General features: G+C 45.8%; 3 protein-coding genes across 4 annotated transcripts; 1 reads left to right on the forward strand and 2 right to left on the reverse strand.

Moving 5' to 3' along the window:
* Window positions 1-30,623: 30,623 nt before the first annotated feature.
* LOC123105426 (lysine--tRNA ligase) lies at window positions 30,624-36,415 on the reverse strand. The gene is made up of 17 exons (XM_044527486.1): window positions 36,228-36,415; window positions 36,031-36,106; window positions 35,820-35,897; window positions 35,555-35,720; window positions 35,382-35,475; window positions 35,178-35,263; window positions 34,680-34,762; window positions 34,438-34,518; window positions 33,495-33,620; window positions 33,139-33,421; window positions 32,956-33,052; window positions 32,576-32,732; window positions 32,133-32,276; window positions 31,981-32,049; window positions 31,526-31,669; window positions 31,375-31,435; window positions 30,624-30,999 (listed from the first exon to the last, which is right to left on the reverse strand). Exons 1-16 carry the CDS (start codon window positions 36,329-36,331, stop codon window positions 31,397-31,399), a joined length of 1,827 nt encoding a protein of 608 aa, XP_044383421.1. The 5' UTR covers window positions 36,332-36,415; the 3' UTR covers window positions 30,624-30,999; window positions 31,375-31,396.
* A 168-nt stretch (window positions 36,416-36,583) lies between these two features.
* On the forward strand, window positions 36,584-43,338 carry LOC123105424 (DNA-binding protein SMUBP-2). 2 transcript variants are annotated; one of them, XM_044527483.1, is made up of 15 exons: window positions 36,584-36,759; window positions 36,852-36,944; window positions 37,052-37,120; window positions 37,479-37,568; window positions 37,659-37,742; window positions 37,894-38,058; window positions 38,950-39,137; window positions 39,307-39,379; window positions 39,832-39,885; window positions 40,121-40,378; window positions 40,841-41,047; window positions 41,146-41,249; window positions 41,689-41,833; window positions 42,381-42,515; window positions 42,862-43,338. In XM_044527483.1, exons 1-15 carry the CDS (start codon window positions 36,637-36,639, stop codon window positions 43,036-43,038), a joined length of 1,965 nt encoding a protein of 654 aa, XP_044383418.1. In that variant the 5' UTR covers window positions 36,584-36,636; the 3' UTR covers window positions 43,039-43,338. The 2 variants fall into 2 exon arrangements, with proteins under 2 accessions (XP_044383418.1, XP_044383419.1); XM_044527484.1 differs by lacking the exon at window positions 36,584-36,759 and having other exon boundaries at window positions 36,880-36,944; window positions 37,047-37,120.
* A 238-nt stretch (window positions 43,339-43,576) lies between these two features.
* LOC123105425 (probable inactive purple acid phosphatase 2) lies at window positions 43,577-46,248 on the reverse strand. Its single transcript, XM_044527485.1, has 2 exons — window positions 45,473-46,248; window positions 43,577-45,107 (listed from the first exon to the last, which is right to left on the reverse strand). Exons 1-2 carry the CDS (start codon window positions 46,175-46,177, stop codon window positions 43,857-43,859), a joined length of 1,956 nt encoding a protein of 651 aa, XP_044383420.1. The 5' UTR covers window positions 46,178-46,248; the 3' UTR covers window positions 43,577-43,856.
* Between the last annotated feature and the right edge of the window lie 15,096 nt (window positions 46,249-61,344).

Below are 61,344 nucleotides of genomic sequence, written 5' to 3' on the forward strand. Positions count from 1 at the left end.
TAGGCTCCCAGCCACCAAAGCAAATCCTAAAAGTTTGGCTGGAACCATATGGCATTCGTTGGCTCCTTGTCAAAAAAGGAAGGGTGGTATTCTTGCTCTTTTAAGCAGTAGTAGGCCTGGCCACCATCATCAGTCTTAGTACAACTCGGAAAGTACACCTTGTTGCATAAATCTCTTCCGCAAGCTGGCCTCGCAATTAGAGCATTGCTTCTGTCCCAAAACACGGCAGCATCCTAGACCGATCAAGCTTAAGTACTCTGATGAACCCAAAATTGTCGTTTTCTCGAATAATGGTGACTAGGTCACCTTTCCACTCCTCTAGATAGCTATAGTTCAACTCCTGAATTGTATACACATAGTCACTTCCACGTATCGGTTGATCTGGCTTGTCAAGGACCTTCCACTCCATCTTTTCCACGTTCAAGTCCACGACTCCGAGCTTGCCATTCATGTCTAGGAATAATAATAACTAGTTTGTTTTGAAGTTGTTACCCAACTAATTAAGTGACTGGCAATACCACCAACAGTTATTTGTATTAAAATCACATCTATTATTTCGTTATTTTTGTTCTGATATTAATTGTGCTTTTATTAAAAGAATTAGGAGTTACTCACTGTACTAGAACTCTGTAGGTTCACTTTGAGAATGTAAGCACCTATTATTGCTACTGATATCATTGGCTCATTGCTGCCTTTGTGCAATGCAGAATTGTTAAGAGTGATTTGGAGGATTCAAGATTCTGTGAAGCTCTTTTGACATTTAAAGATCATAACTGAAGGTACTTAATAAACTCAAAAGCATTGATGATAACTCTTATTGCCTAGAAACTGAGGTTGTTTACATATTGCATTGTTGGTGTTTGTTTATGTTCAGAGTTTAAGCATGTGTAGTGTAATGTAGTGTAGTGTAGTGTAGTGAGCTTGTTCTAGTGTAAAATCAGACTAGTATGGCCCTGGTCACAATCTGTCAACGTTAGCCTTCTGTGATTTTCAAAACAAGTTAACTGCATTCAGATCTCTTGATGCTCAAAACCTATCAATTTCTATCAGCTTTTCATATATCAAGTTGATATTCAGTCAAGTAGATGTCAAACTTGACACATAAACAACAGCTTTAATAAACAGAGAGACAAGATGTAGGGTTTTTAGCTGCTGCCACAACACAAAGTCTATAGATGCTGAAGTTGTCAGTATTAATTATCAAATCATTCAGAGTAGATGACAGCCAAATGCTCTATTCATTTTTGTGGACTTAGTGAACATGATAAGACAAGCCAGATGCTCTATTTTTAATTAACAGTAATCCATGATCAGCAACAATTTCTTTCACTAATTCTCAGTTAACAGCAATCCATGATTTTTTTCCAGCTAAAACTATTGATGATTTTTTGTTGGGTGACCTATTAGATCTGGAATGGAAGCTCACATAAGTTGAGCTGATTTTTGTCCATATGAAAGCAGAGGACCATATGGTCTATGGCCTTTTCATCCATATGAAAGTAGAGGCCCTTGAGTTTGCTGGGTTTTGTCTCTGACCTGTTGGAAATATGCCCTAGAGGCAATAATAAAATGATTATTATATTTCCTTGTTCATGATAATTGTCTATTATTCATGCTATAATTGTATTGTCCGGAAATCGTAATACATGTGTGAATACATAGACCATAATGTGTCCCTAGTGAGCCTCTAGTTGACTAGCTCATTGATCAACAGATAGTCATGGTTTCCTGGCTATGGACATGGGGATGTCATTGACAACGGGATCACATCATTAGGAGAATGATGTGATGGACAAGACCCAAACCTAAGCATAGCACAAAGATCGTGTAGTTCATTTGTTGTAGCTTTTCTGGATGTCAAGTATCATTTCCTTAGACCATGAGATTGTGCAACTCCCGGATACCGTAGGAGTGCCTTGGGTGTGCCAAACGTCACAACGTAATTGGGTGACTATAAAGGTACATTACAGGTATCTCCGAAAGTGTCTGTTGGGTTGGCACGAATCGAGACTAGGATTTGTCACTCCGTATGACAGAGAGGTATCTCTAGGCCCACTCGGTAACGCATCATCATAATGAGCTCAATGTGATCAAGTGGTTGATCACGGGATCATGCATTACGGTACGAGTAAAGTGACTTGCCGGTAACGAGACTGAACAAGGTATTGGGATACCAACGATCGAGTCTCGGGCAAGTAATGTACCCATTGACAAAGGGAATTGAGTATGGGATTGATTAGGTCCTCGACATCGTGGTTCATCCGATGAGATCATCGAGGAGCATGTGGGAGCCAACATGGGTATCCAGATCCAGCTGTTGGTTATTGACCGGAGAGTCGTCTCGGTCATGTCTGCATGTCTCCCGAACCCGTAGGGTCTACACACTTAAGGTTCGGTGACGCTAGGGTTGTAGAGATATGTATATGCAGTAACCCGAAAGTTGTTTGGAGTCCCGGATGAGATCCCGGACGTCACGAGGAGTTCTGGAATAGTCCGGAGGTAAAGAATTATATATGGGAAGTTGTCATACGATCACCGGAAAGGTTCGGGGCATATCGGTATTGTACCGGGGCCACCGGAGGGGTTCCGGGGGTCCACCGGGAGGGGCCACCTCTCCCGGAGGGCCTTATGGGCTGTATGAGGAAGGGATCCAGCCCAAAGTGGGCTGGGGCGCCACTCCCCCTAGGGCCCATGCGCCTAGGGTTGGGGGGAAACCCTAAAGGGGGGCGCCCCCTTGCTTGGGGGGCAAGCCCCCCTCCCCTTGGCCGCTGCCCCCCCTCTAGATCTCATCTAGAGGGGGCCGGCCCCCTTCCCCCTTCCCCTATAAATAGAGGGGTGAGGGGAGGGCTGCATAGCACATCTAAGGCGCAGCCCCTCCCCTCCCCAACACATCTCCTCCTCCGTCACGAGCTTGGCGAAGCCCTGCTGGAGTACTGCTGCTCACCACCACCACGCCGTCGTGCTGCTGCTGGAGCCATCTTCCTCAACCTCTCCTTCCCCCTTGCTGGATCAAGAAGGAGGAGACTTCACGCTGACCGTACGTGTGTTGAACGCGAAGGTGCCGTCCGTTCGGCGCTAGGATCTCTGGTGATTTGGATCACGTCGAGTACGACTTCCTCATCCCCGTTATTTGAACGCTTCCGCGCGTGATCTACAAAGGTATGTAGAAGCAATCCGATCACTCGTTGCTAGATGAACTCATAGATGGATCTTGGTGAAACCGTAGGAAAATTTTTGTTTTCTGCAACGTTCCCCAACAGTGGTATCAGAGCCAGGTTTATGCGTAGTTCTCCTTGCACGAGTAGAACACAATTTGTTGTGGGCTAGATGTTGTCAACTTTCTTGCCGCTACTAGTCTTATCTTGCTTCAGCGGTATTGTGGGATGAAGCGGCCCGGACCGACCTTACACGTACGCTTATGTGAGACTGGTTCCACCGACTGACATGCACTAGTTGCATAAGGTGGCTAGCGGGTGTCTGCCTCTCCCACTTTAGTTGGAGCGGATTCGATGAAAAGGGTCCTTATGAAGGGTAAATAGAAGTTGACAAATCACGTTGTGGCTATTACGTAGGTAAGAAAACGTTCTTGCTAGAACCCTTTTGCAGCCACGTAAAACTTGCAACAACAATTAGAGGACGTCTAACTTGTTTTTGCAGCAAGTGATTTGTGATGTGATATGGCCAAAGTTGTGATGAATGATGAATGATATATATGTGATGTATGAGATCATGTTCTTGTAATAGGAATCACGACTTGCATGTCGATGAGTATGACAACCGGCAGGAGCCATAGGAGTTGTCTTTATTTTTTGTATGACCTGCGTGTCATTGAGAAACACCATGTAAATTACTTTACTTTATTGCTAAACACGTTAGCCATAGTAGTAGAAGTAATAGTTGGCGAGCAACTTCATGGAGACACGATGATGGAGATCATGATGATGGAGATCATGGTGTCATGCCGGTGACAAGATGATCATGGAGCCCCAAGATGGAGATCAAAGGAGCTATGTGATATTGGCCATATCATGTTACTATTATTATTTGATTGCATGTGATGTTTATCATGTTTTTGCATCTTGTTTACTTAGAACGACGGTAGTAAATAAGATGATCCCTCATAATAATTTCAAGAAAGTGTTCCCCCTAACTGTGCGCCGTTGCGACAGTTTGTTGTTTCGAAGCACCACGTGATGATCGGGTGTGATAGACAACGTTCACATACAACGGGTGTAAGACAGATTTACACACGCAATACACTTAGATTGACTTGACGAGCCTAGCATGTACAGACATGGCCTCGGAACACAGAAGACCGAAAGGTCGAGCATGAGTCGTATAGAAGATACGATCAACATGAAGATGTTCACCGATGTTGACTAGTCCGTCTCACGTGATGATCGGACACGGCCTAGTCAACTCGGATCATGTTATACTTAGATGACTGGAGGGATGTCTATCTAAGTGGGAGTTCATTGAATAATTTGATTAGATGAACTTAATTATCATGAACTTAGTCTAAAATCTTTACAATATGTCTTGTAGATCAAATGGCCAACGTTGTCCTCAACTTCAACGCGTTCCTAGAGAAAACCAAGCTGAAAGACGATGGAAGCAACTATACGGACTGGGTCCGAAACCTGAGGATCATCCTCATAGCTGCCAAGAAAGATTATGTCCTAGAAGCACCGCTAGGTGACGCACCCGTCCCACAGAACCAAGACGTTATGAATGCTTGGTAGACACGTGCTGATGATTACTCCCTCGTTCAGTGCGGCATGCTTTACAGCTTAGAACCGGGGCTCCAAAAGCGTTTTGAGCGACACGGAGCATATGAGATGTTCGAAGAGCTGAAAATGGTTTCCAAGCTCATGCCCGGGTCGAGAGATATGAAGTCTCCGACAAGTTCTTCAGTTGTAAGATAGAGGAAAATAGTTCTGTCAGTGAGCACATACTCACTATGTCTGGGTTACATAACCGCTTGACTCAGCTGGGAGTTAATCTCCCGGATGATGCGGTCATTGACAGAATCCTCCAGTCGCTTCCACCAAGCTACAAGAGCTTTGTGATGAACTTCAATATGCAGGGGATGGAAAAGACCATTCCTGAAGTATTTGCAATGCTGAAATCAGTAGAGGTAGAAGTCAAAAAGGACCATCAAGTGTTGATGGTGAATAAAACCACTAAGTTCAAGAAAGGCAAGGGTAAGAAGAACTTCAAGAAGGACGGCAAGGGAGTTGCCGCACCCGGTAAGCAAGCTGCCGGGAAGAAGCCAAAGAATGGACCCAAGCCTGAGACTGAGTGTTTTTATTGCAAGGGAAGTGGTCACTGGAAGCGGAACTGCCCCAAATACTTAGCAGACAAGAAGGCCGGCAAAATGAAAGGTATATGTGATATACATGTAATTGATGTGTACGTTACCAATACTCGTAGTAGCTCCTGGGTATTTGATACCGGTGCAGTTGCTCACTGTTGGGGAACGTAGCAGAAATTCAAAATTTTCCTACGTGTCACCAAGATCTATCTATGGAGAGACCAACAACGAGGGGAAGGAGAGTGCATCTACATACCCTTGTAGATCGCTAAGCGGAAGCGTTCAAGAGAACGGGGTTGATGGAGTCGTACTCGTTGTGATCCAAATCACCAATGATCCTAGCGCCGAACGGACGGCACCTCCGCGTTCAACACACGTACGGAGCAGCGACGTCTCCTCCTTCTTGATCCAGCAAGGGGGCAGGAGAGGTTGATGGAGATCCAGCAGCACGACGGCATGGTGGTGGAAGTAGCGGGATTCCAACAGGGCTTCGCCAAGCGCTGCGGGAGGAGGGAGATGTGTCATGGGAGGGAGAGGGAGGCGCCAGGGCTCAGGTATGGTTGCCCTCCCTTCCCCCCACTATATATAGGGCCAAGGGAGAGGGGGAAAGCGCAGCCTTGGCCCTTCCTCCAAGGAAGGGTGCGGCCAGGGGAGGAGTCCCTCCTCCCCAAGGCACCTCGGAGGTGCCTTCCCCTTTTAGGACTCTTCCTTTCCCCTCTTCTCTTGGCGCATGGGCCTCTTGGGGCTGGTGCCCTTGGCCCATATAGGCCAAGGCGCACCCCCTACAGCCCATGTGGCCCCCGGGGTAGGTGGCCCCACCCGGTGGACCCCCGGGACCCTTCCGGTGGTCCCGGTACAATACCGGTGACCCCGAAACTTGTCCCGATGGCCGAAATAGCACTTCCTATATATAATTCTTTACCTCCGGACCATTCCGGAACTCCTCGTGACGTCCGGGATCTCATCCGGGACTCCGAACAACTTTTGGATTACCGCATACTAATATCTCTATAACCCTAGCGTCACCGAACCTTAAGTGTGTAGACCCTACGGGTTCGGGAGACATGTAGACATGACCGAGATGACTCTCCGGTCAATAACCAACAGCGGGATCTGGATACCCATGTTGGCTCCCACATGTTCCACGATGATCTCATCGGATGAACCACGATGTCAAGGACTTAATCAATCCCGTATACAATTCCCTTTGTCTAGCGGTACGATACTTGCCCGAGATTCGATCGTCGGTATCCCGATACCTTGTTCAATCTCGTTACCGGCAAGTCTCTTTACTCGTTCCGTAACACATCATCCCATGATAAACTCCTTGATCACATTGTGCACATTATGATGATGTCCTACCGAGTGGGCCCAGAGATACCTCTCCGTTTACACGGAGTGACAAATCCCAGTCTCGATTCGTGCCAACCCAACAGACACTTTCAGAGATACCCGTAGTGTACCTTTATAGCCACCCAGTTATGTTGTGACGTTTGGCACACCCAAAGCACTCCTACGGTATCCGGGAGTTGCACAATCTCATGGTCTAAGGAAATGATACTTGACATTAGAAAAGCTTTAGCATACGAACTACACGATCTAGTGCTATGCTTAGGATTGGGTCTTGTCCATCACATCATTCTCCTAATGATGTGATCCCGTTATCAATGACATCCAATGTCCATGGTCAGGAAACTGTAACCATCTATTGATCAACGAGCTAGTCAACTAGAGGCTTACTAGGGACATGGTGTTGTTTATGTATCCACACATGTATCTGAGTTTCCTATCAATACAATTATAGCATGGATAATAAACGATTATCATGAACAAGGAAATATAATAATAACTAATTTATTATTGCCTCTAGGGCATATTTCCAACAGTCTCCCACTTGCACTAGAGTCAATAATCTAGTTCACATCGCCATGTGATCAACACTCACAGGTCACATCGTCATGTAACCAACATCCAAAGAGTTTACTAGAGTCAATAATCTAGTTCACATCACTATGTGATTAACACTCAATGAGTTCTGGGTTTGATCATGTTGCTTGTGAGAGAGGTTTTAGTCAACGGGTCTGCAACATTCAGATCCGTATGTACTTCGCAAATCTCTATGGCATCTCCTAGATGCAGCTACCACGTTCTATTTGGAGCTATTCCAAATAATTGTTCTACTTGGAGCTATTCTAAATTGTTGCTCCATTATACGTATCCGGTATCTCTACTCAGAGCTATCCGAATAGGTGTTAAGCTTGCATCAACGTAACCCTTTACGACGAACTCTTTTACCACCTCCATAATCGAGAAAATTCCTTAGTCCACTAGTTACTAAGGATAACTTTGACCGCTGTCCTGTGATCCATTCTTAGATCACTCTTGTACCCCTTGACCGACTCATGGCAAGGCACATTTCAGGTGCGGTACACAGCATAGCATACTGTAGAGCCTATGTCTTAAGCATAGGGGACGACCTTCATCCTTTCTCTCTATTCTGCCGTGGTCGAGCTTTAAGTCTTAACTTCATACCTTACAACTCAGGCAAGAACTCCTTTTTTGACTGGTCCATCTTGAACACCTTCAAGATCATGTCAAGGTATGTGCTCATTTGAAAGTACCATTAAGCGTTTTGATCTATCCTTATAGATCTTGATGCTCAATATTCAAGTAGCTTAATCCAGGCTTTCCATTGAAAAACACTTTCCAAATAACCCTATATGCTTTCCAAAAATTCTACGTCATTTCTGATCAACAATATGTCAACAACATATATTTATCAGAAATTCTATAGTGCTCCCACTCACTTCTTTGGAAATACAAGTTTCTCATAAACTTTGTATAAACCCAAAATCTTTGATCATCACATCAAAGCGTACATTCCAACTCCGAGATGCTTACTCCAGTCCTTAGAAGGATTGTTGGAGCTTTGCAAACTTATTAGCATCTTTCAGGATTGACAAAACCTTCCGGTTTGTATCACATACAACCTTTCCTCAAAAAAATCGTCGAGGAAACAATGTTTGACATCCTATCTGCAAGATTTCATAAATAATGCAGTAATCGCTAATATAATTCCAACAGACTCTTAGCATCGCTACGAGTGAGAAAGTCTCACTGTAGTCAACTCCTTGAACTTGTCGGAAACTTCTTAACGACAAGTCGAGCTTTCTTAATGGTGACATTTACCATCATTGTCCGTCTTCCTTTCAAAATCCATCTGCACTCAACAGCCTTACGACCATCGAGTTGTTCTGCCAAAGTCTACACTTTGTCTTCATACATGGATCCTTTCTCGGATTTTATGGCCTCGAGCCATTTATCGGAATCCGGGCCCACCATCGCTTCTCCATAGCTCGTAGGTTTATTGTTGTCTAGCAACATGACTTCCAAGACAGGATTACGTACCACTCTGAAGTAGTATGCATCCTTGTCATCCCACGAGGTTTGGTAGTGACTTGATCTGAAGTTTCATGATCACTATCATAAGCTTCCACTTCAATTGGTGTAGGTGCCACAGGAACAACTTCCTGTGCCCTGCTACACACTAGTTGAAGAGACGGTTCAATAACCTCATCAAGTCTCCACCATCCTCCCACTCAATTCTTTCGAGAGAAACTTTTCCTCGAGAAAGGACCCGATTCTAGAAACAATCCCTTATTGCTTTCGGATCTGAGATAGGAGGTATACCCAACTGTTTTTGGGTGTCCTATGAAGATGTATTTATCCGCTTTGGGTTCGAGCTTATCGGCCTGAAACGTTTTCACATAAGCGTCGCAGCCCCAAACTTTTAAGAAATGATAGCTTAGGTTTCTCTAAACCATAGTTCATATGGTGTCATCTCATAGGAATTACGTGGTGCCCTATTTAAAGTGAATGTGGTTGTCTCTAATGCCTAACCCATAAACTATTGTGGTAATTCGATAAGAGACATCATGGTATGCATCATATCTAATAGGGTGCAGTTATGATGTTCGGACACACCATCACACTATGGTATTCCAGGCTGTATCAGTTGTGAAACAATTTCCACAATGTCTTAATTCTGTGCCAAACTCGTAATTCAGATATTCATCTCTATGATCATATCATAGATCTTTTATCCTCTTGTCACGATGATCTTTCAAATTCACCCTGAAATTACTTGAACTTTTCAATAATTCAGACTCGTGATTCATCAAGTAAATATACTCAACATCTACTCGAATCATCTGTGAAGTAAGAACATAATGATATCCACTACACGCCTCAGCACTCATTGGACTGCACACATCAAAATGTATTACTTCCAACAAGTTGCTTTCTAGTTCCATTTTACTGAAAACGAGGCTTTCAGTCATCTTGCCCATGTGGTATGATTTGCATGTCTCAAGTGATTCAAAATCAAGTGAGTCCAAACAGTCCATTTGCATGGAGTTTCTTCATGCATATATACCAATAGACATGGTTCGCATGTCTCAAACTTTTCAAAAACGAGTGAGCCCAAAGATCCATCAACATGGAGCTTCTTCATGCGTTTTATACCGATATGACTTATGTGGCAGTGCCACATTTGTGTGGTACTATCATTACTATCTTATATCTTTTGGCATGAACATGTGTATCACTATGATCGGGATTCAATAAACCATTCATTTTAGGTGTAAGACCATCAAAGGTATTATTCAAATAAACAGAGTAACCATTATTCTCCTTAAATGAATAACCGTATTGCGATAGACGTAATCCAATCATGTCTATGCTCAACGCAAACACCAAATAACAATTATTTAGGTTTAACACCAATCTCGATGGTAGAGGGAGCGTGCGATGCTTGATCATATCAACATTGGAAACACTTCCAACATATATCGTCAGCTCACCTTTAGCTAGTCTCCGTTTATTCCGTAGCTTTTATTTCGAGTTACTAACACTTAGCAACCGAACCGGTATCTAATACCCTGGTGCTACTAGGAGTACTAGTAAAGTACACATCAACACAATGTATATCCAATATACTTCTATCGACCTTGCCAGCCTTCTCATCTACCAAGCATCTAGGGTAATTCTGCTCCCGTGGTTGTTCCCCTTATTACAGAAGCACTTAGTCTCGGGTTTGGGTTCAACCTTGGGTTTCTTCACTAGAGCAGCAGCTGAATTGCCGTTTCATGAAGTATCCCTTCTTGCCCTTGCCCTTCTTGAAACTAGTGGTTTCACCAACCATCAACAATTGATGCTCCTTCTTGATTTCTACTTTTGTGGTGTCAAACATCGCGAATATCTCAAGGATCATCATATATGTCCCTGATATATTATAGTTCATCACAAAGCTCAATCAGCTTGGTGGTAATGACTTCGGAGAAACATCACTATCTCATCTGGAAGATCAACTCCCACTCGATTCAAATGATTGTTGTACTCAGACAATCTGAGCACAAGCTCAACAATTGAGCTTTTCTCCTTAGTTTGTAGGCTAAGAAAATCGTCGGAGGTCTTATACCTCTTGACGTGGGCACGAGCCTGAAATCCCAATTTCAGTCCTTGGAACATCTCATATGTTCTGCGATGTTTCAAAAACGTCTTCGGTGCCTCAACTCTAAGCCGTTTAACTGAACTATCACGTAGTTATCAAAATGTGTATGTCAGATGTTCGCAACATCCACAGACAACGTTCGAGGTTCAGCACACTGAGCGGTGCATTAAGGACATAAGCCTTCTATGAAGCAATGAGGACAATCCTCAGTTTACGGACCTAGTCCGCATAATTGCTACTATGAACTTTCAACTAATTTTTTTTCTCTAGGAACATATCTAAACAGTAGAACTGAAGCGTGAGCTATGACATAATTTGCGAAGACCTTTTGACTATGTTCAGGATAATTAAGTTCATCTTATGAACTCCCACTCAGATAGACATCCCTCTAGTCATCTAAGTGATTACATGATCCGAGTCAACTAGGCCGTGTCCGATCATCACGTGAGACGGACTAGTCAACATCGGTGAACATCTTCATGTTGATCGTATCTACCATACGACTCATGCTCGACCTTTCGGTCTTCTGTGTTCCGAGGCCTTGTCTGTACACATGCTAGGCTCGTCAAGTCAACCTAAGTGTTTTGCGTGTGTAAATCTGTCTTACACCCGTTGTATGTGAACGTAAGAATCTATCACACCCGATCATCACGTGGTGCTTCGAAACGACGAACTTTCGCAACGGTGCACAGTTAGGGGGAACACTTTCTTGAAATTTTAGTGAGGGATCATCTTATTTACTACCGTCGTTCTTAGCAAATAAGATGCAAAAACATGATAAACATCACATGCAATCAAATAATAGTGACATGATATGGCCAATATCATATAGCTCCTTTGATCTCCATCTTGGGGCTCCATGATCATCTTGTCACCGGCATGACACCATGATCTCCATCATCATGATCTCCATCATCGTGTCTCCATGAAGTTGTCACGTCATCTATTACTTCTACTACTACAGCTAACGGTTAGCAATAAAGTAAAGTAATTACATGACGTTTATGTTGACACGCAGGTCATAAATAAATTAAGACAACTCCTATGGCTCCTGCCGGTTGTCATACTCATCGACATGCAAGTCGTGATTCCTATTACAAGAACATGATCAATCTCATACATCACATATATCATTCATCCAATCCTTTTGGCTATATCACATCACATAGCATACCCTGCAAAAACAAGTTAGACGTCCTCTAATTGTTGTTTGCATGTTTTACGTGGCTGCTATGGGTTTCTAGCAAGAATGTTTCTTACCTACGCAAAAACCACAACGTGATATGCCAATTGCTATTTACCCTTCATAAGGACCCTTTTCATCGAATCCGATCCGACTAAAGTGGGAGAGACAGACACCCGCTAGCCACCTTATGCAACTAGTGCATGTCAGTCGGTGGAACCAGTCTCACGTAAGAGTACGTGTAAGGTCGGTCCGGGCCGCTTCATCCCACGATGCCGCCGAATCAAGATAAGACTAGTAACGGCAAGCATATTGAACAAAATCAACACCCACAACTACTTTGTGTTCTACTCGTGCATATAAACTACGCATAGACCTAGCTCATGATGCCACTGTTGGGGAACGTAGCAGAAATTCAAAATTTTCCTACGTGTCACCAAGATCTATCTATGGAGAGACCAGCAACGAGGGGAAGGAGAGTGCATCTACATACCCTTGTAGATCGCTAAGCGGAAGCGTTCAAGAGAACAGGGTTGATGGAGTCGTACTCGTCCTGATCCAAATCACCGATGATCCTAGCGCCGAACGGACGGCACCTCCGCGTTCAACACACGTACGGAGCAGCGACGTCTCCTCCTTCTTGATCCAGCAAGGGGGGAGGAGAGGTTGATGGAGATCCAGCAGCACGACGGCGTGGTGGTGGAAGTAGCGAGATTCCAACAGGGCTTCGCCAAGCGCTGCGGGAGGAGGGAGATGTGTCATGGGAGGGAGAGGGAGGCGCCAGGGCTCAGGTATGGTTGCCCTCCCTTCCCCCCACTATATATAGGGCCAAGGGAGAGGGGGAAGGCGCAGCCTTGGCCCTTCCTCCAAGGAAGGGTGCGGCCAGGGGAGGAGTCCCTCCTCCCCAAGGCACCTCGGAGGTGCCTTCCCCTTTTAGGACTCTTCCTTTCCCCTCTTCTCTTGGTGCATGGGCCTCTTGGGGCTGGTGCCCTTGGCCCATATAGGCCAAGGCGCACCCCCTACAGCCCATGTGGCCCCCGGGGCAGGTGGCCCCACCCGGTAGACCCACGGGACCCTTCCGGTGGTCCCGGTACAATACCGGTGACCCCGAAACTTGTCCCGATGGCCGAAATAGCACTTCCTATATATAATTCTTTACCTCCGGACCATTCCGGAACTCCTCGTGATGTCCGGGATCTCATCATGGACTCCGAACAACTTTCGGGTTACCGCATACTAATATCTCTATAACCCTAGCGTCACCGAACCTTAAGTGTGTAGACCCTACGGGTTCGGGAGACATGCAGACATGACCGAGATGACTCTCCGGTCAATAACCAACAACGGGATCTGGATACCCATGTTGGCTCCCACATGTTCCACGATGATCTCATCGGATGAACCACGATGTCAAGGACTTAATCAATCCCGTATACAATTCCCTTTGTCTAGCGGTACGATACTTGCCCGAGATTCGATCATCGGTATCCCGATACCTTGTTCAATCTCGTTACCGGCAAGTCTCTTTACTCGTTCCGTAACACATCATCCCGTGATAAACTCCTTGATCACGTTGTGCACATTATGATGATGTCCTACCGAGTGGGCCCAGAGATACCTCTCCGTTTACACGGAGTGACAAATCCCAGTCTCGATTCGTGCCAACCCAACAGACACTTTCAGAGATACCCGTAGTGTACCTTTATAGCCACCCAGTTACGTTGTGACGTTTGGCACACCCAAAGCACTCCTACGGTATCCGGGAGTTGCACAATCTCATGGTCTAAGGAAATGATACTTGACATTAGAAAAGCTTTAGCATACGAACTACACGATCTAGTGCTATGCTTAAGATTGGGTCTTGTCCATCACATCATTCTCCTAATGATGTGATCCCGTTATCAATGACATCCAATGTCCATGGTCAGGAAACCGTAACCATCTATTGATCAACGAGCTAGTCAACTAGAGGCTTACTAGGGACATGGTGTTGTTTATGTATCCACACATGTATCTGAGTTTCCTATCAATACAATTATAGCATGGATAATAAACGATTATCATGAACAAGGAAATATAATAATAACTAATTTATTATTGCCTCTAGGGCATATTTCCAACACTCACATTTGTAACTCAAAGCAGGAGCTGCGGAATAAGCGGAGATTGGCGAAGGACGAGGTGACGATGCGCGTCGGGAATGGTTCCAAGGTCGATGTGATCGCCGTCGGCACGCTACCTCTACATTTACCTATGGGATTAGTTTTGAACCTCAATAATTGTTATTTAGTACCAGCTTTGAGCATGAACATTGTATCAGGATCTCGTTTAATTCGAGATGGCTACTCATTTAAATCCGAGAATAATGGTTGTTCTATTTATATGAGAGATATGTTTTATGGTCACGCTCCTATGGTGAATGGTTTTTTCTTAATGAATCTCGAGCGTAATGCTACACATATTCATAGTGTGAATACCAAAAGATGTAAGGTTGATAATGATAGTCCCACATACTTGTGGCACTGCCGCCTTGGTCACATAGGTGTCAAACGCATGAAGAAGCTCCATGCAGATGGACTTTTAGAGTCTCTTGATTACGAATCATTTGACACGTGCGAACCATTCCTCATGGGTAAGATGACCAAGACTCCGTTCTCAGGAACAATAGAGCGAGCAACCAACCTATTGGAAATCATACATACTGATGTGTGCGGTCCAATGAGTGTTGAGGCTCGTGGTGGCTATCGTTATGTTCTCACCCTCACTGATGACTTGAGTAGATATGGGTATGTCTACTTAATGAAACACAAGTCTGAAACCTTTGAAAAGTTCAAGGAATTTCAGAGTGAGGTTGAAAATCAACGTGACAGAAAAATCAAGTTTTTGCGATCAGATCGTGGAGGAGAATACTTGAGTCACGAATTTGGCACACACTTAAGAAAATGTGGAATAGTTTCACAACTCACGCCGCCTGGAACACCTCAGTGTAATGGTGTGTCCGAACGTCGTAATCGCACTCTATTGGATATGGTGCGATCTATGATGTCTCTTACCGATTTACCGCTGTCATTTTGGGGCTATGCTTTAGAGACTGCCGCATTCACTTTAAATAGGGCTCCGTCGAAATCCGTTGAGACGACACCGTATGAATTATGGTTTGGGAAGAAGCCTAAGCTATCGTTTCTAAAAGTTTGGGGATGCGATGCTTATGTCAAGAAACTTCAACCTGAAAAGCTCGAACCCAAGTCGGAAAAATGCGTCTTCATAGGATACCCTAAAGAAACTATTGGGTATACCTTCTACCTCAGATCCGAAGGCAAGATCTTTGTTGCCAAGAATGGATCCTTTCTAGAGAAAGAGTTTCTCTCGAAAGAAGTAAGTGGGAGGAAAGTAGAACTTGATGAAGTATTGCCTCTTGAACCGGAAAGTGGCGCAACTCAGGAAAATGTTCCTGTGGTGCCTGCACCAATTAGAGAGGAAGTTAATGATGATGATCAAGATACTTATGATCAAGCTCCTACTGAACTTCGAAGGTTCACAAGGACACGTTCCGCACCAGAGTGGTTCGGCAACCCTGTCTTGGAAATCATGTTGTTAGACAACGGTGAACCTTCGAACTATGAAGAAGCGATGGCGGGCCCGGATTCCGACAAATGGCTGGAAGCCATGAAATCCGAGATAGGATCCATGTATGAAAACGAAGTATGGACTTTGACTAACTTGCCCGTTGATCGGCGAGCCATAGAAAATAAATGGATCTTTAAGAAGAAGACAGACGCGGATGGTAATGTGACCATCTATAAAGCACGGCTTGTCGCTAAGGGTTATCGACAAGTTCAAGGGGTTGACTACGATGAGACTTTCTCACCCGTAGCGAAGCTGAAGTCCGTCCGAATCATGTTAGCAATTGCCGCATTCTATGATTATGAAATATGGCAAATGGACGTCAAAACGGTATTCCTTAATGGTTTCCTTAAGAAAGAATTGTATATGATGCAACCGAAAGGTTTTGTTGATCCTAAGAATGCTGACAAGGTGTGCAAGCTCCAACGCTCGATTTATGGGCTGGTGCAAGCATCTCGGAGTTGGAACATTCGCTTTGATGAGATGATCAAAGCGTTTGGGTTTATGCAGACTTATGGAGAAGCCTGCATTTACAAGAAAGTGAGTGGGAGCTCTGTAGCATTTCTCATATTGTATGTGGATGACATACTGTTGATGGGAAATGATATAGAATTCTTAGAAAGCATAAAGGCCTATTTGAACAAGTGTTTTTCAATGAAGGACCTTGGAGAAGCTGCTTATATATTAGGCATCAAGATCTATAGAGATAGATCGAGACGCCTCATTGGTCTTTCACAGAGTACGTACCTTGACAAGATATTGAAGAAGTTCAAAATGGATCAGTCAAAGAAGGGGTTCTTGCCTGTATTGCAAGGTACGAGATTGAGCTTGGCTCAATGCCCGACCACGGCAGAAGATAGAGAAAAGATGAGTGTCGTCCCCTATGCCTCGGCCATAGGGTCTATCATGTATGCTATGCTGTGTACCAGACCTGATGTAAACCTTGCCGTGAGTTTGGTAGGAAGGTACCAAAGTAATCCCGGCATGGAACACTGGACAGCGGTCAAAAATATCCTGAAGTACCTGAAAAGGACTAAGGAAATGTTTCTCGTTTATGGAGGTGACGAAGAGCTTGTCGTAAAGGGTTACGTCGATGCTAGCTTCGACACAGATCTGGATGACTCTAAGTCACAAACCAGATACGTGTATATTTTGAATGGTGGGGCAGTAAGCTGGTGCAGTTGCAAGCAAAGCGTTGTGGCGGGATCTACATGTGAAGCGGAGTACATGGCAGCCTCGGAGGCAGCACACGAAGCAATCTAGGTGAAGGAGTTCATTACCGACCTAGGAGTCATACCCAATGCGTCGGGCCCGATGACTCTCTTCTGTGACAACACTGGAGCTATTGCCCTTGCCAAGGAGCCCAGGTTTCACAGGAAGACCAGGCATATCAAGCGTCGCTTCAACTCCATTCGTGAAAGTGTTCAAATGGAGACATAGAGATTTGTAAAGTACATACGGACCTGAATGTAGTAGATCCGTTGACTAAACCTCTCCCTAGAGCAAAACATGATCAACACCAGAATTCCATGGGTGTTCGATTCATCACAATGTAACTAGATGATTGACTCTAGTGCAAGTGGGAGACTGTTGGAAATATGCCCTAGAGGCAATAATAAAATGATTATTATATTTCCTTGTTCATGATAATTGTCTATTATTCATGCTATAATTGTATTGTCCAGAAATCGTAATACATGTGTGAATACATAGACCATAATGTGTCCCTAGTGAGCCTCTAGTTGACTAGCTCGTTGATCAACAGATAGTCATGGTTTCCTGGCTATGGACATGGGGATGTCATTGATAACGGGATCACATCATTTGATGGACAAGACCCAAACCTAAGCATAGCACAAAGATTGTGTAGTTCGTTTGCTGTAGCTTTTCTGGATGTCAAGTATCATTTCCTTAGACCATGAGATTGTGCAACTCCCGGATACCGTAGGAGTGCCTTGGGTGTGCCAAACGTCACAACGTAATTGGGTGACTATAAAGGTACATTACAGGTATCTCCGAAAGTGTCTGTTGGGTTGGCACGAATCGAGACTGGGATTTGTCACTCCGTATGATGGAGAGGTATCTCTGGGTCCACTCGGTAATGCATCATCATAATGAGCTCAATGTGATCACGTGGTTGATCACGGGATCATGCATTACGGTACGAGTAAAGTGACTTGCCGGTAATGAGACTGAACAAGGTATTGGGATACCGACGATCGAGTCTCGGGCAAGTAAAGTACCGATTGACAAAGGGAATTGAGTACGGGATTGATTAGGTCCTTGACATCATGGTTCATCCGATGAGATCATCGAGGAGCATGTGGGAGCCAACATGGTTATCCAGATCCCACTGTTGGTTATTGACCGGAGAGTCGTCTCGGTCATGTCTGCATGTCTCCCGAACCCGTAGGGTCTACACACTTAAGGTTCGGTGACGCTAGGGTTGTAGAGATATGTATATGCAGTAACCCGAAAGTTGTTCGGAGTCTCGGATGAGATCCCGGACGTCACGAGGAGTTCCAGAATAGTCCGGAGGTAAAGAATTATATATGAGAAGTTGTCATACGGTCACCGGAAAGGTTCGGGGGCATATCGGTATTGTACCGGGGCCACCGGAGGGGTTCCGGGGGTCCACCGGGAGGGGCCACCTCTCCCGGAGGGCCTTATGGGCTGTATGAGGAAGGGATCCAGCCCAAAGTGGGCTGGGGTGCCACTCCCCCTAGGGCCCATGCGCCTAGGGTTGGGGGGAAACCCTAAAGGGGGGCGCCCCCTTGCTTGGGGGGCAAGCCCCCCTCCCCTTGGGCGCCGCCCCCCCCCTCTAGATCTCATCTAGAGGGGGCCAGCCCCCTTCCCCCTTCCCCTATAAATAGAGGGGTGAGGGGAGGGCTGCATAGCACATCCAAGGCGCAGCCCCTCCCCTCCCCAACACATCTCCTCCTCCGTCACGAGCTTGGCGAAGCCCTATAGGAGTACTGCTGCTCCACCACCACCATGTCGTCGTGCTACTGCTGGAGCCATCTTCCTCAACCTCTCCTTCCCCCTTGCTGGATCAAGAAGGAGGAGACGTCACGCTGCCCGTACGTGTGTTGAACGCGGAGGTGCCGTCCGTTCGGCGTTAGGATCTCCGGTGATTTGGATCACGTCGAGTACGACTTCCTCATCCCCGTTCTTTGAACGCTTCCGCGCGTGATCTACAATGGTATGTAGAAGCAATCCAATCACTCGTTGCTAGATGAACTCATAGTTGGATCTTGGTGAAACCGTAGGAAAATTTTTGTTTTCTGCAACATTCCCCCACACGACCATCATGTCGTGATGATTTTGCAGGTACCCCGAGAGGCCCTTGAGTTTGCCGGAATGTCGATTAACTTCCGTTCCGGCAAATTCGGGTACTCCATATGTCCTATTTTCAGCAAAGGTCATGCTGAAATTTTCTGTGAATTTTAGCATGACTTTGCTAAAAATCGGACATATGGGGTACTTGCTACTAATGCATGGGCCAGGGTATCTTAGTACTTAATTAAGTAGGATCAACTGTCTCTTGTGTTATACATATTCTATTTGGATGGCCCTGCTAACCCTTGACCATAAATACTTGAGATGGATGTAGTAGGCTTAAAGAAAGAAATGTTTTTAGGCCAACTCCACCGGGCCTGACTGAAAATGCACAAGTGTTCATGACTAACAATATTCTATTGTAAAGCTAAACAGGAAAGAGGAACCACTCATCCTAACCATTTGGTCTCAAAATTACCACTTCACTTCTTACTACTGAAAATCTTAGACCATCTCCATTCACCAATAGCTCAAACCAGTTCGAAGGGCGTGTTTTCACCATACTATGAATTATCTTATTGGACCCAACGCAAGAGATGATGTAGTTTTGAATTATGAACATAGGATATGTCATCATCGGACGACAAAAGTCTCCCGGGGGAGTGCGGCTGGTGCCACGACGATCGAGGTCTGTGCGACATGCCTCACCTGGACGATGATCGGCGCTTCAGCATTAAGCTTGAGGGGACCTTCGAAGTTGAAACGATACACAATGAAGACAAGTGTTATTTTCATAATTAAGCATGACTTCAAATATTTCAACGTGTAATTTTCATCTTTTACAATTCGAGTATAGCTTATCCCATGCCATGCAAGACGCTATGTCTTGGAGATGATGGATTTTGAAGACCATGAAATTTCTGAAACAAAGAAAATTCACCTAAGGACTCATCACGATGTGGATTTTGAAGTAAATCTGTATAATTCTGGCAACGTAACCCATTTTGGTTGCAAAAATTGGGAAGCATTTTGTAAGATGTATGGTTTTGATAAGGGTATGCTTGTCACCATGGATCTTGGTGATCCTGACATCAACCAAGACAATATGGACATTTGGGTCCTTATTGATACGCCTCCAGTTCTATCGCTATATGAGTTTCTCAAACATAGTTAATTATTAACTAATTTATATTGTTTATTTCAAAATAGTTAACAGCTTATTTCCATTGACAACTTATTTTTATTATTCAAAGAATGTGTGGAAGATGGTAGACAAAACCCACTACACCGATGGCTCTGAATTAACAACTTACAAGGAGAAAAATCATCTGATCGGATTTTGTACTGACATTGAGAATTACAATATCTACAATCAAACTCCTAAACATTATGGTCAATACGTGCCACTAGTGCATGTGTTCAACTACGGTAACTACCATGGAGATACCCTGATAAGATTTTTTACTATTACAACATCCGTGCATCTTTTGCATACTTCTAAAACTAGTACATCATTGCTAACTATGAAGTTATTACTATATTTTTCAACAGATAATCCTAGAGAATTGTGTGCCTCATTTGATGTATTAGAAAGGTAGTCTTAATGTTTTGAACATACAGCCAGGTCATCCTACGAATCTCAACCGTCCATACAAGATTTCTAAAAGAAGTGGAGACATGAAAATCAAAGGATGAAAAAAATGTATGGACAGTCGTAAGGAGGTTCTTGGAAGCAAAAAGAAGCGAAGCGCAAGAATTGGAAACAGGATGATCTCCATTCTTCATAATGGAGAGTCGGGGTCTATATTGTTTTATACTATTTTACCTTAAATAGGGTATTTAGGTCCTGCCTAATACTGATGATCATGTGCTAAAAACAATTAAGTATGGTTGGTTCGATGACTATCAAGATGATGATCGTATGACTTGTTATTAATAACGAGTAGAAGTTGTATGATGATGATTAGTAGGACTTGTTAGGATTAGTATTACTTCCGACAAACTCGCTACTCGCGGCCTCGAGACTTGTAATGTTCTATCTTTGTTCGGTCTTTTGAATTCGTAGACTAATATGATGATTTGTATTCGAAGACTAATCTTCTATTGTATTCGATGAATCTGCTATTGCTGTGTGGTGTTGTCTAAATTATGTCCAATAATATATTTTGTAACCTGTGAAAATATCAGAAAAGAAAAAAAATCCCTAATGTTCATACTAGCGGCGCACCACTCAAGACACTAATAGCGCACTGTAAAAATGACACTAATGGCGCATCACCCACTAGTGCGCCATTAGTATGCCAAAGCATATGCATACATATGGTCCCCTGGGAGGCATTCTAATGGCGCACTGCATGATGCGCCATTAGTACACCAGATACTAATGGCGCACCAGTAGTGCGCCATTAGTATTTAATTCTAATAGCGTGGTGCAAGTGACGCACCAGTAGTGTGCCATTAGTAGGCAAAACTGATGCGCCACTAGCATGCCTTTTTCTAGTAGTGAGCTGGCAGAGGTGAGGCAAATCTACCGTCTCTTCAGAGGAGATCGAGGGAGGAAATTTTTGCCCTAGTCACCTTGCGAGAGCGGAAAGATCCCCTGCGTAGCCAGGCATGTGTTTGTATATCTGAATTACTAAAACACACACACACACACACCTATTTTTTCAAGGTTCAGTTTGTTTTTCTTCATTTAATTGTGTTTCGATTACTATATGTGAAATTCCGAACACATGTTGAAGTTTCAGCCACATAGGTGAAGTTTCAACCACTTTTTGGAATTTGGGAAGCTAGTTTGTGCATCCACTCCCTTAACCAAGTCTGCGAGACTCACTTATTAACCACAATTTATTGGTGGAGCATCTGTAGGGCAAATCAACTGAACTTCTGAAATTCGCAACCGCCTACACCATTGACGTCCATATGTATTTATCATGGATGTAAACAAGACTGATGGTAATAGAACAAGCAAGAGTGGTTTTAACAGACTTCTTAAAACCCCTTCATCCTTTAGAAACTACCAGCTTAAAGTTTGTACCCACTCTAACAAATTTCCTGATTGGCCCTCTATCTTGTAAAGATCAGTCTAAAAACATCCACTTGCCTTTTTTAGGGAAAAGGAAGGTCGAAATATAGAGACCCCTCTATCATTCTTTTTTTCTTTGTGCCAAGAAGTTTTAGCTCTCACCTCCCCTCTCGTGAGCACAACACTACGCGCCACAACTGCAACTCTGATCCGGCCCTTCACTGCCTCGATTTGTCCCTGTATGTGTCAAACCGCTGTCAGAGAGCTCTAGCCATGGGGCTCCCCGCCACCGCGGATGCTTCATTGACTTCCGATCCGATCCCGGCGAGCTGAAGGCTCGGACAGATGTCGGACGACAGCCGAGCAGAGATCAGGAAGGCAACGGAGGTTGACGAAGGGCGGTGAAGGGGGAGATAAGGTCTCGATGAGTCATTGCTTACTAGGCTGTGAGTGAAACATCAAACATATACTACTCCCTCATTTAACATCCTGGTGGGTGAACCTAACCATCTAAGCTTGGCTCAGTTCGCATTTTGATGGTTAGTCGATGGTCAGCATCTTAGGGCATCTCCAGCGTTGGCCCCCCCAGGAGGGGCAAAAAATCGCCCCCTGGAGGCGCACCGGCGCTAAACCGCGCACTGGGGGCGTGATGCCCCCCAGTCGCGGCCCCCCACGAGTTTTTAAAATGTTCAAATTCGGCGCAAACACAACGCAAACACGGGCGAGTTCGTTCAAATTTAAACATATTTTACAAAAAAAGAAAAAAACTACCGCGGGCTACCCCCGCCGTCTCCCTCGCCGCCCGCCTCGCCGCCCGCCCACGCGGTTCTACATGCCGAGGAGGCTGTAGAACCGCGTGTAGTCACCGCCGCCGTCGTCGTCGTCGTCGTTGCCCCCGCCTACACCTCCGCCGTCCCTGCTGCATCCCTCCCCCGGTTGGCACGACGGGTTGAACGATCCGGGGGCGTCGTCGTCATCGCTATCGAGGACGATGACACCGTCCCCGTCCTCGCGCCCACGTTTGCGGGCGGCGATCTTCTCTAGGGCCCGGCGCTGCCGGACCATCTCCTCGCGCACGTAGTCGTCGCGCGACCACCGCATGGCGTCCTCGTCGGAGAAGCCGCGCCGGGCTATCTCCTCGTACTCCGGGGGAAGGCTGGACTCCACCTTGGACTCGACGAGGGCGTCGGAGCTGCGGGTACGCGCGCTGACAGGCGTGTCCCGGGGCTCCGGCTTGACGGGGCGGAGGTGGAGGCAGGGAGAGCCGCCGGAGCTGCGGGTACGCGCGCTGACAGGCGTGTCCTGGGGCTCCGGCTTGACGGGGCGGAGGTGGAGGCAGGGAGAGCCGCCGGACGAGGAGGAGGACGCCCCGGTCTCCATGCACCTCGGCGTCCAGGAGCTTCCTCGGCGGCGTGAGAAGGACGGGGGAGCGGGATACTCGAGGCGCGGCGTGTTGCCGCCCTCGATGTACTCGAGGACGGCCTCCAACGTGCGGCCGGGCACGCCCCACCACCGGCATCGGCCATCAGAGTTGAGCCTGCCGGAGGGCACGACGCCGTTGGTGGCCTCGAGCTGCTCGGCGTGACGGCGGCGGAAGTAGGGCTCCCAGAGCGGGCTGTCGGGGATGTACCGTGGCCCCTCCCTCGCCGCCCGCGGCAGGGACGCGCGGATGCGTGCGATCTCCGCACGCCGCGTCGCCCCGGTGGGTGGTGGTGGCACCGGCACTGATCCTCCAAGCCCCGGGCACCCGCATGTCCGGCGGGACCAGGTACTCGGCCTCGAAAAGGAGGCGAGCCTCGTCCTCGTGCAGATGATGGCGCCCGAATCCGTTCGCCGCCGTGCCGTCGCCTGGGAAACGCTCGGCCATGCTTTCTCAACTGGTGACGGCGAAAGGAGGAAAGGGGGAGAAATGAGCGCGTCGTCGATGGATGATCGGGGTGAGTCTCTCCGGCGCGCTTGCAGTCGGCTTTTATAGGCGGAGGCGCCGCGTGGTAGGCTTGATCGTTACGTTACGCGTGGCGTGATTGCGTGGCGGCCGAGGGACACGCCGCCCAGCCTTCACTGCGCCGCCCATGAGGCATCAATGGAGGCTGACCGGCGCGGCAGCGCGCGGCAGCTTTGGCATTGATTCGCCGCGGGAAACGAGGCGATGAGGACGACGAAGGGGCGAGAAGAGGGTAGAGTCGCTGACGCAGCGGGCCCGCGGCTCTTCGCGCCAAAAACGATTCGCCCGGCGCCCACGAGCGACCCCCAACGCGTCGGGTTCGGGTTGGGTCCGCCGGCGCCAATTTCGGCCCGAGCTGGCGAAAACTGAGCTTTTGAGGACACGACTGGACCGATTTTTTGACGCCTACAAACAAAAAGACTTCTGGGGGGCCTTCTTGGGAGGCACGGCTGAAGATGCCCTTGGTCCTAACCAGGGTGACATGCTAAAAAGACGTGGCGAAGAAATTGATCGCAAGTGGAGACCAGTACTACTGGTCTAAGAAAGCGTGGCTGGGAAACAGAGAGCATCCACACGCACACTTGTGGCGAGGCACAAACATGTCAATTCGTGCGTCGTACGGACGGCACAGCACAAATATTCTCCATGTACCACTACGATGGTGATGTATGTAGTCGCAGTGTGCGTGTCGTGCATCGGCCGCGACTAATTCCATGGGCATGAAGCCCACGCACACGTACATACGTGAGTGGTCCTTCTTTTTTAATGTCTCATTCGTATTATAAAGATTAAGTTTAAATTATATAAAGACTGACACGACACAACTACAAAGACAACAGAATGTCTTTAAGCTTGACACCAATGCCGTCACCTGACTCCGACACCATCACATAGCTACCGAAAGAAAGAAAAAAAGTGATGGATCACCTTCTCATCCGAACTCGACGCGGCTCTATCGCTATATGCAGCTTTGCGGACCTTCAAGGTGGCTCGCCAAAGACGAAATCATTACCGAATCAGACCGGGGCAACACACCGGACACGCCATCGAACTCCAGATCTAGCACCCCCATATGGCTAAGAAGTCGGAGGAGGAAACCATACCTGTCATCCCCAAACCACGAGCACAACACATGTTCTATCTTCCAGATGTTGTCGATGCAGACCACAATCTGCCTCTGCTCCTCGACCACCTCCCAAGCTCCGCGCCGGCGTTGAAGAAGACGCCGTCGCAACGGCGAAGCCCGAGGACACATGTCCACCACAAGGATGCCGCCGCCGCCATGACATCCCCACTTGAACAGTCTGGTTCTCTGATATTTCACCGACATAGAAACGATTGCCTTGCCAGAGAAGAATCTGGAGCTTCTTTATTCAGCAATGCCATCGTCACCGTCGAAGCCAAGACGTCGAATGGTTCAAAACATAAGCTTTTTGGACCCTAAAACCTCAAGTTAAAACGATCCACGCGCATGGGATCCGGCGACCCTTCTCATCATCGACGACCAGAAGGTTGCCAGCGGAGGAGAGCCGCCGAAAGACGGTGCGGGAAGGAACGGCTCTCCTGATGGTGGCGGCTAGGTTTTGCTACCAGGAGGAAAACAATCTATTCTCGGACATGCTTACAGTTACATACGTACATATACACGTACTATGCAGGTGGGCAGATATTCACGTCGATCCTATACAAGCAGTCAACAGGGTTAGGGATGATTTGGACTACCATATAGGCATGTATATAGATATATTTTAGAGTATAGATTCATTTATTTTGTTTCGTATGTAGTCATTTATTGAAATCTTTAGACATAGTAGTATTTCGGAACGGTGGGAGCAGTCAGGGCCGGCCATGGGCCAGGGCAGCAGGGGCGACGGCCCGGGGCCCAGCCAAACTAGGGGCCCCGACCTGTGCTGCAATGTGTGTATAGTAGATGATATAGGCCCTGATGAATTCGTAAAATGAAAATAAAAAAGAAAAAGTCTGTAGCCTGAGAGGCCCATCATCCAACTTCCAACAGAAACCCAATTGCAAGAGGCCTGAAGAAGGTAGCGCACAGGGGCGAGGCGGCGATTCCTCGTGTCTCCGCGCCGGTTCGTTTTCTCGTTCGCCTCGCAGATCGGGCCACCGCCGGATGCTTGCAGGAAAGAAAGGTAAGTATCTAGAGAAATTTCTCTTTTCTTTGACCTCAATCTTAATCTAGCTAGTGATTAATAATATTCTTCCTTTTACAACAGTATAGCGGCGTTGGAGATTTGGAGTGGAGTTCATGTGTTTGCCGACTTGCTCCTCGACTTCTAGTTTCCTTGATGATTAGATTTGGATAGCCGAAGAACACAGATTCTCACTAATTTGAACAGCAACCTTCAGGTCCCTTTGTTCCTTTTCTTGCAAACATGTTGCCCAAAAAACATTTATCTGGTTCCCAAAAAAGAAGAAAGAGGAAACGAACAGATGAGTTCATTGGACTGCAGAAGGGTGTTATCAATGATTTTATTATAGCTTTTCACGATTTTTATCAATATATGGAATCAAAATTTTCTTCCAATGTCTTCGCTGGGCCAATTCATTTGAGTTCGCCCCGAGGCCTCCGAAACTCCAGGACCGGCGCTGGGAGTAGTATAGCACGCAGGTGGGCAGACATTCACGTCGATCGCACGGGCGTACAGCTCTGGCTAGTTGGGGCGTGTGCATGCATGCCCACGTACGTCGTCTTTACTGGCCTTGCCGGGCCGCGGGCGCTCGCAGAATCAACACGCCCACACGCGCGCGTCAATGCGCGGCCGCGACGTTGCCGGCACCCACCTCGCGCCATCAGCCTCGCGGGCGCACGTACGGCGACCACGTCGGATTGAGATCCAGTGCCTTGACAGAGCCAAGGCACCGGCAAACAGTGCCGTGCCTTGCCCCCCATTTCTGTCCGTGGGATACGTCCGCGCGTGCGTGCGTGTGCTCCCGTGTCGGCCAACGGCCCCCCATGACAGAGCTCCGTGGCGAGCGCGTAATTACATTGGTAACAGTGCACGGTGGATCGTCTGCCGGCGCTGCATGCGTCCCTGCTCGGCCGCGCTGGCGCGCTCTAGCCAGGCCAGGCCTCGAATCCTCTTGCCAGAGCTTGGCGACAACACGCGATGAGAAACTGCGGCTGGGACGCCGGGTGTGAGTGTGTGCGTGCGTGCGTGATGGAGATGATGGGGCCACGGTGATAGCTTCAGCCATGGCTTTTCTTGTCATCATGAGATCGAGTACCATATAGCTATCCAGGCAAACGGTGCGGTCTATGCTATGCTACCTGCTGGATCGGGCAGGACAGGCGGCGACAACAGAATTTGAGTCCTCTTTTCTGTAAGAGTTATACTGGCAGAGGAAGAACCCCTACCAGTGCTCTGCTCGGCTCTGTATGAGATTATATACAGCTGGTGAATGCAGCCATGGAATGCTCAAGTAATTGACTGTGGAATAAACCATGTTGAAAGATACATGCGCATTAAACAACTTCTCTATTGATCATATTAGTACACACAAGAGAACACTTAAGAACACAAGACCATGTATCCAGGGGTTGTGCAGTGTAAGAAAACCTTGACACAATGCCTGGTGTTCGATGTTTCTTACCAAATATGTATCATTAGGTGCTTATGCCAAGGAACAAATATGTTGTATCATTAGGTGCACCTTCATGTTCTTCATGGGCACTTGGGTTTGCTCCATTTGAACAATTGTTGGCGAGAGGAGGCCCACAGAGCCCATGGTTGCCGACGTATATACATGGATCATTGAGTGTCTGTAGCTGCCTCCCCGAGGGGATTCTTCCTGATAGATCATTGTAGGACAAGTTTAGCCAGCTCAGAAATGTGAGGTCAGATAAACCTGACGGGATTTCGCCGGCCAAACTGTTGTAGGATAGGTCCAGAGATTCCAATTTCCTTAAGGCGCCGATACCATCCACGATTCTTCCATCTAGTTGGTTGCCGGAGAGATTCAGCGTCTGAAGTCCCTTGAGAAAAGATAGTTCCTCCGGAATATGTCCAGTTAGACTGTTACATGACAGGTCAATCAGCACAATGGGGTTTGCGAAATCAAGGGTGTATTGACGCTCCTGGTCTTTCGTGACAGTCATTATGCTGTCGTGGCTGTAATTATTTTTGCTTCCTTCGGATTCACCTGTCATAGCTTTCAGTCTCCCAAGTCCCAAGAGAAGAAGGTATCCTTCCTGATATGTTGTTATGTGCCACATCCAAGTAATGAAGACTGGGCAGATTTGCAAACTGCCTAGGAAGGTGTCCAGAGAACATGTTTGATCGTAGAACCAACACTTCTAGGCTTGGCATTTTCTCATCTATCCATGTTGGCAAACTACCAGCGAATACATTGCGCGAAAGGTCAAGAAAACTTAACCATGAGGCATTTTGGAGGAAGTCTGGGAATTTGCCTGACAACTTGTTATTCTTCAAGTCTAGAATCGACAAGGAACAACCGAATTGAACACAATATGTGAAATCGGGACTCCATGTAATATTTTCTGGGCATCTTGGAAAATCCCCTGTCAGTTGATTGCTCGACAGATCCAGTTCCAACAAATGATTCAATTGACACACATATGGTGGGATGGTACCTTCGATATGATTGCTCGAAAGATGCAACTGAACGAGTACCGGAGCTGTGAGATTTGCTGGGAGCTTCCCTGACAGGGAATTTTTTGAGAGATCCATTAATTGAATCGATGGTAGATCCAACTGTGCTGGAAAGGCCCCACTCAGTTCATTCCTTGACAAGTAAGTACAACACTGAAGCATGAGAAGAAACAGTCCAGAACCATTCAGGCAAGACATCACTTATGCTTGCGTTGGAAATATCAAGCTGAGTTATGCCAGCTTGCCATCTCAGCCACGTCGGGAATCGAGGGCCCAAGTTACATGATCTGAAGTATCCTGTATCCAGTCTAAACGGTGGAACCCAGTTGCCGTTTAGATCCAATGTCAGAGAGTTGTGTGAAAGGTCAAGATATTCTAAGCTCACTAGGTTTGCAAAATGTTCCGTCGACAGCACGCCACTGATCTCAGCCACGTTGTAGCTCAGATCAGCCGTTTTGACAGGCCATTTCATCTTCATCCTCTCTCTCTCTTTCTCTCCTGCAAGCAGAGCAGCCGTTTTGGTTGGAGTGGCAGATGTGGGCTTCACCCCTGTCTCCAAGCAATGGAAGGAAAGCTTAGGTGGTAAGCAAGTTGACCGGAAGTAGACCAGTGCAAGCATGCAAGTAAGCAGCAGTTTCTTGGAAGGTGCTGTGCATTGTGTGTGTGTGAGCTGTGCACATCCAGCCCTATGAAAGGACCCCAGGTCCTTGGATTGTAACAAGCCAGTTGAGAAGCAAATCATTCAGCTTCCACTAGTGGTGCCACCGTGTCTCCTGGCTAGTATGTGAGTGTGTGTGCTTGCTAGTGCTCGTGCTAGTGATCCTCGTCCAGATACTCTGCTCTTTCTTCAGTCTGGTACTACTGACTAGTCCGTAGTTTTGGGCTAACGGTAGATAGAGCTATGGGATTCAACTGATTGGACACAAGCTTTTGGTGATGTGGAGTCTGCACACGAAAGTCCGCACGCCCAAGAAGATTAATGCTTTGTCAACTTTCAGCCAGATTCGGATGAAGAATCGACCGAGAACCCAGCTTTCAACTGAAATATTTGATCTAAGAAAGTTAGAACAAATTTCAACTTTAGTAGCATACGAAGAAGGAGAATGCAAAAAGGAAGAGAAGAAGATGAAAACCCAGATCTGGGCCGGGCCGCCTTCTTCGACGCCGGCGGCGCGACCGGTGGAGGAGGCTGCCAGAGGGCCGACGCCAAAGTTAGCCGCAGGCGGAGGGCAGCAGACCGCGCGGCGACGGCCGAGAAGACGTCACGTGTGGACGGCGCGTAACGTTGGGCCCCACACGTAGCCACGTCGGCGGGGACTGGGAAGGGCATCCTTTTATCGGGAGAGGGAGCGCAGCGAGCGCTTGTACAGTTTCGCTTTTTGCTAATTCTCGGGTGCTTGAAAAGTTCAAAAGCGTCGGTCGAATTCCGTCAAGCACCGTGGCGTGCTCGATGCCTCGATCCTCTAACGTGCTTTTAAATTTTTAAAAAAAAGAGAGAAAGGAAGTCACATAGATTATAAAATTGAAATAAATCTTTTGAAATTTGGGGAGTCATGATCTGAAATTGATCTTTTAGAAAATGAAACCAGTCTTTTGAAAATTAAAATGGGCACTGTTCAAGGAAAGGGAAGTCGGGTCACTGTAGCAAACGTGACTTCCCTTCGTATGTTAAGAGGATCCAGCCCCGTGGGCGTTCCAACGATCCAGAAAAGATAAGATGTTTAATATTTTGCTGTTGCAACACTAATCTCGACGTCTCTCTACGTCCCAAAATATTTCAAGTTCTAGATTTATCCTTGGTCAAACTTTTTAAGTTCAGCCAACTTTATAGAAAAATTTGCTATATGTAGCATGAAATATATTCTAACAAAGCTAATTTGGTGTTGCAGATGTTGATATTTATATGAACTTGGCCAAACTTACAGAAGTTTGTCTTGGAACGAATTAGAACTTAAAATATCTCCACTGCCACCAGGAGCACCAATCTGGAGTTGCTCAGGATAAAAGCAAGCTGGCTTCTCCATCATCACTTGTATGGGCCATGGCATCTTGTATTTAGTTAATTTTAGTTTTCTTTAGGGTCCTCTAGTCGGTATTGTAGAAAATTTGATTCGAATGCCAACTTCCGGGACCTTTCATCCTACCCATCTTTCAAAACAAATACCCTGGCTACAAGCATAAGAGGAAAGGGCACCTCTAGCTCTAGCGGTCCATACAAATAAGACGCAAGGCAAGTGTTACACGGAGATCCAACAAAGTGTATAACAATACCAAGCACTAAATTTTGATTTTTCATCAAAAAGAAAACAAGCAAACATGTAGCACGCTTTGGCTCCTCCTGACTCTTGCTTCATATGCCTCACTGCTCCTCCTAACCGGAGTTCAAATTTTCAACAACCCTTCCACGCAAAAGTAGCTTATACCTAAACCTCCTTGTATTGTCATGTCATAATCCTCCAACCTCAGCACAGCAAACAAAATTACTTCTGCAGAAACAGCATAGACGCACCAAGTCAGATCGACAAACTGATCCATGGTATAACAGATCAAAATACTGCTATTGCATTTTTCAGGTGCAACAAGAAATCTGAGCACTATTTCTCTTTCGTTTTGTCAACACCCAAGACACTTCATGATCCGCAAGACTAGGTTATGCAAGATTAGACAAGTAACTAAGATGGAGATAAAGCCAACTTCCCATCTTTCATAAACCCAGCGGGTTTGCATTTTGATGTCGCACACAAAGAGTTATCCCCTCTGTAAAGAAATATAGGAGCGTTTAGATCACTAAAGAGTGATCTAAACGCTCTTATATATTTTTTTAAAGAGGAAGTACTAGATAAAGTAGCGTGTTCACAGACCTGTTGATGGGTTTGCAAACAGCTACTCTTGGGGCTTCATGGCCGGGAACAGGAGAACTTCCTGAAAATGCATCAGAAAGATGAGTTCCGTAATGCAAGTCAAAAAGTGTTGCACTGCATGAAAGAACACAAATAATGGAAATAACCTAACCTTGATGTTCTGGGAATCTGTCAGCATCATTGTAAGGCGATCAATTCCCAAACCCCAACCACCAGTCGGAGGCAGTCCATACTCGAGGGCAGTGCAGAATGTTTCGTCCAAAGCCATAGCTTCATCATCACCAGATTGACGATCCTGGAATATTGTAAGACCATAAAAATATTGAACTTCTCAACAAGCAACTCATGGAAGTAGAGCAATGCGGGCTCCATTAGTATCCCATAAGTGTACCCCCTTCCATAGCTTCACTGTTCTTATAAGTTCACACAAAATATATGCACAACATTCAAGTTTCCCAGCATACATAGTCTAATTATCAACATGAAAAAATATAATGAGGTTACTTGGGCGTTCGCCAAGTTCAAAGCATACAGACTGAGGTGGTTACAGCAAGAATTACAATTCACAAGGTTATATTTAGCTCTCAGGCAGATTCAAACACGTACCTTTAATTGTTCCTCAAACCGTTGCCTTTGCACAACAGGATCGTTCAACTCAGTGTAGGCATTGCACACCTAGAAGACATTTGCAGATCAGAGTGTAAGCCAGCATAAATGAGATCAGGTATCAAAGAACCTATATGAAGAATAGGACATACCTCGTGTTTGTTAACAAAGAGCTCAAACCTTTCTGTCAACCCAGGTCGGGACCTATGCCACTTTGCCAATGGACTCATTATCTCTGGGTGGTTGATAATAAATGTTGGGTTCACACATGTTTCCTCCAAGAAATGGCCCACTAGCTGTTAAAAGAACATGGCTTGTAAAATTAGCTAACAAATCATCAAGAAACTTAAGCACAAAGGCACAAACCCAACGGTAATTTAGATCATGACAACGAATAATGCCACTGAGATTGTGAGTTTAGTTTTCATAACACGATGCAAGTTGCAAAATATGACGACAAATAAGGGGTTCTATGGGAATGCAACTTTCTTCACCAAGCACTTGTCATATAAGCTAAAAAGTATGGCCAAAACTACCCAACAAAAAGAATGAAGACACAGCATCAGATGCAGTCCCCAAAAGTCAAAAGTAAAACCTTGTCAAGCAGCCGTGTTGTTGTCTGGGGAGGTGGACATTTAACATCATACTTGGCACATGCATCTATCAGATACTTGTTTGTTTCATCACTGGATATATCTTTTGGTATCTCCAGTTTGGCCATAGCCTCCAGTCCTTCAATCATGTCTATCCTTCTGCAATAAGGCAATAAATTGGGTGATCAGTTAAAAAGCACAAAAAGCAATTTAAATGCTACTAACCAAATATTACCTCCGTCCCAAAAGGCTTGTCTTAGATTTATCTAGATAGGGATGTATCTAACAATAAAACGTGTCTAGATACATCTATATGTAGACAAGTGTAAGACAAGCTTTTTTGGGACAGAGGGAGTACATCTTAATTATGCCTACTTATTACCTAAAGGGAGGCGTGAAATCAATCTCTATCGGTGGATTATCAACTCCATTGGCATGATATTTTATCTTATACCCACCTGTCAGCTCCTTAACCATACCTGTCAACATCAAAATAAAAATTATTGACAGAAAAAGAAGAAAGTTACAAAGGAAGAAGGAAAATATGGATGACATAGATTCTCACCAGATATCATGGCTTCAGTAAGCTCCATCAAGTCATTGTAATCTGCATACGCCATATAAAACTCGACTGTTGTGAATTCAGGATTATGTGTTAAATCAATCCCTTCATTCCTGAACTGCTTCCCAATTTCATAGACACGGTCCAATCCACCAACAACCAATTCCTTCAGATAAAGCTCAGGTGCAATACGCATATAAAGCTTCATGTTTAGATCATTATGGTGTGTGACAAAAGGCCTTGCAGCGGCTCCACCGGCAATCATGTTCATCATTGGAGTCTCCACCTAGAGACATGTAGATAGTTCAAACATCCGAGCATCATCAGAAGTACAAGAAAATATATTTGAAGAATCCTACCTCCAAAAAATCAAGTCCATCAAGAAACCTTCGAATAAACGAGACAATCTTGGATCGGGTCTTGAAGATATGTCTCACTTCATGGTTTACCATAAGATCAAGGTATCGTTGACGATAACGAGTTTCCTGGTATCACAAAACAAGCAGTTCAAGAATCAAAGCACCACCAATGGAAATGATTAACATTTGAACATGTGGCCAAAGGTGGCATGCTGGATTTTTCATAATTGACAGCCCGTTGACACAAAGAGATAACTGAAAGTCACATCCATCAACACTATAACTTGGTCATGCAAATTAGAAATACCAGGAGCGACTCAGCAAATTAAGTTGGTAAAGAAACTGGCATTGTACTATCCTCCACACCCACAACAATGCAAACAAATGGGTGAGATTTAGCAAAGAGGAAGTGGACATAAGATCTATTCCTTATCATATCACATGCCTAAGGGTGCTCATAAAGCCTTCAAAGACCTGCCTAGTGATTTGTTATATATTTATGTCCTCAATGGCAAGCATTTTACTGCCTAAGATTATGTTACATGTGAAAGTAAACTGCAAAAATGTGCTAAAACTGATTACAGACCACGCACAGAAGGAGATAAACCAACAAGGAAGATTAAATATACAAAATTCTATGCTACAAAAAACAATGTTACTATTGGGAATGGGCCTTAATCTATGGTGATGGTTGGTCGATGTTGGGTTTCCCAGGGTCTCTCGAGTTGGGAGACGAAAGCCTAAGCTTATGACACCAAGTTAGAAATGGACCTTAATCTATTCCATGGGCCAAAAGGCCAAGTTCCCTACATGTAAATAAGAAGGAAAATATGCATATAACACCGTATGCAATATCCCTAACAGTTACTACTTGCTTGACCGCTACTCCACATCGCAGAAAGAATTTAGTGCAAGAAAAGTAAGAGTCAGAATGAGAACAAACCTGGTCCCTCAAAACATACTTTTCGATATTCCTACACATTCCTGGGGCCCATTGTGTAGGCACCGCACTTCCTTCACTCTTCTGTAAAATATATACTACTTATGTAAATAGTTCAATTAAGCTAACAACCCAACTAAGACTTAAGTAACCAGAGGAAAGACTGCAGACTGAAAAATAAGTAATGCATGGATGGAAAAACAGTAATTTCAAGAACCAACTTTCGAACAGATTCTGCTTTGTACCTGCCGGGGCATCATATGAAGACAAGGAGAGAGCACAACAAATTTCCGTGGGAATACACTGAGCTCCCCTCTATTGCTTTTTCCTGATGATTAACACGTGAGAATTCCAAGTCATCAGACACAGTTCAACAGCAAAAAGAAACAACCTACATGTATAATTTTGTTAAAGAAAAAGTTAAACAAACCAGCTACAGATATAAGCTATATATACAAATTACAAAAAAAACTATCAATCATAAAAAATACACACTTATTTACTATTTTATAAAGAAAAATAAATTAAAACCACTCTGTCTGATAAAACAAGGTTTGTCCAACCAAGTATGAAATCAGACTGCAAACACAAATGACTGAACTGGCGATGCAGCAGCGTGTTTAAGTAGCTGATTAAGTAGCAACCATGAAAACTCAAAAGCCAAGAACTGGTATGGTTCTTTCAAAGTTAAAATTTGGATGTGGATGTTATAATCAATTAAGTTGCAAGCAAAGCTAACATACCTGGAATTCCACATATACCAACAATATCCCCTCGCTTCACACCAGAATGGAAACTAGAGAATTCAGTATCTTCCAACTCCGAGGTCCTATTAATGGGTAAAAATGTGAGAATGGAAGTCTATACATTTCATGAGATCGGTACTGATAGCAAAATAGACAGGCTGAAAAGTGGCAAGCCATCCAAACAGACACCATAAAGTTTACCTGGCATCAGCCATTACTTGAACCTTCACGCCATCACCATAAAGATCATAAAATAAGAGCTTAGAAGATGATGTTCTCTTGTTCATGATCCTCCCTTTGAAAAACAAAAGCCACAGATCAAAACCATGTCTAATCTCAAATAATACTCCCCAGGGCAATGGAACAATATATACCTGCTAGACACTCTGTAACATCAGCAAGCTTCTCCCCCTCATTAAGGCCCTTGTATTTCTCAATATATCCAGGCACAGAGATGCTAGCTAGGAACTTATGCGGATAGGGGTTGGCACCCCCGGCCTTGAGTGCATCAAGGGTCCTGAGCCTGTTCTCGTAATATTGCTGCAGCAAGAAACACATTGGTCAGAACATCCCGCAAAGGGAAAGAACGCAATTCAGCTAATAGTACGCCAGCAAGAAAGCGGCACCAGTATGACATACAGTAGGATCCATGTCCTCATCATCGGCCGCCGCAGCCGCCTGCTGGGGCGCTCCACCGGCCGCCGCCGCAGCAGCCGCCTACAACAATTAAAAGACACAACACACGGAGATATTAGTGTTTCAGCAAACAAGAAGGGAGCTCTCTCTCAGAGCCCAGCCGCAGAACTGCATCAGAAAAGTAGCACGAGAGAAAAAAGGGTCAGCATCACACCTTGTTCTTCTTCTCTTCCTCCTTGAGCCGGCGCTGCTCCTCCTGCTTCCTCCTCTTCTCCTCTTTCTTCTGGGCGCTGCAAGCCAACAACAACAGCCAACAATCAAGAGCCGGAGCACAACAAACAAGCAAGCAAGAGCAGACGACGACGCGCGCGAAACGGAGGATAATAAGAAGAAGCGAGGAAGGGGGCGCACTTCTTCGAGACCCTCGGCTCCTCGCCGCCGCCACCGTCCGCGGCGATCTCCGCCCCCGCGAGCCTCTCCGCCAGGCCGTCGGCGCCGCCCTCGCCGTCCGCCATGCCGCGCCGGGTGCTAGGGTTTCGCCGAGGGGGAGGGGGAGACACGGATGGGATTGCGGAGTGCAGAGCAAAGCGGAGGCGCGGCGGAGGGGGCCGAGGGGGTTTTAGCTAGGGTTGTTGCTTGGCTCCTGCGCTGCTGCTGCGGTGGGCCCGCATGGGCCTGGTGCGCGTAAGTTTTTCTGACGGGCCGGGCTGGTGTAAGTGGGCCGAGCCCACGTTCCGTCGCTTCTCTCTGTTTTCCTCCTGCTGTGGGGTGGGACCGGAGGCGGCTGGGCTTAGGCGAAGTCATCCGAGGAGCGGCGGCCATGGAGGAGCGGAGAGGAGGCGGCGGCGGGGGCCGGGGCTCCGGCAAGGGGCCGGCGGCGGGGAAGATGATGTCGCTCAACGAGTTCGTCTCCTCCATGGCGCCCCTCATCGACCTGGAGAAGGTTTGCTCCCCGGCTCCGGCCCTTCCCCTCCCTGTTGTTTCGATGTTGGAATGGGCTGCGATGATGAGCTGCTGCTGCGGCTTGGTGCGCAGGCGGCGGAGATATCGGCGGAGTCGGAGGCGAGCTCCAAGAGGAAGGAGAGGCGGGGGTCCGTCATGCCCAACCTCAAGTGCACCGACGCCCAGGTAGGTCGGAGGTTAATTTGGCTGGCTCCATTGCTGACTCGAGTGGTGCGCAGGTTTGGTTGGCGCTAATCTTGCTTGCTCTGTGTTACCTTTCGTGGGTAGAGTAGACGGGGCTGATGGGGAAGACGCTCCTGGAGTTCCAGCCCAACAAGGGCGACGTGCTTCCACCTCACAAGGTGAGCTTGCTTGTACTTTCCCCTCTTCTCAGTTTGGCTGCTTGCGAGGGTACGATTTCTGCAACTCTGGTTAGAAACTATTGCTGAAAATGTGGTCTGGATCGCTTACCGTCGTACATATGCTGTGCAAATCGTCTCTTATATGCCTTTATTATGCCACTTGAGTAGTGTAATCTATCTATGCATGAGCATGCAATGTTATTAATCGCTGAAATGTCTAATCAAATACTTGCATAGTTGCACTTGTCAAGTTCATTACGAATCACATCTCCGGGACTTTTTTGGGGTTAGCACTCTGTTTCTTTTGCTAGCTGCACTGATCTTGCTTGTTTATGTCCCCTCCCCTCCGCTGTTCTAGTTTGGGACGCACGACGTGGTTGCCCTCAAGCCAAACAAAGCAGATGCTGGATCCCCTGCACTTGGGCAAGGTGTAGTTTATCGCTTGAAGGTATCTTGCTCTGAACCAAGGGTTGTTGGCTATCTAAGTCTTTGCATTGTAGTAGGCATACTGATTGCAGTGTTGTGTCTGAACAAACAGGATTCTTCCATTACCGTCGTTTTTGATGATATTCCTGAAGATGGATTAAATAGCCCTCTCCGTCTTGAGAAGCTTGCGAATGAGGTACTCCAAAAAAAATCCGCATGGTTTCTGTCTAGAATTTCACAAGCACAGCATATTTTTCACCTAGCACCTCTTTGTTTTTTAATCCATGATCCATTATTTTTTACTTGCACACCAGCATTATCATACCGTTTATTAATCCCTCTTGTAGGTTACTTACCGCAGGATGAAGGATGCATTAATTCAACTTAGCAAGGGCATCCAAGCAGGACCTTCCGCAAACCTTGTTCCTGTGTTATTTGGAGAGAACTCACCTATGCGTTCCAAGGATGCCGTGAAGTTCAGTCCATTTAATAAGAATTTGGACGACTCGCAGGTTAGACTTTAAAAAAAAAAATCTTCTGTGTTGCTGCCTATGTTCCATTTCAGTTCTGGCCCACCCAATTTGAGTAGATAAAAAAGAATATGCTATTAGGACCTACTGGTGTTCATGAGAAGTCTAGAACAGTTAGGTTTAACATCTAATTTGCTAATGTTGCTATCATATGCTTAATTGCATTACATGAAGTAAATCATATATGAGGCAATGATTTGGTTCCTTATCATTATAAAGAAGGGAATCTGTTTTTTTGTATAATCAATCTTGTGGTGAAAGCTGCAAACTGACCCACACCCAAATGGGACCCAACTTGCAACTCTGGGATGCATTTCGTAATGTTCCACATCATAACACCACAAAGAATGCTGTTAGGCTTTGGTACCTGCCTTGTAGGAGTGCCAGAGAGAAAGCTTTTAGTGAATTGATTGTTGGAGTATTGAAATACTATTGTACATCTATGCTATACTTGAGAACTAAAGTAGCTGATGCCTCCTGATGGGCAAACTGGATAACTCATCTTGATAGGTTCTCTTACATAGTTTGTTTGTGCTCTTGAAGCAGCGCACAGGTCAATCTAGTTCTAGTATATAATTTTTTCAACATCCTTGTTTGGATCTGTAGTTACATTTGTTTAACACTACAACAACAACAGGGCCTTTAGTCCCAAACAAGTTGGGGTAGGCACGTTTGTTTAACACTAAATCAAAAATATTGCAATGAATGTTTTTTGCTTTTTATGACATGCCTTTGATTTTTTTACACTTGTCTTCATGTACCAGTGTCAGCAAGCATTATAAAATTAAACATCTGTTATAAATTTACAACTGTAGGCATGCAAAGTCAATTGTTCTATGAAATATAGAGAAATGTAACATATTTCTTGTGTAGAAAGATGCTATCTCGAAGGCCCTCAGATCAAGGGATGCTTTTTTGCTTCATGGACCTCCTGGAACTGGGAAGACAACAACCATCATTGAGATAATATTGCAGGAGGTCAAGCGTGGAGCGAAAATTCTTGCTTGTGCTGCTTCCAACATTGCTGTCGATAACATTGTTGAGCGACTCTCACAGTACAGGTTGCTAAAAAAAAGTGTAACATATATTTTTTGCTTCCATCATTCTTCCCATAGTTTCTGTGGAGAAAATGTTATAATCATATATGTAGCCCTTACAAAAAGTGGATTCTAGTGACCTAATCATCTGAACCCTAAGTTACTTAAATATCCTTATTATTTCTTTCTGTAGAACAAAATTGGTGAGGTTAGGGCATCCTGCCCGTTTACTACCGCAAGTGTTGGACAGTGCTCTTGATGCACAGGTGAAACCCCTGTTTAAGTTGTAAAATTTGCTTTTGTACTGGGGAACCATGAAGATACATTCCTTTTTAGCTCATAAGTTATGCTTTCGATCACATTTAACTTCAATACGCATCCACTACATGGTTAAGTGTACCCACCTTTGCCTTCATATGAGATTTTATGGGAATTCATGTTATGTTTTATTTCACTCTACCATACATGCAACTTATGATTCAAATAAAGATTTTGGTTGGATAGTTTTTCCTATTTGCTTATGCCTTTTTTTCTAACATAAGAAATTCTACTATGTTTTTGTTATTACTTATTGACTTAAGCAACTTAATTGATTAGTTTGTATGTCCCATTCAATTTAAAATGGGTGGGCTATATTTGGCAGATGTATTATCTGTGATGCCTTAATGTGTCCCTGTTAACCTGATGATAGTTGGCCTGATTAACCTTCTGGGACCAGGTACTGCGAGCAGATAATAGCAGCTTGGCCGGAGACATTCGCAAGGAAATGAAGGTAACCATTAATTTCCAAATTCCTAACTTTTTTGTAATTCTAGGACAGCATGTCTATCCACAACTATTAAGGAGCGGTCTAGTGTGGAAGATGTCCTATTTAGATAGTACCAATGGTTGCATTTTCATTCGTGTGCCTTGCTTTTCTTGCCCAGTCTATTAGTATGGCATACCTTCTCAGTCCTCTTTGGCTGACGTAGTTTGATATTTGTTGATATGTTCTGTTCTTCTGTCAGGTGCTTAATAGCAAATTGCTGAAAGCTAAAGATAGAAACACGAAAAGGGACATCAGGAAAGAGCTTAAAACCCTTGCCAAAGAGGAGCGAAAACGGCAGCAGCTTGCAGTCGCTGATGTCATAAAAAATGCAGATGTTGTGCTGTCAACTTTGACAGGTGCATCTTCCAAAAAGATAGCTGGCATTACATTTGATCTGGTAATTATTGATGAGGCTGCTCAGGCACTCGAGGTGGCCTGTTGGATAGCCTTACTGAAGGTAAGTTGTAACTTACAGTTACGATACAAGTTGAGATAGCAACTTGTCTTCCAAAAGAGGATAAATTGTTAACAGTTAAATAGGTCTGTGTATGTTTGAGGCTGGTTTTTGTATTGGTGTAAATTGTGGCACATCGGTATGAATATATGATAAAACTCTGTAAGGATGTAATGTTAATCTGCTGTAATTTGCATAAGTGTCACCGGTAGACAGATCGTTGGGAATATAGTTTTTGGCTTTACAGTCAAGGCACCCTGCTTCTGGTGGTTGATTAGTTTCGGGATTTTCAAATGGTCTTAGCTGACTATGCCATTAGCAATGCAGTTGTTTCTCTGTTTGACATGATTGGCATGCATAATGATTTGGATAAATGGTTACTCTTATGTTCTTGTTAAGGTAGCATTTGTGTTATGGAGCTTCTCATTTATGTGTTTATCAGTTCTATATTCTTGTCGTATTCAGGGTCAAAGGTGCGTGCTTGCTGGAGACCATCTTCAACTTCCTCCAACGATCCAAAGTGTTGAGGCTGAGAAGAAGGGTATGGGAAAGACACTCTTTGAACGCCTTACTGAAGGTTATGGAGAGGAAATCACATGCATGCTCACTATCCAGTACAGGATGCACGAGCTAATTATGAACTGGTCATCAAAAGAACTTTACAATAATAAGGTGTGCTTTCTCTTACATTATTGTGCTACTTGTATTTCAATCTCTCTTTCTCTTTACGCTACTATTTTCTCATGTTGTTTTTCCTTTTGTATTCTCAGATCAAAGCGCATTCTAGTGTTGCTGGGCATATGCTCTATGATCTTGAAGGAGTGAATAAATCTTCTTCAACAGAACCAACTATTATACTTGTTGACACTACAGGGTCTGTATTCTCTGGTGCTTCCCCCTCAGTGGCTTGTTGGAGTACTCACACATATTTTCGTCCCAACTAGATACATCTGTATGTAGACAAATCTAAGACAAGAATTTGGGTCGCAGGGAGTAGCAAACTGTGTGCATGCAGTGAAACCTTGGCTATTTTTATGTTTTCCCACTCTCTGCCTCGAGTTGTAGTTAAGATACTCTTGTACAAAAGTAGCACTAGCTGGTGGCTTGACTGAAGAGAGATATTCCATATGCTAATACAATAATTTGACAGGTTCGATTATTATTTCAAGTGTAGACCATCCTTTGACTGATACTAAAAACATTTATATTTTCTGAATGATGAACAATATGAATGTTTTTTAAATGTGTCTTTTATAATAATGTTCTTAAAATGATATGTAAAGTACTTCTAACATGTCTGAAGTACTTTTTAGGTGTGATATGGAAGAAGTGAAAGATGAAGAGGAGAGCACCATGAATGAGGGCGAGGCTGCAGTATCCATTGCCCATGCCAAGTTACTTGTTGAGAGTGGTGTCCGTGCAATTGATATTGGCATTATTACTCCATATTCTGCACAGGTTTTTTTTTATCATATGCTCTCTGTATTCATCAAAATTTATAGGTAGTAGATAATTATTAGCCATGCGTTCTTCATGCCTATGTATTCAGTAGTATCATGTTTAGTTGTTTACACTCGCTAGTTGTCTCCATACGTATGTATTCAGTAGTATCATGTTTAGTACTCCCTCTGTTCCTAAATACTCACTACTGTCAAAAACGCTCTTATATTATGGGACGGAGGGAGTATAAGTCTTTTTAGAGATTTCAATATGGACTACATACGGAGCAAAGTGAGTGAATCTACACTCCAAAATATGTCTATATACATCCGTATATAGTCCATATTGAAATCTCTAAAAAGACTTATATTTAGGAATGGAGGGAGTATCACGTTGCTGCATGTTCTTTTTGCTGTTCTGCTCGAGTCTGCACATATTGGTTGGTTGTGCGTTGTTTGAAAGACTCTGTTCTTCTCTTTCTGTTACATTTCATCATTATAGCTTTTGGCTTGCAATTCATTTATCTGTTAGAAATTGATTTTTGGTTCCTTGGATGGTGCAACAGGTAACCTGCCTGAAAATGCTGAGAAATAAAGATGCTAAATTGAAGGACTTGGAAATATCAACGGTTGATGGATTTCAGGGTAGGGAGAAAGAGGCCATAATCATTACAATGGTCAGATCCAACCCAAAGAAAGAGGTAAGCTTCCTTGTGTGATCTTCCTAGGTTGAAAATTATCCTCTAGGCATTGATGTTGATTTTGCATTGCATAGTTGATAGAAAAAAGGAGAGGGGAAGTTCCATACAATTAAATGTCTATCTAATAAAAAAAAAGAGTGAGCATTTTATATATGGCATGACTGATCTGCAAATATCGGGTGTCTGCGGCCCTAAGTATGTGCGATGAACAGAAAATCTGTTTTGTTCTTGATTATGTTTGGACATAAAAGGTGGAGATTCATGTCCACTATGCGGGCAGCTTGGATGCTCGAGCGAGCTCTTGTCTAGTTGTAAAACTAAAACCTATATTCATTTGCTTCCTCAGGTCGGGTTCTTGAGCGACCATAGGCGGATGAACGTCGCCGTGACACGAGCCAGGCGGCAGTGCTGCATAGTGTGCGATGCCGAGACCGTAAGCAGCGACAGATTCCTGAAACGCTTGGTGGAGTACTTTGAGGAGAACGGCGAGTACCTGAGTGCGTCTGAGTACCAGAGCAGCTGACCATCATAGCATGATACGCTGCTCTTGTGCCCGCTGCGCGACCACGGCAGAGGTACCGGAAACAAGCAACTGGCGACAACACAAGTGGACAGGTTGGTGCAAACCCCAACTGATGCATACATTTGCCACAGAATACTACAATCTGGTTAAATTGTTCACCGTGTTGTGTGTGGTATAGCAGTTATAGCCACTTTGTCGACTCCTGCTCTTGGTGTGAGTTTGTTGTTATTATTATTTTTCGGAGACTATATGAAGTACAGTACTATGGATTTATTATGAGATTGATCCAATTGTCATAAATTTCTCTGAATGCGAAGAAAATCTCCAACCTTTGTGCCTTTGGGCAGCAGTAATATATTGACATGGTAATAATCAAATGTTCAAATGATTCTCACACCAAATATATTCTTTTACAAGCATGGTACGCACCAACAACGTGCTTCGACAAGAAAGGTAGGGAAACCTACTGGCTTGTATTCAGCTCAAGACACATGAGCACTGGACTAGAAGAATCACATCGACAATCAACACACCACAATGAACAAGATGAACAAATATTACATGGATGAATTCATCAGCAATACATCAACCATCGTAGTACTGTACATCAGTAAGCGCTGGGAACCACTCATCGGTAATACATCAACCGCGTGTCGAGATCGTATTACTTCATTCAGACACACTGATGCCAGTGAATCTGAAGACCAAGTACTGTATTTAGTTGCTGTCGTGTCTAGACATTCAATTGGTGTCTAGATATGTTACAGTGAAAAAGGAAGAGCAATTACCAACACAAACGAGCAAGCAGAGTGAAGTAACTAGGACTCCTCTTCTTGGACACGACTCCATCCTGCAGACTCCGCCTTCTTCTTCTTTCTAACAGCAAAGCCAGCCATGAAACCGAGCAGCATCGCAAGCACCACGCCGCCGGCAACTCCCAAGTACCTCATCTTCTCCGGCATCGCACCGACCAACTTACCAGGCGCACCGCCGGGGGTACCGACTTGCGGCGACAGTATTTCGACCATATCATGGACTTGCCCATCATGGTTCCCAACGTACATCAGTGTCAACCTCTCCCTTGTGGCCACAAGCTTCGCGTACCCGAACTCGCTGCCACGGTACATGGACCGCTGCGGCTGAGGGAATATGGGGACGTCAGGGTGGTCAGGCCTCGGCTCCCAGCTCGGCTGGAAGTCCTGCCCGGCCATCCCGATCACGACATGCACAGGGGCACCAGGGTACACGAAGCTCGACGACGTGTTGAGGCACTGATACTTCTTCATGGGGCAGAACCTCTCATACCTGTGAATGTGCCCCCACAGAGCGAGCGTCACGCCGTGATCCACAAAGAGGGGCTCCAGGTGCTGGATCATCTGCTCCCTGTGAACCGTGTCCTTCGTCTCATTGCTCGAGGTGTACATCGGCCGGTGGCCCTGGAACACGACGAACGGCGTTCGGCTCCGGTTCACGCGCTCGAGGTCAGCCTTTATGTAGTTGTACTGATCACTGCCACGGGTAAAATCTGTTTCGGTAGACATGTAGACGAAATGCACAACACCTGCATCAATGGAGTAGTAGAGGTTCCGGGTGTCGGGGGCGCCGGTGCCGGTAGGGAGGGATGAATTCCCGGGCATTCTGAACTTGATGCTGTATGGCACTCCGCATTCGCCGCCGCCGTCCTTCCCGTTGTACACGTTTGCTGCCCAGGAGGGTTTCCAGGGCTGGGAAGGCCAGTCATACTCGTGGTTTCCAATGCAGACGTGGTATGGTGTGCTGGCAGCGATGGGCTCGATCTGCTCGAAGAAATGATCCCATAACCATGCGTAACCTTTGGCGTAGCTGATGTCGCCGATGTGGGAAATGATTGCCGGTTTGTCGTTGAGAACTTGGAGATCGCGGAGGATCCATTTCACGGTTGACAGACTTTCTTGAGGTGTTCGGAAGTAGGTGTTGTAAGGGACGTAGGTGCCCAGATCGCCGAAGAGGAATGCGATGGTCTCGTTGGCCTCGGCGTCGCGTGAGATGAAGCTGTGTGTCTCACTCCAACCCCCTGAATCGTTGCCAACCTATCAAATGACAGTCCAAACTTCAAAAGATTAGGTGAATGTGGCGTAGAATGAGTGTTTAATTATACCAAATGCTGATGATGTTGGATGCTCATTGTGTTGTTGGAACTTGAAACCATGAGCTATGAAAGATATCTATTCCATGGTTGCATCACAAAAACTAGACTGTATATCAAACTGAAGTTAGTGTTCTAAGACTAAACTTTACACAACTTTGAGATGATCCCATCTAAAATGGAAAATGATTTTGCGCATCATTAACTTGGATTTCTGACAATGAGCCCTGTTTATCCGGAAATCAAACTCTTAGATAACAATGTCAGCACAAAATTAGTATGAGTAGGCACAGTTCACCATGTCACTACCTTGTAGGAGTACCGTGTCCCAGGCCGCAGCGCCTTCATGACGCCGTCGAAGACGAACCCGGGGTGGCGCCACCCGACGCTGTGGTTCGCCGGGTGGCCGCACATGTGGCGCCGCTCGTACGTGCTCGCCACCGCCGGCGCCTCCTCCCACTCCTCCTCGCGCCGGCCGGCGGGCCCGTACCTGACGGACCTCCTCCCGCCGTCGCCGCACACGAACAGCACCCTCATCTCGTCCGCCTCGTCGGTGAACGCCAGGTGCAGCTGGGCGGGCCGGGCACCGGATCCCTCGCGGGCCACGTCGCCCGAGACGGCGGCGCGGCGGCTGGCGTCCGGGAGCGGGTCGCCGTCCTGGTCAACGCGCGGGTTCTGGCCCGGCGAGCCCCGGAAGAGGCGGAACTGGTAGGGGGCGCGCAGGTCGGGCAGGCGCGGGAGCGCAAGGCTGCCGGCGCCCGTGGCCCAGGAGGCGGAGGAGTTGAGGAGGAGGAAGCCGAGGTAATCGAGGTCGCCGGAGGTCGGCGGGGAGTAGACGGCCACGTAGTCGAGCGGGCCCGGGTTGGGGAGGTTGGACCATTGCAGGGTCACTGCGTGGTGGTCTGGTTTGGTCAGCGTCGCCGGGGTGGCTGTGAGGGTCGTGGTGGAGGTGGCCGTGGCCTCGCCGGCGGCGAGGTGGGCGGCGAGCAGGAAGAGCAAGGCCGAAGGCGACATTGTAATGCATTTGTTTATGGATGGAGCTTAACTTAATGACTGTGCTCGGGCAGCTCAGATCAGCTTAAACAAATATTTCACGATCGCGCTTCATTTGAGTTCAGTTGACACCTTAACCTCCGGTTTCAAGCTTCATCACACATTCACCCTACCTTTTTTTTAGACAATCACGCCAAGCTTTATTAACTTGTGCCAATGTTCAAAGGTACAAAAGAGAGATTACCAGGGTTGCTTAACCACACATGGCGGCCAACCCCCTATTTTAAACTATGCTTCGCTAGATTGTGAGCCTCGACATTCGAGCTCCTAAACTCATGCACAAAAATGCAAGAAATAGACGAGGAACTGTGCTCTATGATTTCATGTAGAATAGCTCCATATGTAGCTGGCATTTTGCTTTTGATGTCGTCCACTACAACTTTACAGTCAGAGGCAACGTGAATCCTGCGTATGTTGAGATCTTCAGCAAGTGCTAAAGCCTCCCTGACTGCTAATGCTTCGAGCGTTGCTGGTTCCTTAATTCCCCCGACAACAAGAGCAGAAGCTCCCTGAAAAGTGCCAGCTTGATCACGACATATTGCAGCAGCAACTCCACGTCCTTGGTTGGCTCTGACCGCCGCATCTACGTTGATCTTAGCACATCGGTTGGGTGGCGCTATCCAGTGATGAGGTCTCACTGGTTGCTGTTTTACCTGGCAGCTCCCCACACCTGCAATGATCTGCAGGTCTGCTATATAGGCTTCAATGAATTGATTCGTTCCTTGGGGGCTCTGAAAAACTCCCTCGTAGATAGCCTTGCGCCGAGCTCTCCATGTAGCCCAAAGTGTCACCACCATCCGGACAAAATGCTCTTGGGATAGTTGGTCATGCATCTCCATTAGCCAGTTTTTTGCGTTAGGATTCGTGTTCATACTTAACTGTTGTACCACCTCATCTTCCGAGAGCGCCCATATGCATCTTGACATAATACATTCTAGGAGAGCATGCCTCCATGAGTCTTCCCTCCTGCACAACGAGCACAGATGAGATTCTGACATGTGCCGATGGTGTAATAGGTCCGCCATCGGCATGGAGTGCCTCGCCAACCGCCATAGAAAAACCCTGAGTTTAGAAGGTACCTTGATATGCCATAGCATCGTCCAATCCCCGCGGTTCGAACTCAGTGTCGAGCCCCCAAGGTTGTGCCAGTTCCCTCGGTCCTCCTTTTTGGTCATAATCATCTGGTATGCAGAGCTCACTGAAAACCTGTCATTCCTCTCGGCTGACCAGGCCCAAAAATCTTCCACAACCCTAGTGCATATAGGTATGGACAGAATGGCTTCAGCATCAAACGGCACAAAGGTAGTACGGATTAGCTCCTCCTGCCATGGTGTTGTGGTCGTGTCTATGAGCTCAGACACGAACTGGGGTGGATTGGGGGTGAGAGAAGTTATCGGTCTTAAAGGTCCTTGCCTCTGCAACCAGTTGTCTCTCCAAATATCTGTTGTTTGCCCGTTGTCAATCTATCTAACAATGCCTTGTCTTAAAATGTCTCCCATCTAGAACAACCCTCCATATTTGTGATGGATGATTGCCTAGTTCTGCTTCGAGGAAGTCTGTATCTAGGAAGTATGCCGATTTTAAGATTCTTGCACTGAGAGAGCTTGGTTCGTTCAACAACCTCCATGCCTGGTGAGCCAACAGCGCAAGATTAAATATCTCCATGACCCTAAAGCCCATCCCACCAAGAAACTTTGGCTTTGTCATAACATCCCAAGATACCCAGGCTAGCTTCCTCTTTCCTTGTTTACTCCCCCACCAGAACTGCCGGATTATGGAAGCGGTGTTTTCACACAGACCTCTTGGTAATCGGAAGCATGCCATTGAGTAAACCGGAATGGCTTGCGCCACTGATTTGATGAGCACTTCTTTTCCTCCAACTGAAAGAAGTTTCTCCATCCATCCTCTTACCTTATCCCAAATTCTGTCCCTCAAGTATTTGAAGGTACCCATTTTAGATTGACCAACTTCCCTGGGCATCCCCAAGTACCTTTCACTCGAAGACTCGTTTGTCACATTCAAAATCTGTTTGACCTCATCTTTCACCGTTTGTGGGCATCTCTTACTGAAAAATATTGAAGATTTTTCATTGTTTATCCTCTGACCTGAAGCATTACAATATGTCTCCAATAAAACTGAAACCCTCGCAGCCCCCTCAGCACTTGACTTGAAAAGCAACAGGCTATCGTCAGCAAAAAGGAGGTGGTTCGCTCCCTGTTCTATCGCAACGAAGTTCGCTCCCTTTTTCACTCTAAAATTGGGTGACGCATCGTCGGCCTTCGCAACAAGGCTCGTATTATAGCTGGCCAAATGGGCCCTGCCAACCAGGTGTGACGCCCCCGATTTGACCGTACACTAGTCATACACGCAAATGTGTACGATCAAGATCAAGGACTCACGAGAAGATATCACAACACAACTCTAGACACAAATTAAAATAATACAAGCTTTATATTACAAGCCAGGGGCCTCGAGGGCTCGAATACATAAGCTCAAATACACAAGAGTCAGCGGAAGCAATAATATCTGAGTACAGACATAAGTAAACAAGTTGCCATAAGATGGCTAGCACAAACTGGGATACATATCGAAAGAGGCGCAGGCCTCCTGCCTGGGATCCTCCTAAACTACTCCTGGTCATCGTCAGCGGCCTGCACGTAGTAGTAGGCACCTCCAGTGTAGTAGGAGTCGTCGTCGACGATGGCGTCTGGCTCCTGGACTCCAACGTTTGGTCGCAACAACCGGGTATAGAAAGGGGGAAAGGGGGGAGCAAAGCAACCATGAGTACTCATCCAAAGTACTCGCAAGCAAGGATCTACACTACTTATGCATTGGTATCAATGAAATGGGTAGTATCTGTGGACTAAACTGCAGAATGCCAGAATAAGAGGGGGATAGCTAGTCCTGTCAAAGACTACGCTTCTGGCAGCCTCCATCTTGAAGCATGTAGAAGAGAGTAGATGGTAAGTTCACCAAGTATCATCGCATAGCATAATCCTACCCGGGGATCCTCCCCTCGTCGCCCTGTGAGAGCGCGATCATCGGGTTGTATCTGGCACTTGGAAGGGTGTATTTTATTAAGTATCCGGTTCTAGTTGTCATAAGGTCAAGGTACAACTCCGGGTCGTCCTTTTACCGAGGGACACAACTATTCGAATAGATAAACTTCCCTGCAGGGGTGCACCACATTTCCCAACATGCTCGATCCCATTTGGCCGGACACACTTTTCTGGGTCATGTCCGGCCTCAGAAGATCAACACGTCGCAGCCCTACCTGGACACAACAGAGAGGTCAACACGCCGGTCTAACTCCTATGCGCGCAAGGGTCTGGGCCCATCGCCCATTGCACACCTGCACGTAGCGTACGCGGCCAGTGAACAGACCTAGCAACCTCCATTACAAAGGAAGTTGCGTTAGGCGGTCCAACCCGGCGCGCGCCGCTCAGTCGCTGACGTCACGAAGGCTTCGGCTAATACCACGACGTCGAGTGCCCATAACTGTTCCCGCGTAGTTGGTTAGTGCGTATAGGCCAGTGGCCAGACTCAGTGTTGGGGAACGTAGCAATAATTCAAAAAAAATTCCTACGTGTCACCAAGATCAATCTAGGAGATGCTAGCAACAAGAGAGAGGGAGTGCATCTTCATACCCTTGAAGATCTCTAAGCGGAAGCGTTGCAAGAACGCGGTTGGTGGAGTCGTACACGCAGCGATTTAGATCGCGGTCGATTCCGATTTAAGCGCCGAACAACGGCGCCTCCACGTTCAACACACGTACAGCCCGGGGACGTCTCCTCCTTCTTGATCCAGCAAGGGGAGAGGAGAAGTTGAGGGAGAACTCCGACAGCACGACGACGTGGTGGTGATGGAGCTCGTGGTTCTCCGGCAGGACTTCGCCAAGCGCTATAGAGGAGGAGGAGGAAGTGTAGGAGAGGGGAGGGGCTGCACCAGGGGAAGGGTGCAGCTGCCCTCTCTCTCTCCCTCACTATATATAGGGGAAAGGGGGTGGAGGAGGTGCCCTAGGGTTCCCTAGGGGAGGGGCGGCGGCCACAGGGGAAACCCTAGATGGGTTTGGGCGCCCCCACCCCTAGGAAACTTGGCCCCCAAGCCAGGAAGGGTGGCTTCCCTAGGGGAGGCGCCCCCACCTCTCCAAGTTACGTGAGATGGGGTGGGAGGGGCGCTCAGCCCCTTAGTGGGCTGATCTGCCCCCTCCCCTTGGCCCATAAGGCCCCCCAACGCTTGCCGGGGCCTCCGAAACCCCTTTCGGACACGTTGTTCGTCACCCGGTACCCCCGGAACAATTCCGGACTCCAATACCCTTCGTCCAATATATCGATCTTCACCTCCGGACCATTCCGGAACTCCTTGTCATGTCCGGGATCTCATCCGGGACTCCGAACAACCTTCGGTAACCACATACTATTTCCCATAACAACTCTAGCGTCACCGAACCTTAAGTGTGTAGACCCTACGGGTTCGGGAACCATGCAGACATGACCGAGACATCTCTCCGGCCAATAACCAATAGCGGGATCAGGATACCCATATTGGCTCCCACATTTTCCACGATGATCTCATCGGATGAACCACGATGTCGGGGATTCAATCAATCCCGTATACAATTCCCTTTGTCAATCGGTATGTTACTTGCCCGAGATTCGATCGTCGGTATCCCCATACCTCGTTCAATCTCGTTACCGACAAGTCTCTTTACTCGTTCCATAACACATGATCCCGTGACCAACTCCTTAGTCACATTGAGCTCATTATGATGATGCATTACCGAGTGGGCCTAGAGATACCTCTCCGTCATACGGAGTGACAAATCCCAGTCTCGATTCGTGCCAACCCAATAGACATTTTCGGAGATACCTATAACGCACCTTTATAGCCATCCAGTTACGTTGTGATGTTTGGTACACCCAAAGCATTCCTACGGTATCCGGGAGTTGCACAATCTCATGGTCTAAGGAAATGATACTTGACATTAGAAAATCTTTAGCGAACGAACTTCACGATCTCGTGCTACGCTTAAGATTGGGTCTTGTCCATCACATCATTCTCCTAATGATGTGATCCCGTTATCAATGACATCCAATGTCCATGGTCAGGAAACCATAACCATCTATTGATCAACGAGCTAGTCAACTAGAGGCTTACTAGGGACATGTTGTGCTCTATGTATTCACACATGTATTACGGTTTCCGGTTAATACAATTATAGCATGAACAATAGACAATTATCATGAACAAGGAAATATAATAATAACCATTTTATTATTGCCTCTAGGGCATATTTCCAACAGTCTCCCACTTGCACTAGAGTCAATAATCTAGTTCACATCGTTATGTGATTAACACTCATAGTTCACATCGCCATGTGACTAACACCCGAAGAGTTTACTAGAGACAATAATCTAGTTCACATCGCCATGTGATTAACACCCAAGAGTTTACTAGAGTCAATAATCTAGTTCACATCACCATGTGATTAACACTCAATGAGTTCTAGGGTTTGATCATGTTATGCTTACGAGAGAAGTTTTAGTCAACGGGTCTGCAACATTCAGATCCGTGTGTTCTTCGCAAATCTCGATTTCATAGTGTAGATGTTGCTACTATGCTCCACTTGGAGCTATTCCAAATGGTTGCTCCACTATACGTATCCGGTTTGGTACTCAGAGTCATCCGGATAGGTGTTAAAGATTGCATCGATGTAACCCTTTACGCCGAACTCTTTATCACCTCGAGAAACATTTCCTTATTCCTAAGGACAATTTTGACTGCTGTCCAATGATCCACTCCTGGATCACCCTTGTACCCCATTGCCAGACATGTGGCAAGGCACATCGCGGTACACAGCATGGCATATCGTATAGAGCCTATGGCTAGGGCATGGGGGATGACTTTCGTCCTTTCTCTTTCTTCTGCCGTGGTCGAGCTTCAAGTCTTAACTTCACACCTCATAACTCAGGAAAGAACCCCTTCTTTGAAGGATCCATCTTGAACTCCTTCAAGATCATGTCAAGGTATGTTCTCTGTGAAAGTCTTATCAGGCGTCTTGATCTATATCTATAGATCTTGATACCCAATATGTAAGTAGTTTTACACAGGTCTTCCTTTGAAAAACTCCATTCAAGCAACCCTTTATGCTTTCTAGAAATTCTACATCATTTTCGATCAACAATATGTCATCCATATATACCTATCAGAAATGTTGTAGTGCTTCCACTCACTTTCTTGCAAATACAAGTTTCTTGCAAACTTTGTATAAACCCAAATGCTTTGATAGCCTCATCAAAGCGTATGTTCCAACTCCGAGATGCTTGCTCCAGTCCATAGAAGGATCGCTGGAGTTTGCATACCTTTTAGCATCCTTAGGATTGACAAAAACCTTTTGGTTGTATCACATACAACCTTTCATCACGGAAACCGTCAAGGAAACTTTGTTTTTTGACATCCATCTGCCTGATTTCGTAAATGAAAGTGCAACAACTGCTAACATAGTTCTAACAGACTTTAGCATCGCTATGATTGAGTGAGTCTCATCATAGTCAACTCCTTGAACTTGTCAGAAACTTCTTTGAGACAAGTCGAGCTTCACAAATGGTGACATTACCATCAACGTCTGTCTTCTTCTTAAAGATCCATTTATTCTCAATGGCTTGTCGTTCATCGGGCAAGTCCACCAAAGTCCATACTTTGTTCTCATACATGGATCCTATCTCAGATTTCATGGCTTCTAGCCATTTGTTGGAATCCGGGCCCACCATCGCTTCTTCATAGCTCATAGGTTCATCGTTGTCCAACAACATGACCTTTAAGACAGGGTTACCACTGAGAAGTTGTACACACCCTTGTCGACCTACGAGGTTCGATAGTAATTTGATCTGAAGCTTCATGATCAGCATCATTAGCTTTCTCTTCAACTGACGTAGTTGCCACAGAAACATATTTCTGTGCTGCGCTACTCTCTGGTTGAAGTGAAGGTTCAACAACCTCATCAAGTTCTATCTTCCTCCCACTCAATTCTTTCGAGAGAAACTCTTTCTCGAGAAAGGACCTGTTCTTAGCGACAAACGCTTTACCCTCAGATCTGAGATAGAAGGTATACCCAATCGTCTTTTTTGGGTATTCTATGAAGATACAATTTTCCGCTTTGGGTTTGAGCTTTTCTGACCGAAGCCTATCGGCATAAGCATCGTAGCCCCAAACCTTAAGAAACAACAACTTTGGTTTCTTGCCAAACCATAGTTCATGCGGTGTCGTCTCCACGGACTTATATGGTGCCCTATTTAAAGTGAATGTAATTGTCTTTAATGCACAACCCCCAAAAATAGCGGTAGATTGGTAAGAGACATCATACACCATATCCAATAAGGTTCGATTACGACGTTCGGACACACCATCATGCTATGATGTTCCAGGCGGCGTCAACTATGAAATGATTCCACCTTGTCTTTAGTGATTGCCAAACTCATAACTCAGATACTTTCCCTTTGATCAGATAGAAGGACCTTGATCTTCTTGTTACAATGATTCTCAACTTAACTATGAAATTGCTTGAACTTTTCAAACATTCAGACTTATGCTTCATTGAGTAAATATACCCATATCTACTCAATTCACCGGTGAAGGTGAGAAAATAACAATATCCACCGCATGCGTTAACACTCATCGGACCGCACACATCAGCATGTATGATTTCCAACAAGTCACTTGCCTGTTCCATTGTTCCAAAGAACGGGGTTTTAGTCATCTTGCCACAGAGGCATGGTTCGCATGTGTAAGTGATTCAAAATTAAGTGACTTCAAAAGTCCATTAGCATGGAGGTTCTTTCATGCGCTTTACACCAATATGACCTAAGCGGCAGTGCCACATGAAAGTGGTATTATCATTATCAGCTTTACATCTTTTGGCATCAATGTTATGAACATGTGTATAACTACGACCGGGATTCAATAAACCATTCACATTGGGTGAATGACCATAGAAGGTATTATTCATGTAAACAAAATAACCATTATTCCCTGACTTAAATGAATAACCCTATTGCAATAAACATGATCTAATCATGTTCATGCTCAACGCAGACACCAATGCAAACAACATTTATGTAGGTTCAACACTAATCCCGAAGGTAGAGGGAGCGTGCGATGGTGATCACATCAACCTTGGAAACACTTCCAACACACATCGTCACCTCGCCTGACGGTGTCCTGAACTAGGGGGTACTCACCACGTCATCTCCCGATCTGTTAGATTGGGCCGAGGACCCCCATGGTCGTATACTCATGGGCCAGTTCGGACAACTGCTGCATACAAGGAAGATTCCACAAGACTTGGTGATCAAGACAAGGACTCCTCGCCCACCGGCGTATTCGGCTAGGACTCTTGTTATCCTAGGCCTCTGGTGCATTATATAAACCGAGGCCATGCTAGTCGATATATAAGATACATACATCATACTATAGGCTAGCTTCTAGGGGTTAGCCTCTCCGATCTCGTGGTAGATCAACTCTTGTAATACTCATATCATCAAGAATAAATCAAGCAGGACGTAGGGTTTTACCTCCATCAAGAGGCCCCAAACCTGGGTAAAACATCGTGTCCCCTGCCTCCTGTTACCATCGATCCTAGACGCACAGTTCGGGACCCCCTACCCGAGATCCGCCGGTTTTGACACCGACATTGGTGCTTTCATTGAGAGTTCCGCTGTGTGATCGACAAAAGGATCAATGGCTCGCCCGCAGGTCAACTACGACGCCGACATCTTCGTCGCCGGCTCGATTGGTTACCTTGGCTCGACCGAGGACCGTGCTTCATCTCCGATCGTCATGTTTGGATGGGGGCCTTCATGAACATCAACTCCAATCTCTATCAAGATCATGGAGGAATCATCCATGGAGCTCAGGGGCTCAACGTCAACATTGCCCTCGGGCGACCGTGCTGTTTTTCCGAACAGCGAACTTGTATTCGTTTCCACCACCTCTTTGAGCATCACTTTGACGATCCCTTTGATGAAATTGTGTGGAATTAAGTCTACAACAACCACGCAAAATTTCATCGAGTTCTGATGGAGGAATCTCTGACAATCTACAATATACCGGAGCCTTGTCAAATCTGGACGAGTTTTGGGCGTGGTGTTCGGCTTCTAGCTCGGACGTCCTTTGGAAGATCCAACCGCTGATCTGCTGCGGAATTCCTATATCTACCACCCCTAAAAATTTCAGCTCAATCCGACCGTTCAAACTCCGGGAACCTTCCGATGAGTGGACCAATTTTCGGATCCGTTTTCTGCGCTAATACGAATCCGACCCGAATTCATGTTTCTTTATGAACGTGATATTGGACAGCCTTTTTAGAGGAATTCTCTTCTAGGGTATTGTACGTTGTTTTCAAACACGTGACCGTAAAGTTTTAAGCCTCCCCTGAGGTCATCTTCATCATCATGCTGGTGTCAAACCAGTCCGGCAATGTTGCTCCAAGGCTGCCGACCTGCGCTAGACATGTCGTCACTTTGTTGAGCCGAGCTCAACTTCTTCGGATCATCATCTCGGCAAGCCGAACAAGAGTCCGACATCGCGAAGGATAAATCATCACCAACATCGCCGCTCCACGGATTACACGGAGCGGGCATACCGGCATCGCCGCACGGTCACTTCATCAAGCCGGCATCGACCATGTCACGATCTTCATCGGCAGGGCCGCACTATTGCTTCTTCAAGCTGGTGTCCATCACGCCGACCTACTTTGACTCATCGGCTGACATCGAGGCTTCGACATCTCGACTAGACCGGGGGCTTCGCCATCTCCTCATCAACCTACTCCAGAGACGTCGGCGTCACTAGCCGACCAGCTCCGTCACGTTAGCTGGACCGAGGGCTTTGCCTTGGCGAGCCAACCTTTGCCAGCATCGCCATACCGTCGCTTTATCGCCCATCAGGCAATGGGTGTGCGGATCGAGTCCCAATTTTGGGAGTCACCTTTCTTCGGATTGCTACAACAAATAAATCAGGTGCTATTAATCCTAGTAATTTTTGCTTGTTGGGGTTTATTTTTCCCAAGAAATTATTACTCTGGTTTGTTCCTGTACACAGGTCTATCGAATGATGTCCGCACTAACGACGATCACATGGTGGTTCGGTCAGTTTCCGTACATAGTCCAGCGAACACCGCATCCGGAACTTGGACCGACCTGTGAATTCAGGCTTTACCACACCTTTACTGCATCATGCCGACGCCCTGCATCGACATTGACTTCGGCGCTAGGCCATATTTCTTTTATTACTCACTTTGCATAAATTATTTATTATGCAACATTTTTTATCATTACTATTATCTCCGGTTTGCACTATTTTTTGTGCATAGGAAAATGATCCGGGTTGAGCAGTATCGTCAACTCGGCGTACTGACATACCACGACACCTCGGCTGGACGGGGGGCTTCGTCAACACTTCATTACCCCATGCCAGGGACTTAGGCATCACTGTGCCGGCCTGCATTGACCGTGCTATGTCACCACTTCGGAGTGCCGAGCCCTTTGCTCCGCCACCTCGGGACCAGCTTGGGGGATGGAACCTTGTCCCGCATCAAGCTCGGACTGCGTCATCAATACCGAACACATTAACCAGCTAAGTTGCCTTCATGCTCAAAGTTTTAAATTTTTAACTTGTGTTCGGTTCGACCAAGCATTATACTTTTTTGGAAAAAAGTTGCTTGTAAAAATTTTCCTTGTCCAAACTTTGTTTGTGACGCACAAATTCAAATACCCCGTTTATTTGGGGGCTTCCTTTATGAAGCTTTTCCTCTTGCATATGATTACACTTGTACGGCTTCGTTCCTTGTTCGTGTATTACGTCACAATATGCACTATATTGACTTAAGCGATTTGCAAGCTGGGTTGCCTGGCTCCTGTGCTTACCCCTACATTCTCGATTGTTCGGCTAGGGAGTAAAGGGAGCACCTCTGCGATTGTCACGACCGGGTCCTCCGAGCTCTGACCTCAGACTGGGTGAAGCCGAAAGCTAGCGCTCTTATTGTTTTCAATCATGGTCGGCACACAACGGAACTCATGAGTACAAAAAATGTATTGCACAAGTCTCATAGTAATAATGAGCACCGAAGAAAGGTATCGGTGGGGGAACTATTTTCTTCGAATATGCTTCTTACACTTCGTCTGTAATATAGCATAAGTTCCCTGAGCGCGCTTTGTCTGTTACAGCCTTATGGCCCGGTTGCCTAGTTATCAGAAACATTGTCAATATTCTTGATAGGTGGAGTACATAACACTTTTCAGTCCTTGACCGAAGAGGGAGAAGCCAACAGTCGGTTAAGACATGTTTAAAGTTCGGGTGAACAAAGATATGATATTAGTACTTTGGTACATACAGTCATTATACATAAAATTCTTGTACCCAAGTCACTTGGGGGCTCTTAAATTTATATGAGCCGTTTTATAATAAGTGTTCTTCTTCTTAGTTGTTGCAAAGTTTTTATTACTATTATTATTCATCACTCCTTTTTTCGACACGAGTGTGTGGTCACTAGCCGGGGAGCCTAATTTCTCTCTCAAAGCCGCTAGAGTTTAGTTTGCTAAACTGGCTTAATGAGAAGTACTCCGCCTTCGGGATAGGAGGTTGAAGCCCTAGGCTGACCCGCTTGAAGTCTTGAGATAGGATGTGTCATGTTAAGGCACGACAGAAGCACTTTTTTTTTCTAAAGACCAATTTTCGGATTTGCACCGAACACTTGATCTTGTTCAGACGTCTAGTTTTTACTGACGTTTTTTGGTTTTCCAAGCTTTTGGCACTTTTAAACTATTTGTGTGTTTTCAGCACAAGTCTCGCAGTGCAACGCCGGAGACCTTTAGAGATTCAGCAAAAACATTCTCAGATATTGCTATATATGCATCGGTTTCGAATTGTGTCTTCAGTTAATAGTTGGGTTGCCCGGCTCCTGCACTTGCTTCCTACGTTCCGCTTTGTTCGGCTAGGCGTACAAAGGGAGAACCACTGCGATTGTGCTTCCAGCTCACATGGTTAAGCACCTTAGTGGAGAAAGCCGAAAACTGACTGTCACAATAAGCGTAAACTGGTCAGTGATCCGATGATTGTGTTAAATGACGGGCCATTCATAACAATGGCTGAAGTGCTTACGGCTTGACCTCGAGTGTCGCCGAACACTACCAGCGGCTATTAACTGGCCTCCCAAACTAAATCCTCAATATTTTGCTCTTACATTAGAGCTGAGGTTTCATGATCATGCTTAGCATGACAACCCAAAGAAAGGAACCGGTAGCGGGACTATTTTCTTTGGAAGACATTTCTTATGTTAAACAGTAATATAACATATCTCTCTGCGTACCTTTGTTTATAAAACTGTATGGCCAGATTGCCTTGTTTGTCATAAGTCTTTGCCCTCATAAAGGCTTTATAAAGTAGGACAAACACTCCTCGGCTACTAGCCGAGGAGGTGGAAGCCGATGGTCGGTCAACAAAGTTTTGTGCAATGCGGATCCGAGCATTAATGATGTAAAGTACTTGGATACATAGTCATTACACATAATTTGTGATTTTACTATGGATATCGATCCTTAATTCGGCCACCCGTGCCTGCATTAAGGCTCGGGGGCTACTGGGCTTTGGGCTTATTATTTACAAATATTAAAGGGGCACATCGATCCCCTGATCTGGTGTTGCCACCCGACCAGTGTCTCGGGGGCTACTGCATTGCATGTCCAATGCAGAAAATTTTATGTGCAATATAGTTTCCGAGGAGATTTTGATCCTCAGGTTGGTCGGCCGCACCCAACCTGAGTCTCGAGGACTGAGCATGCCGCTTTTGTGTCCCGAAGTATTCTGCCGAGCTAGGACTTGATCCTCAGGCCGATTTTGCAAATCAACCTGAGTCTCAGCGGCTACTGGGATCAGCGGTCTTATGTCATCCTTCAGGTGCATCTCGGGTTTTAGAACGATACACACCTTGAGGGCTACTGGTTGTATATCTCGGCAGAGAATAACTTGCACCAATAAAAAATATTGACAAAAAATCGGCCCACAGTCGGGGTGGTGCACCACCTCGGAAGCAGTCCGGCATAAAGCTCGGGCGCTAGTGGTTGGCTCCATAGAGGGCATTTCCGGCATTAAGCTCGGCTAAACTCCTTCAACTTTTTTGGACCAAGATGATCTATGACATCTTGGATATAGTCCGGCGTTGGAGCTTGGACACAGTTCGGCGTTGGAGCTCAGAAGCAGTCCGACATTGGTGCTCGGCTGCAAAAGATACCTCGAATGCAGTCCGGCATTGGAGCTCGGACGCAAGAGGACACTGCCTCCCGGGAACAACTTCAAACCCAAGGTGTGGCATAAAAATAACAAGGCATTGATAAAGGCCGAAAACTTAAAGGGGCTCCTCAGATACCCGACGTATAAACTTGTCGAATGCATTTCGGCGATCCTCAAGATCGAAGATGAGAAGATTTGTTGAACCAGTTTTCAAGACCGACAACCGAAGATGAAGAATAGTTCGGAAGAATCGAGGAGCGTCCCTAACTTGAAGACTGGTTCAGGGGGCTACCGACGGTGTCCTGGACTAGGGGGTACTCACCACGTCATCTCCCAATCTGTTAGATTGGGCCGAGGACCCCCATGGCCGTATACTCATGGGCCGGTTCGGACAGCTGCCGCATACAAGGAAGATTCCACAAGACTTGGTGATCAAGACAAGGACTCCTCCCCCACCGGCGTATTCGGCTAGGAATCTTGTTATCCTAGGCCTCTGGTGCATTATATAAACCGAGGCCAGGCTAGTCAATAGATAAGATACATACATCATACCATAGGCTAGCTTCTAGGGTTTAGCCTCTCCGATCTCGTGGTAGATCAACTCTTGTAATACTCATATCATCAAGAATAAATCAAGCAGGACGTAGGGTTTTACCTCCATCAAGAGGGCCCGAACCTGGGTAAAACATCGTGTCCCTGCCTCCTGTTACCATCGATCCTAGACGCATAGTTCGGGACCCCCTACCCGAGATCCGCCGGTTTTGACACCAACATCGCCCTTAGCTAGTCTCCATTAATTCCGTAGCTTTTGTTTCGAGTTACCAATATTAGCAACTGAACAGGTATCTAATACCCAGGTGCTACTAGGAGTACTAGTAAGGTACACATCAATAACACACATATATCAAATATACTTTTGTTGAAGTTGACAGCCTTCTTATCTACCAAGTATTTGAGGCAGTTCCGCTACCAGTGACCGTTCCCCTAATAGAAGCACTTTGTCTCGGGTTTGGGTTCTTGGGTTTCTTCACTGGAGCGGCAACTGGCTTGCCATTCAAGAAGTTTCCCTTCTTGTCCTTGCCCTTCTTTGAAACTAGTGCTCTTGTTAACCATCAACACTTGATGCCCCTTCTTGATTTCTACCTTTACGGTCTTAAGCACGATGAACAGCTCTGGGATTATCTTCCCTTGCATGTTATAGTTCATTAGGAAACTCTAGTAGCTTGGTGATAGTGACTGGAGAACTTTTGTCAATCACTCTCTTATCTGGAAGATTAACTCCCACTTGATTCAAGTGATGGAAGTACCCAGACATTCTGAGCACATGCTCTGTAACGCTCGGATAATCACGCTAGAGTAATCTCACGTTAATGGTGACAAGTCACCTCTGTCACTGTAGTTAATCTTGGGTTAATTCGAAACCGTTTCAAATTTAAATCCTAAATAAGTCAAACGACAAAAGTTTTCAAAATATTAAACTAAAATGTTCAATAAATAGTAGATAAATCAGAGGCTAGGATAAAATTGTAAACAACAACTTGAACAATTAAATAAATGCCCTTCATTAGTTATAAATAATAAACTATTTTAATTGGGGTTTAAACTTTTGTGGTCATGGTGTAATTAGTAAAACTAATAATATATTTTATAAAACTAAAATAAAAGAAAACAGAAAAGTAATAGAAAAAAAAGAAGGAAAAGAAAACAGAACAAAAAAAAGAAAGAAGAAAAGGCCCCCTGGCCAACTGGGCCAGAAGGCCCAGCTGGCTGACCCATTTGGCCCAGCTGGCCCCTCCACTCTCTCCATATCCCCACCAGGGGGAAACCCTAACCCACGACCCACC

This window comes from Triticum aestivum, chromosome 5A, assembly GCF_018294505.1.
Source record: "Triticum aestivum cultivar Chinese Spring chromosome 5A, IWGSC CS RefSeq v2.1, whole genome shotgun sequence".
Classification (NCBI taxonomy): domain Eukaryota; kingdom Viridiplantae; phylum Streptophyta; class Magnoliopsida; order Poales; family Poaceae; genus Triticum; species Triticum aestivum.

Coding starts and splice junctions, on each gene's coding strand:
- LOC123105426 (XM_044527486.1), bottom strand. CDS start 36,331: ATGGCGGACGGCGAGGGCGGCGCCGACGGCCTGGCGGAGAGGCTCGCG. Junction 35,721..35,819: donor ATGAGGACATGGATCCTACT/GTATGTCATACT, acceptor TTCTTGCTGCAG/CAATATTACGAGAACAGGCT. Junction 35,476..35,554: donor TGTTACAGAGTGTCTAGCAG/GTATATATTGTT, acceptor TGTTTTTCAAAG/GGAGGATCATGAACAAGAGA.
- LOC123105425 (XM_044527485.1), bottom strand. CDS start 46,177: ATGTCGCCTTCGGCCTTGCTCTTCCTGCTCGCCGCCCACCTCGCCGCC. Junction 45,108..45,472: donor GGACACGGTACTCCTACAAG/GTAGTGACATGG, acceptor GTCATTTGATAG/GTTGGCAACGATTCAGGGGG.
- LOC123105424 (XM_044527483.1), top strand. CDS start 36,637: ATGGAGGAGCGGAGAGGAGGCGGCGGCGGGGGCCGGGGCTCCGGCAAG. Junction 41,048..41,145: donor AAGAACTTTACAATAATAAG/GTGTGCTTTCTC, acceptor TTGTATTCTCAG/ATCAAAGCGCATTCTAGTGT. Junction 41,834..42,380: donor TTACTCCATATTCTGCACAG/GTTTTTTTTTAT, acceptor ATGGTGCAACAG/GTAACCTGCCTGAAAATGCT.